The 72,089-nt window shown below is 41.6% G+C and overlaps 5 protein-coding genes across 5 annotated transcripts; 3 read left to right on the forward strand and 2 right to left on the reverse strand.

The window, feature by feature from the left end:
* The first annotated feature begins 285 nt into the window (after positions 1–285).
* LOC134193612 (translation initiation factor eIF-2B subunit gamma-like) lies at positions 286–10,194 on the forward strand. The gene is made up of 8 exons (XM_062662451.1): positions 286–701; positions 1,726–1,831; positions 1,888–1,977; positions 2,040–2,179; positions 2,244–2,431; positions 8,322–8,405; positions 8,458–8,606; positions 8,667–10,194. Exons 1-8 carry the CDS (start codon positions 464–466, stop codon positions 8,782–8,784), a joined length of 1,113 nt encoding a protein of 370 aa, XP_062518435.1. The 5' UTR covers positions 286–463; the 3' UTR covers positions 8,785–10,194.
* Positions 10,195–10,767: 573 nt separating this feature from the next.
* LOC134190343 (jerky protein homolog-like) lies at positions 10,768–12,601 on the forward strand. Its single transcript, XM_062658829.1, has one exon. It carries the CDS (start codon positions 10,919–10,921, stop codon positions 12,599–12,601), a length of 1,683 nt encoding a protein of 560 aa, XP_062514813.1. The 5' UTR covers positions 10,768–10,918.
* Positions 12,602–34,050: 21,449 nt separating this feature from the next.
* LOC134190543 (E3 ubiquitin-protein ligase LRSAM1-like) lies at positions 34,051–54,963 on the reverse strand. The gene is made up of 6 exons (XM_062659030.1): positions 54,831–54,963; positions 54,643–54,773; positions 54,439–54,583; positions 46,422–46,915; positions 45,808–46,168; positions 34,051–34,194 (listed from the first exon to the last, which is right to left on the reverse strand). The coding sequence occupies exons 1-6, from the start codon at positions 54,954–54,956 to the stop codon at positions 34,051–34,053; spliced, it is 1,401 nt and encodes a 466-aa protein (XP_062515014.1). The 5' UTR covers positions 54,957–54,963.
* A 2,031-nt stretch (positions 54,964–56,994) lies between these two features.
* Positions 56,995–59,634, reverse strand: LOC134190643 (uncharacterized; the record flags this gene model as incomplete). Its single annotated transcript, XM_062659141.1, has 3 exons — positions 56,995–57,372; positions 59,039–59,081; positions 59,486–59,634. Coding segments are annotated over 3 exons (528 nt in total), but the record flags the coding sequence as incomplete, so codon positions are not given.
* Positions 59,635–63,306: 3,672 nt separating this feature from the next.
* Positions 63,307–64,341, forward strand: LOC134190815 (zinc finger protein 862-like). The gene has a single exon (XM_062659368.1). The coding sequence runs from the start codon at positions 63,307–63,309 to the stop codon at positions 64,339–64,341; it is 1,035 nt and encodes a 344-aa protein (XP_062515352.1).
* Positions 64,342–72,089: the final 7,748 nt, after the last annotated feature.

Consider the following 72,089-nt stretch of genomic DNA (forward strand, 5'->3'; position numbering starts at 1 on the left):
AGGGAAGGTTGGAAGGCGAGTAACCCTGCCGTGAGCTGGGTGTCGTAGTGAAGTACATTCCTTTAGTATGACTTCCGGTGCCGTGATGATCGACTGTGATATCGACTGTGACTCGTGTCGTGAGTAAAATTTTGTACTTCTCAACGCTTTACGAAAGTTTGCTGCTTATGAAATGACGAATTTGGACACTTATGAAACTTTTATGCTTACAAAATTTTGCTGATTTACAGTATTTGAAACTTTGTGACAACTTGCTAATCTATGATCACTTTCTTTTAGCCATTACACTGCATTTAGCTTACATGCATCAGCGCTGTTAAGAACTTGTAGTTCAGTGTTCGTTTTTTTAGATGTCATAGTGGTTGTCTTGGAGTCTTCTCATTATCAGATTAGACATGTGCTACAAGAAGTGTGTCATCCTCGAATCAGAATTGACTTTGTCACTGTGCCTGATGATCAGGATATGGGAACTGCTGACACTCTACGCCATCTAGTGGCACTGAAGAAGATAGTGTCAGATGTGTTGGTGATCAGCTGTGATTTGGTAACAGATGTTCCTCTTCATCGACTGGCTGACACCCACAGGACACAGAATTCTTCCCTTACAATGATGCTTGTGTCGATGATTAATCACAATGCTGAGAAGGATACACTAATTGGAGGAAAAGGTGGAGCAAAGACAAAGACAGGCACTGAGAAAGGTAAAGATGTGTTTTATTTGTAGATGGAAGATTTATGCGATGCAGCATAGTATCATTGTAGGAGTGGAAGGATCAGGCAGCTTGGCAAGCAGATATTCGTAGACAGGCAGCTTGGCAAGCAGATATTCGTAGACAGGCAGCTGGGCAAGCAGATATTCGTAGACAGGCAGCTCACTGTCACGTTGATGACAGGTCATGCATATGACATTATGTGATTATATGCTATGTGGTCTATAGCAACTGACATAGCACCTTTCAATGTGAGTCAGATTGGGAGTTGAATGTAGAAATGTGTGATATAGACTTGAAACATGAGAGTGTTTACATAGGATGCATGGAGAATTGAGCAATTTGCAGTACCCATCTTTATGTAATTGTGCTAATGCTGATTTCGTCTGTCCATACGATGTCCGTCCGGGCACTGAACGGACGGACGGGTCGGTGTGCCAACCGTGTGAGACGGGTGCGATTTTGACTGGTTACCACTTGCACTCGGACTCAACTTGCTGGGACTCTTCTCGAAGATGATGACTCAGGTGGACTTTCATTCCGTCATGGATTTTGCGTCATTTATAAACATTTGTCGTGCAAGTAGAGTCAGCTGACGTTGTCACGAGAGAAGAACAACCGTGGAATTCCATGCGTCCCAGAAAGTAGCCATAATAGGCAATGGCATATTCAATACAGGTAGCAGTTTGTTATAAAGGGATGTAGGGCAATAAAGTACTTGTGGAAACAGTGTTGGGTGTGGTCTTTAAGGTATATAGTAACTGTTTGTTGATGGTAAATAGATTTCAAGACGAGATATAGTAAAGGATCAAAGACGCTGTTGAGTACAATATTATATACTGTTATATTAGAGTTATTACCAACCGGTTGGTGGATTTTGATGATATTATTGCAGATAAGAAGAAAGTAGGATAATTAATAAACTAGTCTAAATAATGTAGTTGGATGTCATTTGGATGTGTTCTCTGTGTGTTTACATTTAGACAATGTTCAATTAGTTTTTGTCTTCTTGCAGGAGAGAGAGATTTTATAGGGTTGGATCAGGATGGTCGCTTGTTGTTTTTTGCAGCAGAGGCAGATCTTGAAGAAGACATTGTGTTAAGAAAATCTCTTTTAGCCCGGTTTGTCAAAGTTCTTTATTTGCCTTATATGCGTTTAATTAATACTTGTTTTCAAGGTATCCCCACATCACTGTTTGTACGATGCTTGTTGATGCTCATCTTTATTTAATCAACAAATGGGTTTTAGACTACTTGGCAGAGAGCAAGTGTGTTACTTGTTTACAACAATGTGTTATTGATTTGTCAATTTTGTCTTTATGAAAATTAGGACACTAAGCACTGTAAAAGGGGAGTTGGTGCCTTATCTTATTCAGAAACAGTTTCGTCGAGCTAAGACAAACTGTGAGGCAAGCCTATCTATATTTGAATTGCCAGAAGGTCAGAGAAGAAGGAGTGGCTCACAGTTAGGTTTGTTTGTTTTGAATGATCTCTTTGAGTCACGCTAATTGAATTATCAACATATTACATACAGATATTTACTCTTATGCATCATTCAACTCTATTGGACACATGGCGTTGGAAGTGTCAACTAGTGGCAACACTGCCTCAACGCAGAGGACTTTGCAAAGGGATGAGATTCGATGTTATGCCTGTGTGGTGGATGATGGATTTTGTGTAAGAGCTAATACTCTTGCTAGTTATGATGAAGCAAACAGACAAGTACGTCGTGTTTATTGTATTTGTTTGTCTATCTTACTGTTAAGATTATGTGATGTTAGGATGTGTCTCCACTCTGGCCTTACCATGCTTTAAGCCTGTTAAAATGTAAACTTAAACAGCTTTCATTAAGTCTACTTACCCGAGGCCCGGATATCCAGGCTAAGGGTGTAGTAGTGATCTGACCAACAACCGTGCGACCATACGACCGTATTTTTACTCGATTAGTGCAGATGCAAATGAAGTCATTCTGACCAATAGACGAGAAGTGGTGTCATTACTGAACCAATAGACGAACATGATGTCATCGTAAGTCTTCACCTCTGTTTGTTTGGTTAGGGTTAGTGTCACATTGCGCGTAGCTAGCAAAACATGGGAATCGGGATTTAAACTCGCAATTGCCCAACTTGCATGCAGACAATGCAGCTATCTGTTTGCTGGAAGTTGTGGATGTTCACCGAACACGGATATGGCCTAGATTCGTGGTCAGCAGCAAATTCAGTTGTGAGGAAGCGCTAATTAGAATTTAGTCACCAGTGTTTTTGTTCAGGTTGCTTTGCGTTGGACGTCAGGCATTACCTGCACGACTGTGAAGAGGACTCACTTGTAAGCCATGATTACGCGTGTTGTGTTGACTGTTGGTTGGCAGTGAGGACTCTAGGTTAGTTACATCTAGATCTAGAAAACACTTGTCTAAACAAACTCATGTGATCTCACCAACAGATTTTGCACACCGTGGAAATGACGGTGCATTCTGAACTAACTAGAGCCAACTAAACGTCGAAACACATCTTCCAAGTCACAGAATACAACACAGATCGAGCAATCTTCCAGGCCACCTAATGGAGTTACACGGTTCATTACATGTTCAATATATGACACGCAACGTGACACTCGAAAATGAGATGCTAAACGCATTTTTGGTCCCACCGCAACCTTAGATAGTAGTTGTTGATTTAAAGGGGAACTCCAACAGAAATACAACCTGATCTAAAATGTAGGCTTTATCATGAAACTTCATGCGATGCTACTTTCAGGCAAACAGTTGGTTTGGTAGCAGAGAAAATGTGGGATATGTACGGAGAATGCGCCAGGCTGTTACGTCATTGGCGCTAAGCTCTGTCTACACCAAATGAATTGCCTGCATAGCCCAGCTATCTTGCCAGTCAATTACATGAAAACTAATCGAGAATGGTAAGTATAAAGGGATCTTGTGTTCTAAGGCCTTAGAAGAGCTCTTTGTAGTGAAAGTAGAATGCTAGGCGCTGTTTTCTCCCGGCAGACTTGACCCTCTCCTCTCACAGATGATGAGGCTAGCGCAATAAAACTCAAAGGTAATTAGCGTTACCCTTTGTTCTATTAATTACGAGGAGAATCATTCAGAAGGTTCGAATGTGAGGTTCTTTTGGAGAGGTTTGAGTAAGTGGACATGCTCCTCTCAAAAAGCGGCTGGGCGAAGTGTGACAGGTGCAGAATGGCTTTGACTGAGCCTTAGACTTTAACCCGAGCGCAATGATATAGACGGTGTAGCTAGTACTGTAGTACATAAGTTGTTTACACCACACAGTGTGTATACTCATGACCATGGCAATATATCACCCCTTCGTCATTCCCGGATACTTAATCCTCTATTGTGGCTCATGAGGCATCTAGAAGCCATCCTGATCGCTAAAGCTGAGTACACCAGACTGCTACCTAAATTTAACGTGGACGTAGGACTAGAGAACAAGAAGGGGCGTGTGAAGAACGTCTACGCTTCCTTGACATACTTGAACCTTATGCATGTTTCTCCTCGTAGATCAATAGAGCAAAGGCTGACGCTAATTACTGTTGAATTTTATTGTGCTAGCCTCATTTTCTGTGAGAGGAGAGGGTCAAGTCTACTGGGAGAAAACGGCCTCTATCATCATATTTTTGTGGCATAGAGCTCTTCAAAGGCCTTAAAACACAAGATCCCTCTATAGTTACCATTCCTGTTTAGTTTCGTGTAGTTTACTGGCAAGATAACTGAATTACGGAGGCAATTCATTTGGTGTAGGCTGAGCTTAGTGCCAATGACGTAAGAGCCTTGCACATGCTCCGCACATAACCCGTGTTTTCTCTACTACCAAAGTGACGGCAGTCCTGAAAGTAGCGCATCACGAAGTTTCACTATAAAGCCTACATTTTGAGAAAAGTTTGTATTTTTGTTGGAGTTCCCCTTTAAATCTTACGAATGTGCATAAGGCCTATTAAGTTGTGGGCCTAAATGATTACGGTTAGACGGTGATGGCTGTGTAAATACGGTAGATGTAACCACCACGTGAGGGACTTTTTTTTGGATGGTGTCAAATCAGAGATTGCAGTAACAGTATCTATGTAGGGATGTGAAATGTGATGTGAACGAATATGTCGCATTTTTACTTACCGACAGACGGTTTCTGAGGCACTTAGTGTCAGCATTAATAGTCTGACTACCATTCAGAACGTGTAAAGTCGAGCGTTACGTGGCTCTGAGATTTTTGCTGAGTTTTGAGGAAGTCCACTCATTATCAGTGCTAAGCAGTTCTGCGTAGTGCTTCACAACATCATGTTGTTCGGTCACATTAGTAGCCCTAGCCTACAGATGTAGAATTACCTATTATTAGCTAATGCTAAACTACCTTTGGGAATTTAGCTGCCACTTCGAAGTTGCGTGTTGTTGAACATGACTTACTAATTGTTCAACAGCGTGCTGTCTCTGTGCATGTGTGCGTGTATGCTTCCATGCATGCTGATTCATGGGAGTTGTTTATTGTGCAATCAATGTTATTACGTACATAGCAAACAGCTGCTATACGTCTACGTATTGAATTCTGCTTTTATCCACTTCGTCTTCATAACCAACATGAATGAATAAAGTATAAAAACATTTTGAGAAAATGATGGGTATGTAGGGATGGATAGTACTTATTTCATTCATGTTCACCTCCTACATCACAATCTTTTTACCTAGATCACGTTTGCAGCATTTTTTCTCAAGATTGTGAGGAGATGAGCATGAATGAAATGAGTGCTATCCATCCCTACATAGCCATCATTTCTCAAAATGGTTTTATACTTGTTCATGAGCGTTCATGCCTCCTGATTCTCAGCTGTCTTACATACATTGTACACATGTCTTAGCATGTTGTGTGCATGTACACCAGCCGAGGGTTTACAGTGCTTCTATTCATTCCAGGGTAGTTTAGCTGAAGTAGTTTAGATTTTAACGGTTATGTGATAGTAACGCACATTGCACGAGTATGGATCCTAATCTGTTAGTGCCTTCGCATTGCTCTTTATTTTCTCTGGAAAATAAAATTAGGCAGTCTCAAAGATGGCAGAAGATGTTGCAGAGAGCGAGGGGAGAGTGATTTCTTCAATATCTTTGACCATCAATGTCGTCCCATCTCTCACTATTGCTGTGCACTCCAATCCGTAGCTGAGCTTTCACCCATGCATCTTTCTGACATAATGTTAGAACAAATTACCACGGGAAGTCCCGGATAACAATGTTGAGATCTTAGATAAAACTGACAAGTGGAGACACTCCCTAATAACCACTTTAGATTCGAAGCACGTTTTACGTTAGATCAGTTTAAAGTGCAACAAATAAAGACACGGCCTTGGTTAGTGGCTTAGGTGGATCTTTATCCCAATATTGTTAAGTGAGGCTTTTCGGAAATGTGAAGGTCTTTCAAATCTTATAACTGTAGTGATGGGGTTTTCCAATTTGAAAATGCTACATTGCTAAGGCTGGTTCATGGAACACACCACGTAGCTGTGTGGCACAGTGTGATGTGGATATAGCCATTTTGCTGACTGTGTCTTTGCTGCTTGGTGCTCAGGACACTAGAGCTGCGGCTCTTCTGCGTTATCGTATTTGAATTTAAAGTCCAAGGCAACTTATTGATGGTGATAAAAATGGACTGTGTGTGGTGTATCTTGTCTTATTGTACTGTTTAAAAAGTTATCTCGAAGTTTCTTCCACTTGATACGTTCATTTACTGTCAGTGCAGTAGGGTAGATACTTTCTTTCATGTTTTGCTATTGCTCTCAAATCCTTATAAGAAGACTTTGACTTCACTTGTGGTATGAATAAGTAGGCGATTAGTCATATTCACTTGAGTGTGCACACAAATGACTTTGTGAAGCTGCTGCAGCATCATTTGAATAGAACTATGTCAAATGGGCATGGTGGGCTGCAATGCCGCGTCATGCTCAGTGAACTTGAAGTGCCACATCGCTATGTGGTGTGCTTCATGGACTGGCCTTTAATGTTTCAACGTAAGGTTTCTTTTCAAACGGTGTGGTGTAAACAGGAATGGAAGACAGAACAACATACAGTGTAGTACACAGGATCACTCACGGGTATTGCTAAAGGAAGCTTGTACGTCAATTTATGGTGTCATTAATTATTTAATATACTGTAAACGTGGAAATTTTTACCGGTTAAAATTTGTGCATTTTTTTGCATCAGAGACCATTCCACATGCTAAAAATTTTTGGTTCTGACTTTGAACCATGTCACGTGATTTTATCAGTTACGTGGTCTAGTCTACCACATGGCACTGCTGCTACAAAACACAGGGATGTTGAGAAGACCGTTTCTTCTGCAGCTCACTGACGTTTCTGGTCTACCACCTTACACAGCAAAAGCTGCGAATGATTGTGTGCAGCTTTGAGAATTCTTTGTAAGAGGGCTGATGCATGAGAAGTTTGATAAATTATAGAACAATATCATCATACAGGCCTTTGCATGCATTGGCCACGTGATGTACTGGCCACTCAATACACTGGCCACGCCTTTATAATTCATGCTTGGTGTTTTGCAGAAAATATCTCAACCGCAAAAATAGCTCAAATTTTAACCACGCAGAAATTTCCACGTTTACAGTATACTAATAGTGTTATTCAATTAACTTTTAATGACTTTAAAACAGTACAACAATGCAGAGCAAAACATTAACACTTAAATGTCTCACTATTTGATAGGCTATTCAATTAGCCATGAGTTGTGAAAACTTGATCGCCATGCTACGAGGATTCCTCTTGACAAACAAGTCAACCACACCAGCCATGACGTAAAGCTACTGTATCTGCTGTTTTTTAGTATTTCTTGCCGCAGTCCCACTTCTTTATGTACACATAAATGTGACAGATAGATCAGACAGAGACCTAATAATTAGGATGTAACAACTCCTAGATATAAGTTCAAGGAGCGTAGAACTGCATCAGCTGTCAAGTATAAATCAATCTTTTTTTCCAAGTTTACAAGTTTGATGTCCCAAATCAATAATTTCTTGGAGGCATCATGTTCATGTCTCAAGACAAAGGGCCTTAGCCTAGGGGTATTGCTAGCAATAGACAAAAGCTAGGTACGTCACTGATATGCACGAATGTGGCAGATGTGTCTGCATAGAGAGATTTTTGTTGTATAATCGTTGCCGATTGATACTTGTATTTCACAGTGTGGTGATGTTTTGCTTTGTAGGTACATCTGATGTATTACTGAATCTAATTAGTCAGAGCTATTGAAAGTGTGAGAAGGGGACTGGACACATTGATTGGCACGTGGGATTGTCAACATTCGATAGCTAGTTGATACCTCATACAAAGCATCATGACATCGACTAGCACACTAATTAGCAGGATAAAAATGAGTGCATGCGCTGCATTCCAATTTCCCATCTGTTGGTCGCTTGGTCTGGTCATCCAATGGTCTGGCCATCTACAGAGGCATTACTGTAGCTCTAGCACACATGCACCTTGGGTTAATGATGGCTTCTGTTTGTCTGTTTGTCTCTTTTTTATGCAACTTTTCGTGTTTTAGCACACTCCTGCATCTCATTTATTTGTTTTTTGTATGTTTTTGTGCCTGCTTGACTTTCAGATTTGTCGTCATTTGGCATCTGTGTTCCCTGAGGGAAGAGACCCTTCTATTCATCCAACTGCATCTATTCACCAAAGGTCACAGGTTTGTGGTTTTCATAGTGTATTTAGAAACACTTGAATTTTTGACATTTTAGGTAGGTTCTGATTCTATGGTGGGGGAGGGGGTAATGATTGGAGAACGATGTTCAATCAAGTGGTCAAACATTGGGAAACATAGCTGTATTTCTGATCGTGTCAAAATTACCAACTCCGTTATTATGGATTATGTGACTATTAAAGAAGGGTAGTGATGAAAATAGTGTAGAAGACTCACTCTTACCACTGTTTTATATATATTTTATAGGTGTAACGTACAAGCATGCATTGTATGCAATAATGCACACCTTGGAGAAGGCTGTGTGTTGAAGGGATGTCAAGTTGCACAAGGATTTACAGTTAAAGAACGAAGTAAGATGTATTGATTTGTAGAATTTGAATTCCGTTATAGAGATAGGCGCATGTTAGGAGTGTACTTGCGTACACCAATGACACTGACACATGCACGGGCATTCATACCACACACACACACACACACACACACACACACACACACACACACACACACACACACACACACACAACACCATCATTGATCAATGCTATCGCCACCACCATCATAACCTGGACTTGACCAAGAGGAACATCAAGATAACAGAAATGGGATTAAATGAATTGATATTGACTTGAGTTTTCATACATACCGTATTGTCACAAATAAAAGCCGACCTTGAATTCCACCCGATTTCGAATGCAAGTTGAAAATTAAAGACCCCGTGCTGTGTACAAGTCGGTCGTGTTTAGAAGTCGATCTTTTGTTCAAGATGCACAGTACTCGTATGGCACGCGGTCAAGTGCATGTGCGCATGTGTAGACGTGTGCATGCAGCGTCCAATGACACCAACAATGATGACGAAGATTTAGCTGATGCTCTTGAAACTGGCATCTTATGGTAATCATATCACAAATCTTGCTTTTTCAAGTGGTATATGGTTGTCATGTCTATACCTTAGCATGTTCGAATGGCATGTAAGCCTCAATTCCAATTTGGCTTATACACAAATAAGTGCGGTCTTTATTTGCGACAATACGGCAAATGGTATTTCTATGTGACAGTCACACTGTAGTTTTCAATGGCATGTGAATAGTTTGGGATTCTGAGTCTGGTTCACATTAGCGACGCAGTCGCCTTGCGTTTTTTACGTCAAAGACTTGCGTTCTTTCTTACGGTTCACATTAAATTGGCACGGTGCAGAATATGACACAGCATTGATGCAACATTGACACAAAATATAGAACGAGTTCTATTTCTTGTGTCCGATTTTGGCGTCTTGCGTTTGATTTTTGCATCTTGCGTTCATGCACACATTGAAATCAATATGTAACAATGCTGGACGAAGCAATCGAAACTCTCGTGGAACGTGCGAGGAGCTACCACTGTCTGTGGGATGTGCAACATCCTTTTTACAATAACGGAGCAAAGCGCTTCTTCAAACATTGTAGCGGAATATTTTTGCGCTGTAAAGGGGAGGGGCTGGCTACACGAGACTAGCAGTGGAAGCCGTAAGTAAATACATCATCAAAGAAGATGCATGCGCTAACTACACAAACGCAGAAACTAAAGTCGAATGTGAATGCTTTTGGACACAAGGGATGAAGACTCAAGATGCAAGACGCAAGATGCAAAGCGCAAGACACTGCGTATTTTTGATATGAACCTGCCCTTAGTTGTACCGATGTTTTGTATACATGTACTTACATTTGTTACTAAACGAACTTGAGATTTAGCAATGTTTTTGTATAGTTAATTAAAGAGTTAAGTTTTGAAGTCAAACCAGTAATGGTAGTGTGCTCTGATAGTTGTATGATTTTCTAAAGTGTAAGAATGATAGTTTGGTGGTGGCGGTGGTGCTAAACACTTCAAATTTGGAAACGATTAAAATTACATGGTATTGAGACTATGATTTAAGCCTGCTTCACAATATGTGCCATTCAGCTGAGCGGCGACAAGTGGCATGCAACTCATCAGAAACGAACGGAAAAGGAAACATTGTGAAAGTTGAAGCTGACAAAAGCAGCAACCTCCAAATATGAACGGAGTGCCACTGAGGATAGGCTGCTGCCACTGACTTGGCCCAATAATAATCCAGTGGCAAATTCAGAATTTGCTAGTTGGGGTGGGGGAGGACGAAGAAACCAAGTTTGTGGGTGTGTCTTGTACGATGAGCATGCTCACTTGTGGATATTTTAGATGCACAGTAATAGGTCAAAATGTTTTATAGTTGTAGGACCTTGTAGGGAGATGTAGATTTCTGGTTTATTAGCTAAAGTACCATATTTTCGTGCATTTAGCTGCAGGGCTCTTATTAGAACATTTTGGTACTACAGTAGAGCCTCGCTAATCCGAACCTCGTTAATCCGAACCCTCGCTAATCCGAATGTCCCTAACTGCTTGACCTCGAGTTTCCAGAGAGCATTTAGAATTCCGAGGCCTTGTGCAAACGTCCTTTCATATCCGGGAAATAACAAACATCTGATCATATCCGGGTACACGTTCTCATGTCGTCAGACAAAGATATAACAAAGAAGACAAAACGGGCTCACAAGACTCTAACAATAGAGCAGAAGGTAGCAATACTGGATGAACTGGGAAGTGCCTCCTATTCTGTGCTGTGTGAACGATATGGAATCGGTCGAAGCACCATTAGCGATATCAAGAGGAAAGAGTCTGAACTGAGGCAATACGAAAGGAAGCTAACCGAAATGGGAACGAGTCGACTTGCCAAAACAATGAAGCTTTCTACTTACGAGGAGCTGGAGAGGGCTGTTTTCATGTGGTTTCGGCAGACGCGCGAGAAAGGCATTCCTGTATCAGGCCCACTACTACAAGCAAAGGCCTTGCAGCTTCACGAGAAATTAAAGGAGTCTTCTCAAGAAGAGGATTTCGGCAACTTTGTTGCCTCGTCTGGTTGGCTTTGGAGATTTTGTAAGCGTCATTGCATTAGACAGCTGGCCTTACAAGGAGAAAAGCTGTCTGCCGATAAACCAGCTGCTGATCAGTTTGTGTTACGTTTCCAAGCTTTTGTCAAGGATAGTGATTACAGCACTGAACAAATATTCAACTGTGACGAGTCAGGTTTGTACCATAAGCTGCTGCCTCAGAAAACGCTTGCTGGTCACTTTGAGAGGTCTGCTGATGGGCGCAAGACTCAAAAGGACCGTGTTACCATCAGTGCCTGCTCAAACGCGTCTGGTAGCATAAAACTACCCTTGGTCTTGATAGGTAAATCCAAGAATCCTCGTTGTTTCAAAAACGTCAATCGTGATCACTTGCCAGTGAGTTACTACAACCAGTCTAATGCTTGGGTGAACACAGGAATATTTTCTGACTGGTTCCATCATAAGTTTGTTCCTGTAGTGCAGGAAACGTTAAGGGAAAAGGGTTTGGATGATAAAGCTGTCCTTCTGCTTGACAACTGTTCTGCTCATCCGAATGAAGAAGACCTGATATCAGCAGATGGCAAAGTGATCGCAAAGTTCCTTCCACCGAATGTCACTTCGTTAATTCAACCCATGGATCAAGGTGTGCTAGTATCCATTAAACGCCGATACAGGAAAAAGATGCTTCAAGATCTTATTCTTCAAAATGATAGAGGTGTGTCAATCATTGACTTTGTTTGTGGAATCAACATGATGGAAATTTCTGATAAAGTTTCCGCTAGTTGGGATGAAATTACACCTAGAACAATTCGATTGTCTTGGAGAAAGATTCTACCCATTTATCCTGACGAAGGCAGTCAGGAACCTGCTGGCATCACAGAATCAGGAGAGTCATTTGAAGAGCCTTCTTCTAATTTGACCCCTCTCTTCTCTGCTTTGGGTTATGAAATGACTTCAACAGAAATTGAGGAGTGGTTAATGGTAGACAATTTGGATCCTGGTTACACTCATTTGGATGATGATGAAATTGTCACTGAAGTCTTGGCTCACGGTCGTGATGAAGAGACTGCTGCAGATGAAGATGAAATGCAAAGTTCTGATCATGATGCAAGCACAAACCAGTCTGGCATCTCTCATGGCAGTGCATTTCAAATGCTCTCTGATTGTTTGACATGGTTTCGGGAACAGACAGAAGCAACTCAATACAGCTTGAGTGTTCTTGGGAGCCTACGTGACCTTGCAGCTAAAAAGAGACTAAGCACTCTTGAACAGACGCGGGTGACGGACTACTTTGAGAAATGAGTTGCTTTTGCTTGTTGTTGGGTTACCTACTTAGTTAGTTGTGTTGCAAGAATTCTTGTCCCTGCGTAGGCATGTAATTGTTGACATATGTATGCGCAAACGGTCTGGATTGTCAAGGCTATGTCTGGGTCTCCAAGGCTTCGTATTTTGATAATCCGAACAAATTCAGTAATCCGAACAGGTAAGAACGGAGTCTGGTACAGAGCTATTCGGATTAGCGAGGCTCTACTGTACGTGCCTTTGTACAGTGTGGTTAGGGAATAGGGTAGAAGCCTTGGAATTCCCTGGAGGATTGCAGACAAAGGAAGACATCTGATCACTGATGGCCATATTTCTGAATCTGATTTGGTTGCTTCCTCCGCAGATAAATTGTCAGGAGGAACTGACCTGTGCATTAGTCGCACATGCTGCAGACTTTCATCAACTGTATAACAGTGATGTCGTTCTTGTCTGCAATATCCCATTGAATTCCATGGCGTCTACCGTATTTCCTAACCACACACTGTACAAAGGCACATAGATCAAAATGTTCTAATACAAGCCCTACCATTAAATGTGTGGAAATATGGTATATACCAATGACCCTAAAATCAGCGTCTGATAGATCAATTGGCCTAGAAGAAAGTTTCCCCAAATGGGAGGCACGTGTCCCCAGTGCCTCCCATTTATGTAATCTAGCATAAAATCACATGGGTAAGTTTATCCAGGATATACTTTGCTCTTGCACATTCGTACTATTCGAGACTATACTAGATATACTAAACTATACTTCGCCTTCGTACAAAGCCAGATTCAGAAACAAGAGTGCAAATAGACTCATTATACGGGTACTGTAATTACCATGCCTTGGGAGCCTGACAAAGGACACCATCGCCAAAATGTTATTTATGAACAGAGACTGCGGCACAGCAACACATTCCTGTTGCAGACATCAGCAGCCAGCAGTATTTCTGCGCCGCGTCACTGAAGTGAACGGCACATATTGTGAACCAGGCTTTATGCCTATTGGAAGCATGTCAATTGAATATTGATAAAGCTGAGAGTACGATGGTGGATAGTGACAACGGATGCTAACACTTACTAAAGGTGTGTTCGACCACATTTGTATCACTATTTATGTAGGATAGTATAGGCACATTACAGAGTTTCTGAATTTGAACAGAATTATGCATTACTAGATGAGATCCCGTTCTTCACCCAGCTGATTAATATCTCATTGAAGACAAATGAAAATGTAACCGTTTCGAGATATATCCGGGCAGCAAATGCTTGGAAGTCACGTGCAGTTACTTACTCACCTGGATAATTGCTTCCCTCTATGTACTACATCTCGCAGCCATTTCAACAGCCCCGTTGATCATTGCAGACTTGTCAACCTCTGTTAACCAAAATGAGAGATTTCATCCGCAGACATGTGGGAAACCATTTAAGACAATGCCTATTTCAGTAGTATCAGCTAAATTAAAGATCTTCGGGGAGCCTGCTACGTGCAAGCTGAATGGGAACATGAGTACGGCACACATGATTTAGCTTTGCACCTCATCACCCTCACGCTCATTAAAGTTGTCGCAAGAGAAGTCCAGAAGATGAGGACGGTCTCACTGTCAACCTCCAAGGATTCGGCGTGCGCGGGCCAAATTTGGTGGAGTTCAGACTCTCCCATTTTGGAGAAACCCTCTTATAGACAGATATAGAGACAGACAGACAGACAGACAGCCAGTCATTTGCTTCATCTTCATTTGCTTTCCTCAGTCTTTAACCTTTTCTTTTTGATGGCTTCAGTCTCCATTGGATTATCGCAGCCTTACCTTGTCCACGTTGTGGTCTAGTGCGTCTTCTGTGGAGATTGTAATCATCTTGTTTTTACTTGTTTCTCACTGTTGGACTCTTGAACTCTGCTTCTGTTAACTAGTATTCTTTCTTGTGCATGCAGCTGTAGTTTGAAGACTTTAGGAGCTTGTAATTGTTGGTAATTGGACTTTACTTTAGTGATTTGCAGTTGATGTATTAGGGTTCTCCCAGAATTTTAAAAAGGAAGAGCTGAAATTGATATTAATTAGGTGACATCACACATCTTAGTAGTAGAAACCCTTTAGGTTTTTACTAATGTCAATCACATATAATTGAACTGTCTTACTGACACACATTACTAAAATATAAGCTACAGTAACACTACTAGTCTAGCAACCGTAAACAGTAAATTTTGTTGCAACACTGTAGTAATAGTAGGCTAGCAATGACAATTTAATTCATATTGCTGATTGTAGCAGCCTTTACTGAAACATGCCCTTATGCTTTGTCTGCACCATCTTCACACGCGCTGGTAGTAATTGTAGCGTATGCAAGACACGTTTGTTGCATTGTCATGCCCATCCAGAAAGGTGGAGCAACGTGATGCTTGTCTGTGCCAACTTTCTTCACACACGCAGGTACTATTTCTAAACCTAGCGTATGCAAGACACGTTTGCGCTGTTCCTGAATCTAGCGAACACAAGTCACACAAGTTGCACGTGCAAAGAAATATTGACACGCTCAAAGGCAGAGCGGCCTGCTCTGCTGAGAGATCCTGGGGAGAACCTGTGTGTAATAGTTCAATGTTTGAAAATATATGTATTGACAGACTGACAGACAGACAGACAGACAGACAGACAGACACCTTTTCGTATAGATACACTAACTAACCTGACAACTACATCACTTTAGAGTTACATGACCTTACAAAAAAATGTTGCATTAAAGCAATTAAAGGTACTGCTTCATATAACTATATACTAGCAGAATAGACATTCTGTACGCTGGCAGGGTAGATTATTAGTTGTTAGTTGTTAGTTAATTAGTTTAATTAACGTTGTCTGCAAATTTATGTTGCATGAGTATCCCGTTTTGAGAATTTATTATGAAGTATGTCATTTGCAGAATTAGCACCTGCAGACAGAATTACTCATGAATTATTGCGTTCAGAGTATATCCTGTTCAATTAGATCCCGTTCTGAAAATTAGCAGCGATGGAGTATTTCAAAGTGTAAGAATACAAAAAATATATATGTAATAAATAAAAAACAAAGTAGGGATGGCTGTGTGCTTTAAGCCAGTGCTTGAAGAAATAGGGGTCGAAACTTTCGCAGATAAGAACTCATACTTTACATCTGAAACTAATCTCTCACAATTAAATCTCTACTTCACTCCTATCCAAGCAGCCACCTTGAAAGCAAACAGAATGAAGTAGGGATTAATTGTGGGAGATTGGTTTCAGATGTAAAGTATGAGTACTTGTTTGCGAAAGTTTGACCCCTATTTCTTCAAGCAGTAGGTTACAGTACACAGCCATTCCTACTTTGTTTTTTATTTATTATATAAATATATTTGTATTTGTGTGTGTGTGTGTGCGTGCGCGCGTGTGCGTGGGTCGTGCTCAGATTGTAGCCATGCTGAGATTGTTCACACATGTGCAAATTAGAAATTGCATTGTCAGTATACCGTGCTAGTGTGCTGAAATTGCATACGTGCTGAAATTGCTTTGTGCGATAGTCTCGCTTTTCTATAGCTGCAATTCTAGAGCTGTGCATGGACTTCATGCATCGAATTCATAAGCTAAGAAATTTGAGTGCACACACCTGTGACATTTCCAAGAAACTAATAAATACAGTCAAATTAAAGATACCTGAAACTACAAACGGTCTCAGCATGTTGGATGTTGACTTCCGCGCGTGAAGAGTCACTGAGCATGTGCAGACTGTAACATACAATCTTAGCACACTACACTGGGCAACAAAACTTGGAAGTCACGTGCAGTTACTTACCCGAATAATTAGTTTCTCGTATATGTGCAAAGTCACGTCTAATCTTGCAGCCATTTGACAGTCCTGTTGGGCATCGTAACTTTGACGTTGTTACTGCTGTTGCTGTTGCGAAGAACAGGCCGTACCGAACATGGCAGCTATTCGACACACATACACAGGCAAACAAAGATAGGTGTACTGTTAACAATTCAGATATACTAAAAATATCTTGCCTTTTTTGACAACGCTGGCAATAAATGACAAGTTCCATACATATTGTCAGAGGTCAGGAATGGGCAGTTTAAATTGATGGAGATCCGATACACTGTTGTAGAGAAATTTGCACCGAGGGGAGGCTAGTTCAATCAGTAGGAATCCGCATTGTCCTGAGAGAACTTCGGAAGACGACGACAGTCTCACAGTCAGCCTGGCCTGTACCGGTTCGGCAGGCATGTGGCAAATTTAGCGGAGATCAGACTCGGGGTGGCGGAGATACAAGTGGCCAAGCACACACACACACAGCTCTCCTTAATATATTTTTTCTTTTGTTGAATTGATTCTACTTTCTATTTTTGTTCTTTGGCTTCTTGTCGCTTCTACGTTGTTGTTTTTTCTGCTGAGGGCTTTTTCAAGGGCGATTCGTACGTTGGCTTTTGTCACCGGTGGATTAGTTGACAAGTGTGGTTTTTGCTGATTGGAGTTAGTGCTCTTGAGTATTTTGGCTGATGAATTTTACTGCAACATCTGAAAATTTGCTGCCTCATAATTACAACGTACTTAGACCGGTTCTAGTTCTTGTTCTTGTTTCTTTCCGCTCTGTTTGCTAGTTATGAGGAACAAACTAGCACTGTTTCAGCATATCAATGCCAGTCATATTAGTCGAAATAAATTCCCGGATGTTGGTTCTTAGATCAGATCTCCATTAACGCCAAGTGTGTTTGACATGTGGTTTTGTATATATGAGAAGCAGTTCGTGTTTTGCCGAAGATTTCTAGGGCTAGGTCAACTAAGATGTCAAGGTACCATGGTAAATCCTTGTATCTCCATGGTTATTACATAATTCTAGCCCCCATGTGTCATCCTCAAGCTAATGTGCTGAACTAAGTGTTTCCTCTGGTGATCATACTTCCAGAGAGTCTGTTGGTGGAAATGCCAATGTTCTCTCTTTGGGAAACAACGATACCTCTTTTCCATCTCTTAGTTCTAAAGCTTGTGCTGGTCTGGTACTAGTAGGAATTAAATCTGCGTCTTTTCTGACACCACCCACCACCAATGAATTGGAAATATTTTCAGCTGTGGTGGACACTTCCGGTTGATACTATTTCTCACATTCCAAGATCAGTTCATCCCTTAGTATCTAAAGTTCTTGCCACTGAATTGTGCCATGCTCACTGTGATGGTTTGTGGGGGTTTGTTTGCCTATTCATGTTTTCCAAACCTGTATTACGTTTACCACATCGTGGTGAAAGTTGTTTTTCATTCTCTGATTTCTATTTGCGTTTGTCAGTGACAAGATGGTGACTTAGTTCATTTATGGGAATTAGCCAGACTCGATGTAAGACCTCCATGCAATTGCTAATTGATGAACAGAGGTCTTGCTAATTCCCTCGATGCAACCTCTGTTCACCAGATGCTGAGTCTATCAAACGCAACAATGTTGGAAGGGCTATGAATTTATCCAAACACAGTCGGTATGGTCAATCCATGCAATGCTTGAGTTCTCTTGGTTGTGCTTAGAAGATGATGTTGAAGCATTTCATGAACTTCTGGAGAAACATCCTAGTCTTTCATTACCCAACCTTTCTAGCAGTTCTCCACCTTTGTGGATAGACTCTGTTGCAATACTGTCTGCTCTAAAAGCATTTCCTAGAGACACAAATCCAAGTGATTCCAAACTTTGAGCACAACATCTGATTGAGGCAACAGAGGGCAATGTTTCTCCTGATGCACAAAATGGTCTTCACCAACTGACTGTTTGGTAAACTAGCTTTTAACGGGAAAGCTTGATGAGGCCATTGCTCCTTGGTTGGTCAGTGCACCGCTCATAGCTCTTCAGAAGAAATGTGGCGGTGTGCGCTCTACTGCTGTTGGAGAGGACTAAGGAGGTTAGCTAGTTGTGTTTGTTGCGCTGCTGTCCGACCTTGTCTTCCAGATATACTATTATCGTACGGACAAGTGGGAGTGGGAGTGGAAGGTGGTCTAGAAATCGCTATACATTCTGTTTGGACATTTATTGAAAGGAATAGCTTGAACGAAGGTATGTGTTGTTTAAAAATTGATATGAAAATGCCTTCAACAAATGTTTTACAACATCTTTCTTCCAGCGGTTGCAAGTAGAATTTCCAGATATATTTGCATGAGCTAGATGGTCTTATCAATCTGCAGGAGAGCTACTGTTTGACCAAAACCACATTTCTTCTATATGTGACATCGGAAACATCAGTGGCATTCAATTGTCTATCTGGTATCTTGATGTCGGCACATTCATTGGTAAGAGAGACTCCGTTTCTAATTTTCTGAATCGTATGATCTTCAAGGGTTCAGCCATTGGCCTGCAACTGAACTTGAGAAATGTGAAATCTTTTGGCCCGCCGGAGACCAGTTGTTTCATTACTTTCCCGCTGAGGTAATTAGAAGTGGGTCTGATTGTAATAGAGCTCTTAGGCACACCATTACTTGGCTCTGACCAATACTTTGCCGAATATTTTAGCAAGAAAGTGGACAAAGTTCTGGAGGCGCATGAATTGCTGGCCAAGTGGAAATTCAGTTATTGAGAAGTTGCCAGATTATTTGCAAACTCAGCCATCTTATTTGCACAGTTTCCAGTCACATGGTCAGTGGCCAACTTTCTTGTTTTGACGTAGGGATGCAAAGATCCATTCCCTCTCTAACACCTCTAGATGTTTATGCAACCATCCTATAGATGCCTTCGGGGACCATCTCCTTGGATGTGGCCATAGTGGTTTGAGAACAAAACGTCACGATGCGATACGAAATGTAATATTCCATGCCATACTTGTGGATAACAAAGCCATGATTAGAAAACAGACGGGGTGATGTAGTTTATCCTAATTGTCTTACTGGACGTGTGGCACACTTTGATATATCCATCAGGAACTCTTTTCAACAGCTATATGTGTCAAAGTCTGCTATTGTGGCCAGAACAGCAGCTATGGCTGGAGCAGCAGAAAAAGATGATCATCACGAAGAAAGTCATCTCCAGTGGTGAAATATTCTACCTTCTCGTCATTGAATATTTTGGCTTTGGACTCTTGTGACATTGAAATTCATTGCTTTCAAAGTAACTACAGCAAACAACATCTCTTTCCATGACTGTCAAGAATCTAATGAAACAATTCTCTGTTACTCTTTGGAAGTACGATGCTAGCGTGGCATGGGCTAGACCGGACTATAGCCCCATCATTTGTAGACGTGGTCATAAGAATTGTGGACCGTAAATACGTGTGAGGACCAAGGCTGTATATATAGTATATACACTACTCTTTTTCCAGTCTGGATCTGCCACTGATTCTACCTTATCAGTCAATTAGAAGTCAATAAAAGTGGGCGTGTTTAAAAAGTGGGTGTGTTCCATAGCATTGTGAAGTTTGGCCCCCATTTCTAGAGGTCGCGCTACACCGCTGATGCTAGAGTGTGACAAAGTAGTCTTCTAGATGTAGAGAATGACTTGTTGGATGTTTTTTGCTATGTAAATTATAAAAAAATTATAATAAGGAATATATGTACATATGTTTTGGTTTTCTGAGCATGATGGCCTGGGTTCAATCCTCGGTGGCGACAGCAATATAATGAAACGAGTCTGTTGGTTCTTTCTCACTGTCTATTTGGCTATGTCTGTGGCAGTAGACTTGTTTCCATCAATGGGGAGTTTCTGTGACCTGGGTGGGGACTGTGGCAATGAGGATCAGTTCATTTCTGGTAGTCATTGATATCTACTGGGATGCTGTTCAAAGCTGGCAAAATCCCCGTAGCCCAATCGATCAATATCGATATGCCAGTTACCAGCGCCATATATAAAGGAGAGGTTTTTGTGTGTGTATTCGTATGTAAAATTGTTTCTCCAAGAAGGCGAGTCTGATCTCCGTGGAATTTGGCTTGTGTACGCTGAAGCTGTACGGGCCGACAGTGAAGTGGCCGGTGTAGCAGCGGATTAGGTCCATCCGTCAAATAGGTTCGCTTGCTAACGCACTTGTACCGGAAAACATTCTGCACAAGCGCACCGCTTCTACCTCGGATCTCTGCAATCATTTCTCTTCGCGGATTTGGTTCTAGCGTAGTAGCAGATTAGGTCATCGGGATTTGGTCCGCGCATTAGCACGCACTCGTATTGCTCAACAGACTAAAATGTAAGCGTAGCTATAGTTTGCTTGTCTGTTTGTTAAACAGGCAAGTGTGGAGTACCTCTATACAAAATCATCATCATTTATTTTTATTTCACACACTGCATGGTAACGTAATATAACAGCAAATCAATGGAACCAATTGAGTTCGAAGATAACCTAGCTATACTGGAAGGTCAGGCATATCTACGCAAAATGTACGCAGTACCAAAAATAGCAGTCTGCGTAATTGTCTTTCAAATCTAGGCACTCCTACTACATACACAATAACATAGAAAGTCTTTTGTCACCTAGTGATAGCGCCTGTTGTTCTGACAATTTGTACAATCTGGATCTCAGTAGGTACATCTTCGCGTCTTCTGTACACTTCTTCAATTGTATTGGTTAATTTCTTCTCCTTTGTTTACCAATCACATACTATGTGGTCGCTTAAATTCTACTTTCATTCTGTTTGTATTGGAAAATCTTGCAATATCTTCACTTTGTCGTTCTCTTGGAGTTCTCTGAGCAAAATCATACCCATGAAATGATCAAACTGTAGACCAAACTGACAAACAACATGGAGGTTTTTACTTTCACAACACCATGTCGATTCTTGTACAGTGTAGTCAGTCCCAACCAGAAATGAGATGTGCTATGGTCTCATTCTTGCTTACACACACACACACACACACACACACACACACACACACACACACACACACACACACACACACACACACACACACACACACCACAGCCAATCAACAGACACATCGACCCCTATCATAGTCCGCGTGATCCAAGTTATCGTCATCGTCGTTGTCATCATCTGTGAATGATTACAGCCTGCAAGGGAATCCGACAAAGACGCTGTGCGTTAGCAGTAAATGTGCTACAGTTCTGCCAAATCCGCGAAGAGAAAATGATTAGAGATCCAAGGTAGACACGGTGCGCTAGCGCAGAATGTAGCAAGCGGACCTATTTGACAGGCCAGACCTAATCCGCTCCTACACCGGATTTCTTTGGAGTGCACGGGTCCCCTCTCGAGGAGTCGAGCCCCGCGTACAATTTCTCAACAACGCAAACACCACACCTTTTGGTTTATTTGAACGCATGCCCACACTGATCTCGTGTGGTCTGTACGTTTTGCCTTCCTTCAAAATGCTTCCAGCGATCGACGATTTCTCGCTGACTGAAGCTGCTTCCTTAGAGCTTGTGTTTCTTTCCAAATTCTTATTGCATTTGCACCGAATCCAACCTAACCGTTTCCAGGACCGAGTGCTACATGGGGAGAGTGTTGATTCTACCGAAAAATGTGAGAAGAGCAAGATTTCGAATTTATCTACATGAATGTCAAGCCATATACAGGTGAGCTAGTAACTGCAAACGACTTCCATTATTTGCTGCCCGGATATATGATTCTGAGCAGGAAAGTTGCTGCTAAGACACTCAGTTACCTGAATGAGATCTGTATGTAATGGCATCTAGACTTTGGAATACTCAATCCTCAATAATTTCTCTGAACGGGATATAGTTGAATGGGCTATAACTCTGAATGAAATTCTTTATGAGAATGCTGTGCAGCTGCTAATTTTTCAGAACAGAGTAATAATGCATGTGAACAAGATTTAATGATTTGTTTGCGGCTGCTAATTCTGTGAATGAGATATACTTCATTAATGCATACAACGATAAATTACTTTAACAACTAACAACTAATAAGCTAATCTGCCTGTGCAGAGAATGGGATGGTGAGCTAGTCTGTTTAATAATAGAGAGGTGTCTGTTTGTTTCTTTGTGTATTGTAATGGCCAATCGGATCTCCACCAAATATGAACTGCTTGTTCCTGACGTAGGATGGTTCGCAGAGCATGTCATTTATAGCGAGTGACGTCGAAAAGGCAAAGATATTTTTGTGTCAGTGTCTTGAAAAATGCCTACATGTGTTTGCCGGTCTACACCCGACAAAGAGCTGCCATTTTCGATACATCTGTTCCCCGGCAGCGCAGCAACGTCTTCGTAGTGACAACAGGAAGGGACTGTTGAGATAGGCCTTTGTTCAAGTAGGTTTTGCGAACATTACGTTTTGATCTTTGTCATCATACGTCACATTCTGTCGGTGTCGCAGCATGTGCTGCGAGCAAGAAGATACTCGTTAGAAATCTCAGGAACAGGGTAACATTTTCTCAATGTCATAGAAACTGTACAATGCATAGAACCAAGCACGGGTGAGTCTCTTTAGGCGTTTAGAGCTAAAGTGCATCACTGGGAACGTGCATAAATTTAATTTGTCTTCAACGGGATATTAAATAATGCAATCAGCCCAGGAAAGAATGGGATCTGTAACGGTATATATTCTACTTTGAGATAATCACTCTCGGAATGGGGTATTAATGAACAGGATATAACTCTGAACGAAATTCTTCATGAGAATTCTGTCCGGCTGCTAATTAATTCTTCAGATTGGAGTAAAAATGCATGTGAACGAGATATACTTATGCAACAACATAAATTTGCATACAATGTTAAATTAATTAGTTAACTTTATGAGAATTCTGTCTGTGGCTGCTAATTATGTGAATGAGATATACTTCATGAATGCATACAAGGATAAATTAATTTACTAACAAAATTCTAATCTGCCCATGAGGAAAAATGGGATGGTGAGCAAGTTTTATATAAAGCTGCTCTAACAAGTTCATGAAAGTCTTCCAGAAAGGAACAGCTAGCACAGCACATACTTTTGAAGTTATTGATTTCAACGTATCAAGGCTATTTGTGGACCAAAGTCTAAGTGTTTCCACTACCAAGGGGTAAGAACCGCCGGCAGAAGTCACTCTTGCGTTGTGACGATCTTTCTTGTCCATCTTAGCCCCTTTTACCACGATTCCTGATGTTTCAACAACTTGAGGGAAGTATGATGGTTGCAATGTGTTTCTTACTGTGATGTCAAAGTATCCAGGTCGTCCATTCAAGAAATTGGATGGAAAACATCCCCTGGCTGATATTTGGTTTCACCCGAGCATCAGATTAATAGTATGTCATCTTGTCATTGGTAATTTCTACACAGGTTCAGAAAGGACCAATTTGTTAACTTGGCCTTTAGCTTCTGAATCCATGCAATTTATTACTGTTGTTGAATGCTCTTTGTGTTTATTCTACCCACTTTAACATGGGTGTAGGAAGTGGGGGACTGAAGTCCCCTCACTCAGTGTAAAAATTGAAATTTTCTGTACCAGTGACTTTTGCAAATCTGTTTGCGATCTGGCAGTTTTTGCTTACTCATGATGACATTCACGGTACAGCCCCTCCCCCGCTTGTGAAAGGCATTAGCCAGAAATGTGTAACTGTCTCACTGCTAGGTGTCTGTTTGTCCCACTTGTGTGACATGTACAGTTGTCGTGTGATACAACTTTTACAGCTTGTACACCATGTTGCTACTTTCAAAGTCCAATTGTTGGTATAGTTGAACAAAGAAAATGAGTACAGCTGTGGCCAAAAGTTGTCGGACACCTTAAAAAATATAGTTAAAGTGAAAAATATGGTTCTCACCAGGACTTGCACTGAACATTATGACCTGTTTACTCAAAGAGAGTATAATACACCAATATTTAAGCAGATTTAGGGATAACAAAATTACTTTAACCGGGTATAGCAATTATTTGACCAATAGCTACGTATTCCATTACAGATGTGTTTGTTGCCATTTAGAGAATAGCCTATAAAGCTATATTTAAAATACAATAATTTTATTGCACAAGTGTAGCTATAAGTCTAGCAGAAGTTTCTGAGCAATTTGACTCATACCAAGCTCACGATGGCCAAGACATGGAACTACACCGAGGCGGAGAGGATCAGGATCCAGGTGCTGCATGAGGAGGGTCTCGGCTGCCGCCAGATTGCTGGCAGGGTTCGTAAATCCCCTGCTGGTGTTGCAGCCTTGCTCCAGAAACTTCATCAAACCGGTAGTGTGAGGGACAGACGCCGCACTGGACAGCCACGGGTCACCACCGCTCGAGACGACAGGAACCTGTGCAGGATGAGCTTGCGAAACAGGAAGAAAACAGCAGTAAAATTGCACCAAGAATGGACTAATGGTAGTGCTGTGACTGCTTCCGTCAGGACAACTCGCAGAAGGTTGCTAGACCACGGTCTGAGGTCATGCAAAACCTGAAAGAAGCCACTCATCAAACCTGACCGGAAGAGAAAGAGGCTGGCTTGGGCTCGTAGGCACAAAAATGGACTCAAGACAGTGGAACCGTGTGTTATGGTCTGACGAATCCAGTTTCCAGTTGTTTGCAACTCCAGGGAATGTGAGGGTACGAAAAAGGCCCGGAGAAGTGTGGAACAAAGACTGCATCATTCCCACAGTGAAGCATGGCTCGGGTCTGTTATGGTCTGGGGGTGCATGTCAAGTTCTGAAGTTGGAAGGCTGACTGTCTGTGACGGAACAATCAACTCTGAGAAGTATCAGGCTATTCTCTGTGATACAATGTTACCTGCAGCTCATGAGATGTTCCTGAATGGCCAGAACAACACATTCCAGCAGCATAATGCTCCATGCCACACCTCAGTCTCAACAAGACGATGGTTCCAGACCAACAACGTTTGGGTGATGGACTGGCCGCCGCAATCACCAGACATGAACCCAATTGAGAACCTGTGGGGCGACCTGAAAATAGCTGTCCGACGTCACCAGGCGACCAGCAAGGCCTAGCTGAAGGCTGTACTCCAGGACAAGTGGCAGAGGATAGCTCCTTGAGAGGTGCCAGAACCTGGTGAACAGCATCCCGACAAGGATATCAGCTCTGTTCTGTGCCAAGGGACTGTGTACAAAATACTAGCAATTATTACTGTGATATTGCTAATTTGTTGCTGTTATTCTTATCTCAAATGATGTCTTTTCCTATGTTACATGTTACTCCATATATTTAATGATCCTGTTTTGTTAGTTTTTGGCATAATTGATATTTATAATAAAAATATTGTTTTCTCAAATTATAATTGTTATATTGGATTTATTGCTGAACTATAACTGCATGTCTAACCAAATATGACCAATTTACATAAAACATGACATGTGTCCGACAAGTTTTGGCCACAGCTGTAGTAACAATTATGACGTTACATCCAATGTTACTGTACTGTGTACAGCTCATCTGCATTCTGCATACATAGCAAGGGCCTGTCTGTCAGGACCTGGTTTTATTGTGTTATTTATGCACATGATCTAGCCTTTTCTAAAAGAAGAGGAGTTGAAGAGTAGTAATTAACTCAAGGCGGAGTCTCTGGTTACAGTAGGTCTTCTCGACGACTCGACCATTAGACAGATGTGGGCAGGTCGATACTTAGCTTATAAGCCTAGGTCCACTGTTATCCTATGGTTGTATGTGCTAAATTGTCAAGAAAGCGAATGCCGCCTAGTAATTAAGTTGTTTCCAAACAAACACAGGTGCTTTATTGTTTTGTGCACTCAACCCAAAGTTACAAGACAAAGTAGTTGCATATAGTGAATTGTGTTTTGCGTGTTATAGTCCATTTCTTCTTTGATAGAGTGCAGATTTGCAAATGTGTGACCGGATCTCGTAGGCAGTGTTTCCCCTACAGGAAACAAAGTGATTGGTGATGAGTACAGCCAAAACGTGTTTGAATGGCATCAGACCAGCTCGAAACTTAGCAAAGAATAGTTCAGGAACATTCAGACATGTTTGAAGTTTCAAGTAGTTTGTAATCATTGTTTAGTATGCGTTTCTGCCACACATTCTTTCATTGTCAAATCTGGCATAGATGGTTGTCGATTGTTTAGGAAACGTGTCTACTGCTGCTGAATGTAAATCTTTTTCACTACGCTTTACAATCTCTTGCTTTGCAAAATTTAGGCTACACACGCAAACTTCTGTGGAAACGCAAGTGTGCCACGCCCAAACAATTATTAGTTAAGTGCCAGTAGGTGTGCAGCAGCTGCATGTTCTGCAACCTAAATGCAAGCAGCCGAGGGGTTAGCACTGTAGCACTGCTTCATTTCTATTTGATTTCTCTGTAAACCAAGTTGATTCTTTATAAAGATACGACTACTAGTGGCAGACACTGTTGCAGTGTATTTTGTTTCGCTTACTTAGTCTTACTCACATTACATTTACAAAGTCTGGTGTGTGTGTGTGTGTGTGTGTGTGTGTGTGTGTGTGTGTGTGTGTGTGTGTGTGTGTGTTGTTGTTGCAAACTTACTGTAGCTTACAAACCATTTGTAATACTTAAAGACACAAGCAGAAGTATCTAAAACTGTTGTTTGTTCTTTCAGCTGAGGCCAAAGGTGAGACTTTACTTCCTGATGAAGAACTTCAGTTGTGATATGTAGTTTATCAACAATATGTAATACATGGTGATATAAAGCAATGTGAAGAATGATCCAGTATTTTGTTCCAAATGTACTTGCACATAAACAGAACATGTTTGTTTCCTTTGGTGTTTCTCACAATGGAAATAGATGTAGTAGGTAATACAAGCTTTTGCTTTCAAAAGCCAAGTGGCAGGCAGCTACGTCATTGATTAATTTAACAACCATTTCACAACTATACACATGAATGTACTTATGACTACATGTATATATCTACGAACTATACGTATCTATTTCTTAGTTGTGTCCTGTTTTTCGTCGTGGGTACAGAAGTGTGTCGAAACTGTCACCGGTGAATGCAGTGAAGCGGTACTCTCGGGTAGTTTCATAAAGTTGACGTAGTTGAGTGTTGGCCTAGAAGATTCAATTAAGTTTAACGAAAAATATGATACTGTAGCAAGAGAGGCAGGCAGCTCGATATTCAAATATTGAGCTTCCTGGTTGTTACAACAGTGACTTACAGTGTCAAGGTTGTGCTTAGCCATTTCTATTGCCTGGTCTGGTGGCATTTCCAATGCAGCTGAACGTTGTTGCTGGATCTTTGCTGTGTGATTGTGAATGCGTTGCTGTAACTCTCGCTGTCGGGCATCAATTGTTTGTGCTCGTTTTTCAGCACTCATGTCGTTGGCGTAAACAGTTAACTCTGTTTCTGTCTCTGCAGTTGTCTGGGCGTCAGTAGCAAAAGGTGCAGTCTTTGATGGAGAAGTAAAATCTGGAATAAAGAGAAGTGTAGTCTTTTTGGTGTGAAATTCATTAGATGGTACATCATTCATTAATTTGCATTAACCGCTAGAGATAAATTGAAATATAATATAAACAAATTCGGATGTTTCTACCTAAAAACTATCTCAGTGACAGATATGTATTCGGCAAACTCTTCATTACATAGTATGTACAAAAGTTAAAACCTCAATACCTTCCTTTCCAAGTACTTGCTGCCTCTGCAATGACCATGCGTGATCACGCCATTCGTTCAGGCTCTCCCTATTTCTGTACAAACACAACACGACAATTAGGAACTGCAAGTAAAGGATTTGTTCAAACTGTAGCATTGTCACTTTCAAAATGGTTGGCCAAAGTATATAGAGGTACATAATAACAAGGCTAACCAGAAACACATAAACATAACTAAGGTCATCATTATAGTACACTCTCCATAACAACTGAAAGAAAGGAACAACTTTGATGCAATAAGGAGCACAGAAATTGCACAAGTTATAGCACAACCACATTCACACTGAACCACTAGATTTCACAGTGGCCCTTGGGGGTAATGTTGGAAGATTTATAACAGTAGGAATTGCATTACTTTTGAAAAAAATGTCACAAAGCCACCTTTGATGACAACCTTCTATTTTTCCATATAACGATTGATTCATTCGTATGGGCAAGGGCATAGACAATGGGAGGGCTGTTCGAGATCAAACCCCCAGAATTTGAGACCCATATTATAAATATTGTCAAATCTTCGATACATTACAAGGTAGCGGGTACATACAGCACAATGCTATACTATATATTAGTTCAATGAAACTGTCCGAATAATCACCTGCTTTTATTACGTACTGTAATAAACTTATTCGCAACATTTATCATTGGCACAGCATCAGTCTTGTCATTATGGGTGTGAAGTATCATATGCACACACCAGTTTACACAAGATTCACTTATTGTAGAATGTAGCCTTGTTTTCAGCCTGCGGAGAGCACTGAAACTTCTTTCACTTACGGCGTTAGTTGTAGTTGCCGCATTACCGGAATGAGCTTGACTGCTTTGATTACTTCAGAGAAAAACACTTTTTCTGCACTGCTTAAGGACTTGAGATATGTGACCAGAGACTAGACTGTAAATCCATCAGTGGCTGTTCAGTACTGGCGTGAAGAAGAGAGAGTTCTGTTTGAAGGCGGTCTGTATGGCTGAAATCAGTACCTTAGAAATCAACAATCTCTTCCACTGCTTCAGATTGCTAGGGTTCTTGAAGAGAAGTTACAACAGTCTCTAATTTCTGTAACATGTTGAATCCTTTCTGATGAAATCTATTGTTGACTGCTGCTGAAACCAAGTCAAATCTCTCAAAGTAGACCCTTCAATAGATTTCTGCACTTCTACCGTTGCACCTTCTCTCTACTTCAAATCGTCTTGGAACCTTCCTATGCCGTGGAAGGGTAAGTGATGGCACATTAAGTGAGGATCTTCCGCGTTCAACGTACTTCCATAATAGATCAAATCACTCATCAGACCTCATAGACTGATTGTTGCTATTGTCTTAATGACAAGCTTTTGGCCTTCACACGCTGAAATAGTCGCTCTCTGCAGAGATTGTGACAGGTTGTCCACTATGTTCAGCAGCTTTCGTCCAAGTTCAACACCATAAACAAAGTCAAATGTGTCCATCTGGAAAATTATTCCTTCAATTCGCGCTCTCATTTCAGCGTCCCTTATGACTTCCCTCGCCGCATCCTAAGTCGACTGAAGTGCAGTGTACTTCTCAGATATTGATATTAATTGCTCAGCCCTCACAGTCCATCGTGTAGGACACAGAATCCATAGTCCTGGAGAACCAGTAATGACAACATTCTTAAACTTCTTGAATATGCTTTCATGTTTGGGCAATTTCTTTAAGAGGTTGGTAATTTCATGTGCAGTTTCCAGAGCATTTTGCATACCCTTCAACACATCCTGAGTTGCTAGGTTCAATGCATGACCATGTGCATGCATAACGCAAGGTCTCCAGATAATTCACTCTTTTTCCAACATCTGACTTCGCTCCTGCCATGTTGCTAGCGCCATCGTAGCACTGACCACGGCACTGGTCAATCCTTAGATTCATCCGTAGCAGGATATCTTGAACTGTTGCCAGTATAGTGTCGGTAGAAGTTGGCTCTAATGTATATAGCCCTATTACCTCTTCATGGACTTCCAGATCATCAGATATCTACGCACCATATAAGACCATTTGTTCAATATTGGATAAATCTGTAGTTCATCTACCATGATGGTGTACCACTTCCTGATATTTTCCTAACGATCTCTCTCAGAATCATTAACTTAATGCCATGATGCTGAGAATCTCATTCTGTATACACGGGTTTGTGAACTTGGCTTGACATTTGTCCAACCACTTCCAGAGACTTGGATTGTCTTCAACATGTGTCTTGAGATGTTGTACAAAGTTGGAATCAGTTTCGGTTATACAACCGTCAGTTTTAGACCACCCGTGCAGTGCAAGACCTTGTTGACCAAGGTATTGAATGCTACTGATAATTGTTTGTAACATCCTTCTATTCTCAGCCATTTCTTCTGCATACCCTTTCCCTAGCATTCGTCCAACATTCTGTTCTTATCAACTACCATATCCATAGCTTCATGATGACAGACTGATTTCTGATGTTTGTCAAATTTAGTAAGTGCTTTCTTCCAGTCTGTGAAGCCAGTTCTTGTGAACTTGTCGTGAAGTTGTCATCCAAGTTCATAGCGTGCAGCGCAACTGAACCGAAGCTTGCTTCTCTGCCACTTGGCAGTAAAAGCAAAAGACAGTGTCATCTGCTTTTTGGTGGTGTAACCATGGGTACTTTTTATACCAAGACAAACGGAATTCTTTCTATTGCTTCCCAAACATACGATAGGGGAATGACAGCACTGGTTGGTGGGAACTGCCAGGAATCAAACTGTTTCATGGATCAGGCTGGACTGTGGCGTTTGTCTCAGCAGCTTTCTTTTCAGCATCAGTCAACTGATGGGCACTTTCAGAACTCATTCAGGCTGGTCCAGACTGGCTGATTGCCTGGGCAGCTTGTTGGGCTTCTTCACCATTTGACACATTGCTCTCGAGATCAAGTGAAGAATTAGATCGACTTCCGTCAATTTCAACAGATTGGTTTGCTGTTCTAAGCTCAATCAGAGACACACGACTACCCGGATCAAGTTAGGTAGTTCTTGACGCACACTAGGCGCATGGCAAAGTGCATTTTGCATTTGCTTGTCAAGCCCCCTAGTATTAGAATTGTGTCTACACCCCTGTATGGGTATCACAGCTAGTCAAAGATGTCTTCAATCAATGGTCATGGTCAAATGAGTATTTCTTTTAAGAGTATGGGGATATGTCAATATTCTCTCTACAATAAACAACATGAACAGCAATAGTTGCAAGCAAATAAATCTGCCAGCAACATCAGAGATAATGCTGCAAATACAGAACTTGATTTTAGGGCCAAAAGCTTTAGTCAAGAGTACTGGCACATATGCATGCATGTATGTATGTATGTATGTATGTATGTATGTATGTATGTTTCAGGGCAAAGCTGCATGCCGCTGAGCACGTCCACGGGTGGTGGATAGTGGAACGACCCTCAGATATGAGGGCCAGCTGCGATATAAGCAGAAAACCATTCTAATAAATGATTTTTTCCTTACAAATAAGCAGTGACGGACGTGCAGCAGCAGTACCATCAGGGTGTGGCAAGACAGTAGGTGGCACTACCGTTCCCAAAGAAATCCCACAAAGCTGGTTGACAGTACTGTGACATGGCAAGTACAGGCCACCATCAAATAAGCCTGCGCGAACTTGAGGGTATACGCATCGGCGCTGATCCATGTATCACGGTCTATGGTCTTGGATTATGCTCTGTTGTGGCACGATGACAAAGACAACAGGCTTTTTGTCGTGTTTTTTGGTCGTGGTATTACAGCAGTATAGTACTGTGGTATACTTTATGGCAGGAATGAAGGCCCATCAGTCATTCTCTGGCAAACCACTGCATCCTAGTTGCTTGCATGCTTGTTGCAGCTCTTGCCCCAGTATGTACTTGGTAATCTAGGATGAGAGAGTGGGTCTGATATTGTGCAAGTCTAGTCTTAATCACTATAAATCATTCTATGCGCAGGTTTTGCTTTGTCCATCTCAGAGTTTGTCGTTCGGGTGCAGGCCTAACATCACACAGGAGAGCAAGCGGACATTGACCGGTGTCATCACTGAAATCAGTGGACATGTATGAATTGCGAGGCTCCGAGTTGGCTGCTTGTTTGGTGCTCTCTTGGGTTTTGCCTATACCATGTCTCTACGGCAACCACTCACTTTGCGATTAAACGCTATTGGACATAAGAATGTTCTCTCTACGAAGGATGTCATTGAAGGTCTGAAGATGTTGTTTCAGTAGACAATGTAAAATGCGTGACCCAAACGGGCAAGAACCTTTGGCAGCTTACATTTAGTGATGAAACTGCACGTGACAATGTGTTAGCGTGTGGCATTGACATTCACAACAATCACTACACTTGTCATACAATCACTGGGGAAAGACAGGCTCCTGCCTATGTGGATGCAAAAATGCCTTACGAGATGCCTGATGGAGTTGTGAAGTCACTACTGAGTAGTTACGGCATGGTGGTTAGTGTTCGAAGACGAACCTACTCCTTTGCTCCAACCATCGAGACAGGAATGAGAATCTTTACAGTTATGGAACCTAACCTTACATTTGTGACATCAGTCAAGATAGGTCAGTATGTGCTTCCCTTGTACGTCAGATATGCAGGACAGACATCAAGATGCCATCATTGTGGTTCAGATCAACACTGCATTGTGCAATGTCCTAAACCACTGTCATACAGACGATGCTATACCTGTGGATCTGAAGATCATCTACACAAGCACTGCACTGGCAACATCAACAGATCTAGTATGGTTACCGCTACCGAGCATATAGAAGATGTGGATCATCCCAGAACCAACAGGAAATAATACTGCAACACAAGTAAGCTCAATGACATGACAGAGAACGTGGAAACAATAGCAGGTGACATGAATGTCACCAATCAATCAATCAGTAGTCACACCTCTGCTTCTGGCATGGCAAGTGACCAGTCAGTGTTAATCAGCAGATCAGGAAGAAAGAAGAGATTTCAACAGCTGTCTCCACCTGATGAAACGTCCCAAAGCAAAAGCAGCATTTCAAGAGCTACAAAACCACAAGAAAGAGACAAACTTCAGAAGGCAAGAAAACAGGAACAGGAACACAGATCCTCCCAATTAGGATCTGAAATACAAAGTTGAGTTCATTTTCTTTCCTCATTTTTCTAATCTTGTTGTGTTCAAATAAGGATTCTGTTCCACAGTGTCAGACCGCTGGTTGGTTGCCATACCTGTGCACGTACACTGTAGTATAGTAACGCACGATACTATTACAACCTCAAAATATCAACCAACTTTGGGCCGCGTGAGGTTGAATAGCGCACCACAATCTTGATTCTCATTAGCGGCCCATGGGCTGTGTGCTGTTTCGAAAATTACTGGTAGTTCTCTAGTTTGCCCAACATGTCAGCTTCAATATCGATCCAAGTCTGGAATTGTATCCCACATGAAGCACAAGGGACATTAATTGACAGGCAGTTTTCACCGTAGCAGTGGACTTGCCATCATGTCTGTATATGTATGTATGTACAAGTGAAGATCAACGTAGCCAAGGTAATTGTTGCCGATGTACAGTCGTCATCGTCCACTTATTTACAACCCAAAGCTGCTTGTTGATGACCAAGCTGTCCCATTTCTTGACGGCTCTGTCTTTAAGTTACTTGGCTTACCGTTTGACATCAGCCTGTCAACATCAACCCTGAAAGATAATCTACTGAAGCATTTTACCTTCCTATGTCGTATTGTAGATTCTCCTAAAGTTGTCATCAACAAATTGAAAATCTAATGTCTGTACATACCGTATTACCTCGCATAGAACAGCATGCTGTTATGGAACGAATTTTACCAGGGTGCCGTTATACCTCGAGGTACAACGGCATGCCGTTGTAAATGAGGGAATTTTTATCAGCGCCTCAAGTTGCACATCCAACAAAATCTAATACCTTTCTTAAGCGGTACTACTAACTACTACTAAGTCTTCAAGAACATGTCATGCATAGAGATTACCGGTAAGCACTAATCAGTTTCTACTTCTTCGTTTCCTCATCATCATTACTGTCTTGATCTGTCAAACCTGATGGTTCGTCATCTACTAATGGTTCTTCGCAAGTAGCTGTTTCATCTGTCATCAATGCATTAGTTTGACACATGTCTCCTCCAATACTGCAATACTAATATCAAAAGATAGACCTCGTATTACTGTGACTATCGTACCTCGCTCTATAACGGCACCTCACCCTATAACAGCATGCCATTATAGGTACCAACTGGAATTGTAGCGGATTCTGGTAAAATTCTCTTATAACGGCATGCCGTTCTATGCGAGGTAATGCGGTATGTTCTAGTATGGGCTAGCTATTGGGCCTACTGGATCATACCTTGTCTTGGGTTCAATGTGAAATTGACGGTATCATGAATAGACACTTATAAAAATGGAGTGGCCTGGCCAAGAAAAGCAATCCTAGAGTATTATACATGTCCAAAAACAATTTGGCCTGGAATTGTCTCACTTGTTTGCTAAATTTCAATCTTGACCAGTTTTAAGCTACGTCAGCTGCTGACATCAATTGACATCATAGTCCAACAGTTAGCAGAAGCACAAGTTCAATTAGATCAAAGAAACATTGTGTCAGCCACTTTTGCTTCAAAAGGATATCAACATAACTGTTCAGAAACACACCGAGTCTCAACACTGCAAAACTTTGAAATCCAGAAGTCTACATGATTCACTAACTAGATTAATCAGCTCTGTTAACTTAATATGGGCATCCACACTTGATGGAATTTCAGAAAATATATTCAAATGGTATCTAAATGCAACTGTCAACATGGATCAAATCTGCATCACCGGAAAAATCTACAATTAATCTCTGTCCTCTATGCAAAGAAAAACAAACAGTCTATCATGTCTCGAACAATTGGGATATACTTGGAGACATAATCAAGTGTTGTTTATTATCAAGAACCACATCCAAGATCTCAGACAAATATTAGATGAATACATCATTAGATGAACAGAACCAAGACAAATACGTAACTAAATGTGATTGCCCCAATAACTTATATAGTTTATCCGAGATGACTTCTCATTTAAGACCGGATATATGCATGTTCAGTTGTTCTGCAAAACACTGTTCATCTATAAATTAAACATAGCTTTCAAAGAAGGAATAGAGAATGCACACAAAACAGGAAAACAAGAAAATGTGAAAACCTTGTTCAAGAAATTTGCAGGCAGGAATGTGAAGTGTGTTTTAAGGCTCTAGAAGTTGGTTCCCAAGGCATAATGTCTCTGTTGTATTTCTCTTTCATTGTCAGTGTGTGTTCCAACGACAAGAATCAGTTGAGAGAGGGAGGGAGATACGTGGAGTGAGGGAGTGAGTCTGGGTGTATGCACGCTCCTTAGCTGCTATAAGCTACTCTGAGTGCAGGTTTTCTGTTGTGTGGTTTCATGTTTCGTGTCTCTCCCTGAACCTGTCCTATCTTCTTTTAAGAGTCTTATGGTGATGGAGGAGTGGTGGTGGCAGTAGGTACAAGATGGTATAGGGAGTAGCCTCGTACCAGACCCTGTTGCGCCGTCGTGCCTGTTTCCTCAATAACACAACAATGCCAGAGAGGGTCTGGGATCATCCCGCCTACCGTTTACGCTATTAGATGATCAAATTAGCTCGTATGTCACCAACCCTCAGGATAGACTAATACGGTTAGTCTAATAGTTATTCTCATGTGTCACATGGAATGTCTTGCAACTGACTTGACCTTCCATTCGTACTCTACTTGTTTCCTTTCAATGCTGGTATCCTGTCCCAACGCAAGCTGTGCGTATTTGCCAACCTCTCTAGGAGAGAGGACTTCCTCAAGCTCTCCAAGAGATTCTATGAGAGTGAAGTTATATAGTCAACACCGTGTATGAGCTGCCAGGCTCCAAATGTTTCCAAATCGTACACGAGCTTCCCGATCATATAGTTCTCGTAGCCTAGCACAGTAATAGAGCGGCACCTAGTGTATCCCTACTCCAAGCTACCTAGACTGCTGATTGAATCACATTGGACCTCACAGCTTCAGATAACATGAATCGAACTCAGGATTGAGCTCGCTGTGAATGAATCTTCTTCCATGCAGTAAAATGAATCTCTTCCCATGCAGCTACAGGAACGAAATATAAACAGTGAATGTATGCAATCGGATATCACAAGTAGCATAACTTTGATGAAAGGATGGATTGATAATTAACTAAGAGCATGAAAGTGTTGACGTTGGTGACGTGGGGTGACACTAGGCGAAGAAAGCAGACAGGATGATCCCAGACCCTCTCCGCCGTTGTCGTGTTATACGGGAACGGGCACGACGGTGCGAGAGGGTCTGGTACAAGGCTAACAGGGAACTGCTAGCCACAAATCTGCAAGCGTGCACAGTACTAGTAAGATAGTCGTTTATTGGCTAAAGAAAGAGAATGAAATTCACACTCAGTCCTGCTAGTATGACTGGCAGCACTATTAGTGACACCACCTCACTTGATGAGGGATCTAGAAAAGATGGCCTAAACAAAGGTGATGCCTTCTTTTCCCTGTCAGTTTGCTCCAGCTGGCTGAAGCATAAACTGTATGTTGTTTGTTGGAATGTTCGAACATTCCTTGACACACAACATCACATCGAATGCAAAATGACTGTTCTACAGCTCATGGACAGATATGAGTTATCTATTGATATTAAGTTAGACACGATGCTAATATTCATTCTGTGGAAACCCGTGTGAAAGCAATGGTATATAACTTAATATTAATAGATAACTTAATATTAATAAAATATAAATTATTACTCAAGTGCAAACAGTCAGTCTGCATGCCAGTGGACTAATTCGTTTCACAGGCTATCTGGGAGTGCATTAACACTCTCTAAGTAGGAATGGCACCAGTAGTTAATATTAATCCCAATTTTCACTTTGGGATAGCATAGCTCTGAAATGCTTCCATAAAATACCACAATTTTTATATCATCTTGCATGGCTACGCAGGGGCCATGGCCTTTGACTATCCCTTTGGCGCTAGCACATTCGAACGACGATTTTACTGTGAAATCTGACACACCATTTGCCATGCATGCCTTTCTCTGCGTGTGACATACTACATGTAGTAGAGTCAAATGAATGTGTCAACTTGCCAGTTTCGTGGGGCCTACATCATTCTCAAAGCTGCTCACAGGATCTGCGCTTCTCCATTCATTCCGTACAACTTGAAACACTTGACAATTTAGCCTATTCGCAAAACTTGAGTGCCGATGGACTTGCCAGTCTGGATCTTCGTTTCGCTCACGGGACTTTTGTGTTGCTCAAAGGATCTTCACTTTCCCATTGTTTGCCTGTTACTTGAAACACCAGTTGATTTAATCACAAGATCTGAGTGCTGATTGACTTGTCGACAGGTTAGTCGGATTTTCCCTGTTCTCTGCATGGGCCAGCAAACAGGAACTCCACGTCCCACACAAGATCTTTGCAGAAAATGTGCACGTGCGTGTGATAGAGACCGTTCTTTCTAACTGGTAGAAGAGAAAGTATGAGTCTTGCTTACGTGGGACTGGAACACACACTCCGATTACCATATTATAATCAAATTAGCTTGTGATATGAAGTCAAAAGGGGAGGGGCTGGTGCACAAGACTATTACATTGCCTGGTACTAATGAAACTTTACTTATGTATGGATCTAAAGTAGAAGCATTAACGTAGTAGTCTAAGCAATTCTCAAATATACTATGAGTTGTACAATGTTTCTTTGTAATAAATTAGCTTGTGTACTATTGCCTGGTACTAATGAAACCTTACTTCTGTATAGAGTATTAGAGTAGCAGCATTAACGTAGCAGTCTAAGGAATTAATTCTCAAATATCGTATAACATGAAATATTGGAGGGGAATTTATTTTTGCGGATTGGCAGATTTTGCAGCAACTGCTAATATAAAATTGGTGGACATCATGTCAATTTGGTGGTACAGTACGTCACACAGATGAGGCCACAAGATGTTACGTAATCCCTGCTTGCCGTCTGTTGTGCCTATGAATGAGGCCGTGAGGCTATGGATGAAGCTGGACTGTCACGTTCACGCGGGTCCCGTTCTTTACACTGACACAGCAGGTCTTCATCACTGGGCAGTAGTTAGAGACCAGTAAGTTAAAGGGGCAGCTCCACGGTAAACAACCTAGGCTTTAAATGAAATGTCAGCCACAAACACAGCTGTCAATCACAAACTTCTCCATGACTTATGGTAAGACATACATCAGTTATCAAACAATGATATCCAACTGCCAAAAACATCCGCCAATATGATTTGTTCATCAATTTCTTAGCAAACCGCCAATATAAATTCCTGCCATTGTTTCATCTCATATGGTATACTATGAGTTGTAACAATGCATGTGTTTCTATAAAAAGGGACATGAACATGAATACAAAAATATTTATGCAATAAATAAAAAACAAAGGGATGGCTGCATACTACGGGTCAAAACTTTCGCAGACAAGTACTCATACTTTACATCTGAAACCAATCTCCCACAATTAAATCCATACTTCACTCTGTTTGCTTTCAAGGTGGCTGCTTGGATAGGAGTAAAGTAGAGATTGAATTGTGGGAAATTGGTTTCAGATGTAAAGTATGAGTCTTGTCTGCGAAAGTTTCGACCCCTATTTATTCAAGCACTAGCTTAAAGTATGCAACCATCCCTTCTTTGTTATGTCATGCTCAACCAGATCAGTCTGGTTTGTAAAGTCTACTACAAGTACCGGAAGCAAACCCTGCGTCAGAAGTACTTAGACCATCACGGCTGTCTAGAAAGAAGACATGACTTTACAAAGGATCCGAGTAGATCCCAGAAGCACTGTTTTCTGTAAGTGCTGCAGGTTGTGATGACCTGGAATAATGTCCAGCCACCATACAATACCTGCGTGCACTGTGCCCAAAGCTCCCAAGACCACCGGAACCACCAGTGTTCGACAATGCCACATGCGGCTTATCTCCACTCTCAAGTCGCTGTATTTTGCCAACTTCTCAGCATGTTTCCTGCCAATGTTGCCATCAGCAGGACAGCTGATATCAATAAGAAGACAAGTGTTTGTCTTCTTATTTCTGAGACAGATGTCTGGACGATTGGCTTTGATCTTCTTGGCAGTGGGGATGGTGGTATCCCACATCATAGTAATGTCATTCGTCTCCACAAGCCTATCACTCCACTGGAACCCCAAAATGATGACAAACATGCCAGTAAATGATGGAGGCCACTTGATTGTGTCGATCAGTGTAGTCCATTGGTGCCAAAGCACTACAGCCTGCCACAATGTGGTCGACTGTTTCCAGGGCTACACTGCACATGTGGCAAGTAGGACTGACATCACGATTTAGAATCTTGTGCTCATAGTACCGAGTCCGAAGAGCTTGGTCTTGAGCAGCAACAACCAGTCCCTCAGTTGCAGCAGAAAGATTCGTTGCCTTTAGTCATCCGTAGGTCTCTTTCATGTCCACAGGCGGTTGCTCAGTGAGACGGCAATACTGCCCATGCATAGGCTTCCCGCTCCAGGACTGCACACAAAGAAAACTGCAACACGTACGGTAATGTCTTGCATCTGTTTCAGGCGATTGCTCAAAGCCACCTTCAACTGAGATGGATGCATTCCTGTGTAAGCTCTGCGACTTGTCGTCCGAAGCAAGACTCCTCTGCAGCTATGCAGTAAAGCGATAAGCCATGCGCTTGATCCAGTGTGGAGATTTTCTGGAGTCACACTCCCGTATCATCTGTATGAAAGGATCAGAACTGTCAGCAAGGTAACAGTTCAGCCTCACAATACAAGATTGTTATGTCGAATCAATCTGTTGTAACCCCCTACCCCCTCACTGCAAGGAGCGTCCAGTCGGTCAACGTCTGCAGAAGGATGGTGGACACCGTGTATAGAGAGGAGCTTTCTGGTCCGTTGATCAAGCTGCTGCAGGTCTGTGCACCCCCAATGAATGACGCCAAAACCATAAGTGAGAACCAGTAGTGCAAACCCATTGATGGCTAGAATCTTGTTCCGACCATACAACTCAGTCCGGAGAACCACCTTCACTCTGCGCAAGTACTCACGACGGAGTCTCTCCCTTATCATGCTGTGCTGAATACCGTTACTCTCATCTACACCCAAGTACTTGCAGACTTGACCCGGTTCCAGACAGTTGATGGTGTCCGATTTTCCTATACTGTCACTCCAGAGTTGTGTCCAGATAGTCTGTCGTTGACGAAGCGTGCAACAGCACACTTGTCCAGACCAAACTTCATCTGGACGTCATCAGAGAAGGTACGAACCGTGTGCAACAACCCATCCAACTGATCAGAGTTTCTGCCATACAGCTTCAGATCATCCATGTAAAGTAGATGACTGATGAGCTGACGTTTGGCAGTCTCACCATGCCCAGTGGTCATCCGGTAGCCGTAACTGGTTCTGTTCAACTCCTTACTCAGAGGATTGAGAGCCATACAGAAGAGAAGTAGAGAAAGTGAGTCACCTTGGAAAATACCCCTCCTGATCTGCATAAGCCTTGTCTTGATCGTACTGTTCCCGCAAGAAAGCACCATCAGTGTCCTCCAACTCTTCATCACACATGACAGGAACCTGCACAAAACTGGACTGATCTTATGCAGCTGAACACATTGAAGCAACCAACTGTGTGGCACGCTGTCATAGGCTTTCTGGTAGTCCACCCAAGCCATGCTCAAGCTCTTGTGCCTGGTCCTACAGTCTTCGATAAGCAGCTTGTTGATCAACAGCTGATCCTTTGCACCAAAAGATCCCTGTCGACAACCCTTCTGCTCCGGAGCCATGAGGTTTCTCTGAACCAGATGCCCTGCAATCCTCTGCCTGATGACTGAGGTGAGGGTCTTATAGAAGACAGACAGACACGTGATAGGCCAGTAATTTTTGGCCTGGTCAGTCTTGTCATTCTTAGGAATCAGAGTGGTTGTTCCTTGAGACAACCAGTCGGGTACAGAGCTGGATTCTGAACCAGCAGGTTGTAGTTATGAGTCAGATCAGTGTGAAGGCACGTGATACGCTTGACCCATAAACCATAAACCTTGCCTGGACCAGGAGACTTCCAGTTCCCCATCCTTTTGAGACACGATGTGACCTCATTGTCTGAGATAGGACGCCACTGCTGCTCATCTTTCCTGTGTCTCGCTATCAGTTTGACGTCTCAGCCAGAAGGCAGACTCATTGTGATGTACCTCAGTTTCTAGGATACCACCCCAATACTGCTCGATCTCAGACTCGGATGGCGGGGAAGTGACCTGGATAGTCTGCTTACCCAACTCTCTGTAAAACCGTCCAGCATCTCGTTGAAACAAACCATTCTGGCAAAGTCTCTTACGATTCTTCTCCAGCCTCCTGATCCGCTCGACCTTGGACTTAAGTTCCATTTTCAATCGATTAATGGAGACCTCACAACTCTCCAAACAGGAAATGCCCAACCAATGCTGAAGAAGTTGGAGTTCATGTAACATACGAATGCCCGATGAACCCTTTCTAACCTCCAGCAACAGTGAGATTGCACGTTGAAGTGTGAGAATCTCCATATCCAGCCTTCGTCTCCATGTCGGTGTTTGAGAATTGGTTGACTTCGTCGTCTTTAAGCCCTGCCTTTTGGACACTAGTGAAGCAGCAGAGTATACCAGGTAACTGATTTCACTCATATCTAGTTCATCCTTCAATGAACTGATGATCGTGTTAAGATCACCAATAAGTTTCAGGGTTCCACTGTTCACAAAGATCCTTGGAAGGCATTGTCTCTCACAGATAGGAATTTGCCTGACTTTCTGCAACTCCTCAAGAAACTCTCGACGAAGTACAGGGGCCACAGCAGCATCACTATCAAGCGAAAGACCATCCTCCATTTGGCAGCAGTCTGGACTGAGTTATTACATAAATATTTTTGTATTCTTTCATCTATTAATTAACTAGATAGAGTTGCTAAAGTAAGTCCTGTTCAATTAATTAATAGGTCTACATTTTAATTCCATTTGAGATGTCTGGTCATACAGATCTTATGTCTCTTTTATAGATACCATATCACGGTACTGCCCTTATACAGAAAGTGTGGCGGCCCGCCACAGTACAAATGACCTGGTAAAATCCATGCCCTCAGAGAAGTCCGTCTATCAGATGAAGGTACACTAGAAAATGCAAGATCGGGTTACACTTTTTTCTAGGGGTAACCTGACAATGGGTAACCGGAAAGTGAACTAAGACAATCTGGAGTTGGTTTGCTATCAAATCATCTATAGTAGCAAATTGTTTGAAAGTCTTACCACTGAGGATCAGCAACTACCTAATGACACTTCATCGGCCTCTCCTACACTTTACATGATGAAGTTCTGACTCCAGGTAGTTCTTATGCTCCAGCTATGGCTGATTCAGATGAACCATAATGTTGTGCCTAGGAGGACAAGCTTCTTCTACTTTGATTTTAATGCTCAACATTTAGAGACATGTACTTGGAAAGATGTGTACGGTGTTGAAAATAAAAACAGTAACGGTTCATTACTGTTATCGATTTGTTTGTTGCACCAACTGACAAACACAAATACACTATTTCAACAACAAATAAGTTTAAGACAACTTGCAGGCACCCAAGATCGAAACAATGTCATCTAATCTACTTCGCAAGCTACTGTAGCTGGTGCAAGCTCCCACTTCCATCAACAAGGTCATTTCCCACAAGTGCTGTCAGAGTATTTTGTAAACAAAATTTGTTGAAAATTGAGAAATTAGCTTTTTAGGAATCAGTTCAGTTTCGAAACATGCTAGAAGGCCATGCTGAAGACAGCCCAGTTAACTATACTCACAGTAAGAATGATGGAATTGCAAAAGCACAGCTCCTATGCATGTGCCACTGGTATGTATCGTAAACGTAAGCTTCTTTCTTACAAACCATGTAGCTGATAGCGTGGCTGAAGAGCAGTCCTGAACGACGAGACCAATCATGAGTTTGCTGTAATATGTTAGAGGGCCAACAAAGAGATTGAGGCTCAACAGTGGAACTAGTGGGAAAAGGTGTACAAAATATTGTCATTACAACAACAAACAGTGAGTTGGTTTCTAGGAAAATTAGTTATCAAATTTATAAAATTAAAGTGACTTTGAAATATACTTGCTTTAGAGTATCCTATTGCTTCTGCTCATTTAAATTGATCAGAAAGCACCATGACCGGTTTGAAATGACACAGACATTTATAGATTGCTTGATGGGATGGGTACATTGCATATGGGTGTCAGATAAAACAACAATAATAATGTAGACTTCTATCTCGTTGCAGGAAAGACTGCAATAGCTAGACTGTCGAAGATGAGAAACACTGGCAGTCACTGGGAGAACAACATCAACTAAAAGTGTTTGGGTCTAACTTTTAAGCAATTGTTCTTTTGCAATCAGACGATAACAGCAGACTCCTACATATCTATGGTTGCAAACAAATCTTGGATTGCTGGGCCTATAGCAATTCTTCAATGTTTTGAATCAAGCTGCGCATTCCAAGATGCAAAAAATCGATACTATTGAACAATCAAATTTTCTAATAGAATGTGATTTTCCTTCTAATCTTCAAATCAGTAATGCCATCAAGAAAATGTCCAGTAACAAATCTGCTGGTGCAGATGGACTGCTCATACAGATATTTCAATGTTGTGCGCAATATTGCTGTCAAACTTATTCGCATCTGCTGAGAATATGAAACGTGATGAGAAATTTCCAAGAGAACAATTTAATCAATCTTTACAAGAAGAAAGCGTGTCAATCTAATTACAACAATTACAGGGGCATGTCTTTGCTCTGTCGCAAGGTAAGATCATGGCCAGAGTTATTCTGGATTGTATCATTGCAAATCAATGTGGCTTTCATTCAGGCTGAAGTACAACAGGTGATCTGTTCATCAAGGTAAATCCAAGAAGACTGTTGTACTCTGTGAATAGAAATGGACTGTGGAAGACTGCGCCCAAACTTTTGTCCACTTAAGATAATCAATTTCGATCAACGCCTTTCATGATTGTATGATGCCTCTGGTCATTGGAGATGGTTTAGAGTGAGAAAGCTTCTTACAGTAGAGCCTCGCTATAGCGAACCTCCATATAACAAATCCTTGATATAACAAAACTAGTCTTGGAGCCCCGAACTCGTTTGTGTGCGTTTCTCCATCTTGGAACCCTAGATGTAAGAAACTCGCTTATAACGAAAACCTCGCTATAGTGTGGCTTCTTTTACACCTAAACGTAGATAATTACATTATAACCTCAATATAACGTAATAGGCGGTGTGACTGTGCTCATTCCTGCAATGCTGTGCCTACAAAGTGCCGCCGAGGGTGTAGATCATTAAACGTGCTTACATCATTAGGCACAATGAATTCAATTAATTTCTCGCAGTCTGACGTCGATTAGGCATTTGGCCAGAGCATGTCAAGCGCGTCCTCTTGTATTTTACTGCCCGAATGGACAGCTGCTCCAGGCAACAAGTAAACAGTGGTAGCAAAAATGACACCTTTGCTACTAGAATGATCCAACAACAAGATCGTAATACCACAGCTGCACTGTTATCTATTGACAATCCTGCCATACTATCCTAACACAGCATACTACAAACCACTTATTACATGGGAGGGCGGGATTATGATGTAATTGGCTAGCATGGCCTCGGGCTTTCGCTGACCTTGTGCAATGGATAACCCGGATGATTTCGCTTTTAATGAACCCTAGCTACAATGAAAGCAATCTTAGTGTCCCCTGCGATTCGTTATATCAAGGTTCCACTGTAGTCAAAAATTGAGTCAGACACATGCGGTTATGTTGTAATGATAAATAACTCTGTTTAGGGGTCATCCATAATTGTCGACATTTACTCAAGTATACAAAGCGTACTCTTTTCTGCATACCCACCCCCTCCCCTAAGCATACCTAAGAATGTAGGTCATGTGAAGCTATTACAATAATTAAATAATAAATCATCGTTCTGGCCAATAGTCTTTCGTTGTCGTTGTACTTTGTGTACAGCTTCCTCGGACAAAAATGGGCTGTAAAGACACATTCACAAACTGCGCCACTTGTTTGCCCGCATTTATGAATAGTGCAAGGTCTCTTAGGTCTGGTCTGTTAGTACCTACTGCAGAGTACATGTACCTACCGTCCCATGCTAAGCCTGTACTGTACACTTTAAACAAGTGCGACGAACGCTTAGCATGAACTATATGCATCATACACTTGCGACAGCTAGTACTTACAAATGTAGATGCAACACGCGTGCGTAAATACAGTATCCTGACTTCAGTATCATTTCCCATCTACTTCTGGACCAAACGAAATCATCGACATTTTGTACTCTGCCTCAAAGCGTACAACTACTCTTACTAGTTTGAGTAAATGTTGACAATTATGGATAACCTTTAGTATCTGTACCTTAGTTGCTGTCATCGGGATCGACATGTTTAAAAACATTCATGAGAGAGTGGGACATGGATGGTAGAATTTTGAAATTCATCACTTATAACACACACACACACACACACACACACACACACACACACACACACACACACACACACACACACACATGCACGCACACACATACCATCCATCTGTCCGTCCATCCATCCATCCATCCATCCATTCCATTTGCTGCTTGTGCTCCATGAGGATACAGGAGATGCAATCCAAAATCATCAAGTCTACACTGCTTGAGGTCTGTTTTGACAAAAATGCTGGAGATTATGAAGACCTTTTTTTTTGTCATTTCTGAGGCTCTTCTCTTTGTTTTCTGCTTCCTAGTTGAAATGCTCTGCGTTACGTTTGATGATGGAGCGCTAAGAGTTACACTCTTCAGCTTTCTCCCTCCAGGGCTCCAACAAGTTACACTGCTTGAGGTCACCAGACACAACATCATTCCAACAACGCTTCTGTCCACCAACATTGCATTTGCGAACAACAACAGCAAACACAAGAAGCTACTTGGGTAAGCGATCATTGAACATCCTTGAGAGGTGCTCAAGAAAAACAAAGGCAATGTTGTAGTAGAATCAATGAAATCCTTTGCTGTTAGTTTGGCCATCTTGGGTATCGTAGTGTGACACTTTTGTTCCCTAACCAAGATCCCCAATATACTTTGAAAGAACGAATCACAAGCATTCAAGATGACAAACACAAGGCGGCAGTACACTCGAGACCATACAGCAAGGTTGGACTTCAGTGCACTGTCCTCTCTCTCTCTCCCTCCCCCTCTCCCTCCCTCCCCCTCTCCCTCTCTCTCTCTCTCTCTCTCTCTCTCTCACACACACACACACACACACACACACACTCACACACACACATGCACACACACAAGACTTTTCTTACTTCATTTTCTGCTCTTTCTCTGCAATCTTCCTTTTCTGTTTGGCCACTTTTTGTATCCTCACTTTTTCCTGACTTCGAGCTTCCTGTTTTGACCCAACCAAATTACCAACAAAACGCATTTCAGCTTGTTTATGGCCTTGATTGGAACCATCAGTAATTCTAGTTCTCCTTACAAACGGTTCTTCCTTTTGCTTCTGTTGAGATAAGTGGAACTTTTTCTGAGAGATGGAGAGTACTTGTTGTGGCTTTGTTAGAGACTTTATTGGTGTGAGCTGTATTCGATGTGTAGTTGGTAAAACAAGCATCTCCTGGTCTTGGTCCCAAAAGAGTGATATGGGTTGGTTACCACACTGATGAATGAGGTGTGACAAAGACTGTTTAAATCTGTTTGGATCTGTTCTGTGACTTGTTGCTTTAGGCGAATATGATTGGATATGTGGCACAGGTTCAGAAGACTGTACGCTGAGAAGATTTTGCAAATACTGAAGTATAGCCTATGAAAAGATTACAATTATGTCACATCAAAAATTATAAAATTGAGGTAACCCATTTGCCTTGTTTGAATATATACGTTTTTCTTGACCATGCACATGCATCCATTTGAGTCAACATGCATTTCTCTGTTGCTTTCTGCATGTGCATAAAGCCTTTTGCAAGTTGTGCACATAGTAATGTTTGAAGTATTGCATAAGGCAGCCTCGTATCCGGGTCCTCACGCATGGCTAGAGAAGAAGGCCTGGTAAACCGTTTTGCATGTGTGCATATATTACCCCAAATCAGGGTAATAGAGGTGTGTATGCACACATGCAAACTGACATCTGGAACTTCGAGCCAATTGAAGCCGCTGTATTAAATGGTATGGCTGGTGAAGGAAATCATGTAGTGGCATTCCAGTATCCTTTCAGTAATGTAGACCTCAAGGAGCAGTGGCGTGTAGTTCTACATCATGTGTAGAGCAAGAAAGACATTTTCGTCCGGATACCAATCGTGGCAGGATACGGAAAATTTACCGCGAAGGACTAGGCTTATTGTAAACTCCTGCCACAAAACCACAATGTGAATGCTCTAGCTAAAACATCTTTCAAAATTGGATTACTGTACATTGAATCTCTGTGTGTAATGGCTTCATCAGTATTGAGCACGTCAATTGTCCTGTCATCCACACACCTTTGCAGACAGTACTGAATGGGGTGCTGCTTTAATTAATCAAGTTTCAGACAACCTCAGTTTCGCACACATTATCCCGATTTCAGGGTAATTTATGTGTGCATGCGATAACGTGTACCAAGCACTCTTCTCTGGCCACACAAGAAGGCCTGTTCCTCTTTTGACTCAAATTCTTTCGATCCCAATGAAAATTTGAAGTTTTTGTCTTCAGCTGAGACATTGAAGTTTCTGGAATAAGTTTTGCTCATTTTTACACAGTCTGTAAAGTCTAGTCATTTTCATAAATGTTTTCAATCGCAAAAAACACAAGATAAATTCGTCTTGGCAAGATTTCGACGTTAGGCGTCGTCTACTAAGCCTAAATATTGTCTGCACTGCTATGGAAACAACCTAAGAGCTTTGGATGTCAGATCAAAATTCGTCAGCGCTGTCAACCAAACCGTACTCCACACATCTCAACGGTTAGATTCGATGCTCTCATGTTCATGTCTTACATTTGTCCGATGCTGAAAATGCAGTGGCACTAGTTTTTCCATTGAAGGAAGACATTGCATACTTTCAAACAGCTCTGCATTGGTTGTAAATGTCAAAATCCCATTGAGACGAATTCGTTCAAATGGGATTTTGGCACCTAGCATGTTCTTCTGCAGGCAAGACACGACGAAACTACTGACATTAAACGTATCAAATGACAACATTGCTTTCATGGTGGCCATTGAAGCTTGCGGAAGTTAAAAGAAACACAAAGCCATATTCTGTTATCCTTGTCGACCAGACCGTAGTCGCGCCTCTTGATAACTGCATTCGATTTAATTCATGTGCATAGCTTACATAAGTCTAACAATGCTTAAAAAATTGCTCTAGTTTTCACAATTGTAAAAAATCATTTGGTACTTTGAAACAGCTCTGGATTTAGTCGTAAATGTCAAAATCCCATTCAGACATTCGCATGTAAGATACGACAAAACAGTAAGACGCTAAACATATCGAATCACAACATTGCGGTCACGATAGCCAATGAAGATTGTGGATGTCAGAAAAAACCAAAGCAAGTTCTTGTCCTTGTCGACCAGATCATACTCGGGCCTCTTGACGACTGCATTCGACGTTTCATGTGTCTAAAGTTACGTCTACTCATGCTGAAAATGCAATGGCAATAGTTTTCACAATAATTATTGTAACAAGTCATTCTGTATTTTGAAAATTTCCAGATCAGTCATAAATGTCGAAATCCCATTGAAACAAATTCTTTCAGATGGGATTTTTATACATAGCGTACGTAATCTTTTGCACATAAGATACAAAAAATTTTCACAAAAAGTCTGATGCTAAACATATCAAATTATGGCATTGATTTTGTAATGGTCTTTGTAGCTTGTGGAAGCTAATCAACCAAAAGAGTTTTGCTATGTTTAGCTTTGACTCGCTGTAAGTATTACTTTTAAAGGAATATCCAGTGCATTGATGGAGAAATATAAATTAATACAATATATTTGTTATTTCTCTCATATTTATATATTTGAAACTAATTTTAGAAATTTAAAACAGCATATTTTACTTATCTGAAATCATGATTCTAAGCCTACATTGCTTATTTTCTATGTAATTCTATTTCTTACCAAATTCGTTTGTAACCCATGTACAGTAACACAATGATGAAAGTCAATATATGGTAAACAGCATGCATGAATTTGTATTTCTCAGTCTCCTGTTTCTCCCATTCACTGCATAAACGCATCAAAGTGGTAGTTCTTGCCAAACTGCACTTGGTTTGGAAATACCAAGTACTAGTAAATTGGCTTTTGGAAACTTGACTCCCATTATTATTGTTTTGCTTGTTGAATTTGTTTCTCTGTGTCTTGAAAATTAAGTGATTTAACTTAATTATGCTAGCAACTTAGTGTGCAGGCAAACACTAATTAACTCTATTTAGAAGTCTGTTGGGAGTATTGATAAAATGCTGTTTTTCATTCTGATGTCATTTTAGGTTGATCCTAAATTATAGTAACTTAATCAATGAGGAGTCATGATCACTTGAAAAATTGTATGTGATTTTAATTAAATTGAAATTTTTGGCATCATTACAGTAGACCTACGACACGCACATGAAAGCATCAAATTCCGACAAAATGAATGAGTGTATGGTTTGTACAGTCAATACGGTATGTACCAAAGTCTCATTCGAACAAATTTTGCAAAGTATCAAATAACTTGTTCCTATTGTGAAAACTAGTGCCTTGCATTTTCAGCATTGGGAGTTATGCACATGAAACACTGAAGAGGCGTGAGTATGGTCTGGTTGACAAGGACAAAACGCTTTGATTTTTTCTGACGTCCACAAGCTTCAATGGCTTTCATGACAGCAATGTCATAATTTCGATATGTTTGGCATCGAACGTTTTGTCGTATCTTACATGCAGAGGAATACACTATGTACCAAAATCCCATTTGAACAAATTTGTGTGAATGAGATTTTGACATTTACGACTGATCCAGAGCTGTTTCAAAGTACCGAATGACTTGTTACAATTGTGAAAACTAGTGCCATTGCATTTTCAGCATTGGTATACGTAAGCTATGCACATGAAATGTCAAATACAGTCGTCAAGAAGCGAGAGTACAGTCTGGTCGACAGGGTAACTGAATCTCGCTTTGCATTGTTTGACTTCTACAAGCATCAATGGCCACCGTGAAAGCAATATCATAATTTGATACGTTCAGCATCTGATGTTTGTCATGTCTTGCGTGCAGAAGATCACACCAGGTCTTAAATTTGAATGAATTCATCTGAATGGAATGTCAACATTTCTGACCGATCCAGAGCTGTTTCAAAGTACTCAGTGACTTCCTTCAATTGTAAAAACTAGTGCCACTGCATTTTCAGCATTGCCAGATGCTAAGACACAAACATGAAAGTGTCTATTAAAATCGTCGAGATGCATGGAGTACAGTCTGGTTGACAGGGCTGACAAACTTTAACTTTGCTTTTCTGACACCCAAAAGCTCTTAGGTTGTTTCCATAATAGCACAGACAATATTTAGGCTTATTAGACAATGTTTAATGTCAATATCTTGCCAAAACAAATTTGTCTAGAGTTTTTCTGCGATAAGACGTTTATGAAAATGACTAGACTTTGCAGAATGGGTAAAAGTGAACAAAATCTGTATCTATTCCATTCAGAAAGTTTAACGTCTCAGTCAAAGACGAAAAAACATCAAAATCCCATTAGGACGAAAGATTCTTCCCAGTCCCATTTAAACGAAAGAATCCCAGTCAAAGATGAACAGGGGCAAAGTGGTCCAGTTGAAAATTTGCAAGCTCACACACATAAATGCACATGCACAAAAGCTAAGTCTCTTAATTCTCATGTTTGCTTTCTTTAAAATGTCAGTACTTACGTATGTATAAACTCGGACATGCTAATAGCCTATCTCATGAAAGATGAAACTTAATGTTGTGAGTGTGGTCCTTCTCGATTAATTTTTGGATGATTTTAGACTTCAAATCTATCAAGTTACTAAAGTCCATTCCCGAATAGAAGAATACGTGGGAAAAACCCGTATCTCCTGAAGCAGACGTCCTAGTGAGTTGATTCCAACATCATTGGAAAGCTCACAAGAAGGAGGTTCCAGTTCAGTTAATGAATACGGTGATTGGTGCTTATTACAACACAATTACTAACTTGCTGTATGACACGCGCTTGGCCCTGCCCTACTCTTCCATTTACACCAGGTATCAGATAACTTCAAAGTCACCGCTACGATACCCACTACTTGAAAGCTGACGCGGACGTACCTTGAAATATTGATTGGTAAGTAAAACAGCTGTAGCTAGCAAGCTTATGTAGTTGAGGCATTGGTTGACTCTTTGAAAGTAAGTTTATAGCAAAACATTTCTATACTGGAACCTTTTATTCCACTAGCTACACCCATCTCTGCTCTTCAATTCCTTATCTATTAACCACAGTTCCCACGTATTCTCCTATTCGGGAATGGACTTTAGTCATATCTTGGTGGTAGTGTAATCATGAGATGACTCCGGTTTGCCTGACTATTGTGCTCCTCAAACCCAACTTTGGTAGACTTGTTAGGTTACTACATTATAGAATTAGCAAAAGAAAAGATAACCCATTTTTGCGAAAAAACGCTATAGCCAGAAACCAGAATGAACAGGTATGTGAGCTGTATGCATTCCGATCGGCTAGGCTGCAGGCACTTGATATGAAACTGTCTACAGTAATTAAATAAAAACTTATTTAATCAGCTATACCCTATTTCAGAAGCAATCAGGAATGGTCCATTGGTGAAACCACATATATTGAAAAGTGGTCCAGTTTCAACTGGACCAACCAGACCAATGACTACATCCTTGATACACAAGACTGGATACCGCTATTGAGTATAAATAATTATGTCATTACCACAGAAACTGTCACCGCTAGCCGCCACTAATAATAAGATGTTGAGTTGAACATGAAGTGCATCTTTTTCATGCTAAGCCTGGATGTCAGTAAGAGTACTTCTGCCTATGATGTTCGTCAAAACTCGATCAGGTTACCTTCAGCTCTGTAGCCAGCAGTGAGCAAACTGGATTTGATGTGCTCATTTAATCTAGTTCAGAGGTGTTGTCTACAGCTCCACATGATGCTGTTCACTGTTAGAAAGCAAATGCAGTGAATGAACTTGGCTTGAAGCAAAAGTGTTGTTCACTAACATTGGATAGAAAAACAAATTTACCAGTGCACCTGTCCTTTTCCTAAAAAATGTTACCAAGTCCAACAATACTTTGGAATGGCCTTATCTTATACAGGGTGTCCCAAAAGTCTCATCCCATAGGAAAAGTATAAATGAAAACCACAAGGAGATTATTATTATGCCTTGGTGTGCATACACAATGGTAGCCTCGAACTTCCAGACCAGAGAGCACGCAAAATGCGAGAACTCTAGTCTGGACCAAGTCAGTACTAAAATGATTTCGGAAATAGCCTTCTAAGCGAATCAGCTCCTCATAATTGTAAATTGTAAATTGTAAATTCTGATTGGTTTAGCAGTAATTGGTTATGCTAAGTGCACTTGCGCTGATTGCGTGCGTGTGAAATCCGTGTGGGCGGCTAAGTGCACACCAGAGCCGTGATGAAGACTCTGGTACACGCTCACATCTTAGTTTTAGTTTCAGCTTCAGTTCTTTGATATTTTCAAGCTTGCGGTGACAGGACATGCACAGCAGCGTTGCTAGACCATCACCTTTGACAACTGGTCGAGTGGTAGTCTCGCCAGTCGAGCGGCTTGACTAGCTAGCGGTCTGCCAAATAATCAGAGAGTCATCGTTTCATGCCGTCCACCAAGATATCGCGGCAAACACTGCAGACATCTCTTCTTTATTCGTGAGGTCTCATGGCATTTACAAATGATATGTTGATCTAGGTAAAACGATCCTACGCTGCTAGACTACCATTTAGCATAGCTATTGATAAATACTTCCGAAATCATTTTAGTACTGACTTGGTCCAGACTAGAGTTCGCGCGCTCCCTGGTCTGGAAATTCAAGGCTAACACAGTTGAGGCATACGGTAGTCTGCTGCTGCTGCTGCTGCTGGTGTGTGTGTGTGTGTGTGTGTGTGTGTGTGTGTGTGTGTGTGTGTGTGTGTGTGTGTGTGTGTGTGTGTGTGTGTGTGTGTGTAAACAAACAAACGTCATCTCACATGACTGCAAAGTACGTGAATAGTCTGTAGTCAAAGTACAGTAATAAGAGTTATACGGGACATGATATCTTTCATAAGTACTGTACTCATGCGGGTATAATACCATTGCACATGTGTTGAGATGTGGTACAGCACAAGCACAACCTAGACTAACATTTCCAACCTAATAAATGACAGCCAAAATCACCAATAGCAGCTAGTACTATCTCCATAGATCAAAACACATGCATACAACCATTGGAGGGAAGTCATATGAGATGACAGCATTGTTGGTGGTAAATATAGGGTGTATTTAATTTGCTTCTTCTGCTCTAGTGGAAAAGGCTAGAAAGTCACATGACTGATTCTGTTCTTTGCTTTCCCACCTTCTTCTGAAAGTGTTAGTAAAACTGCAAGATCTAGCTCTTCTCGCCTTAGGATGGAATAACTAGATAAAAGATATATCGAGCTCAAGTACATGCATTTGACAACAATGAAATTCATTGTAATGACACGACAAATTAATTTTTTTCCTTCAGCTTCATTAATTGTTATTCTCCAAGTCAATCAGCAACAGCAACACTGCTTTAGCAACCATTTTCATGTCTACTGCACCCCGATGCTAATACTGCACATTGCCATGCAAACCCTTTTAGAAACTCTTCTGCGTATCTTTCATAGGTAGGAACTGTGGGCCAAAGGAGTCATGCCCTCAATAATTTTCCTTCCTCACTCCATTACTCCAAAAATTTAATGCAACAAAGCATGCATAATTATGCTGAAGAGAGATTGTATTGCTTGGTCACAAACTTCGTAAACTCCTACACGTACGTCTTTGATGCAACTCTTCTGCAATCTTCTGATATAACTGATGCAATAGCGAATGCATGATCAAGCTTTTCTATCCACTCCTATAATTCCAGAAGAGCAGAAGTACCAAAAGAAATGTATACGCACTGTACTCATTATTCTAGCTTACACTCAGATTAGAAATTGCACCCATTATGGCATACTTCATCCACTCATAGGCTAGAAATTGTTAAAAACGTTTTACTTTAGTAATTAAATGATTGATGCAATTCAAACCATATAATCCGTTTTTGGTTTTCTGATAAGTAACAATGATGTCTGTTTACAACAACCATGCAATGTGTACACATGTCACGTACCTTAGTTCCCTGTTCAACAACATGCTTTGGTGGATCTGTCAGAGGATTTCCTGCAAGATTCAATCCCGACAAGCTTGTTAACCAACCAAGTTCTGCTGGTAAAGTAGTGAGGCAGTTCCCTTCCAGTAAAAGTGCCTTTACATGCCTAGAAAATAGTAAGGATAAAATGAGAACAGATATCTAATGAACGACAACCCAAGCAACCTAAGAGATCCAATTGAAGATGGAAGCTCCACCAGTCGGTTGTTTCTCAGATCAAGCCACCGTAGATTGGTAAAATAATCGAACACATCAACAGGTAAATTAGTCAGCTTGTTGCCCTCCAAATACAGACACTAGCAAGACAACTAGGGCTTAGCATCACGTCTCTTTACAAAGATTTAGTTCTGTACCTCCACGTGCTTAGCGCTGTATAGTTCTTGTGGCAAGCTAGATAAGTCTGTACGACTTAAATCGAGAGTAGGAGACGACAGAGTTACAGAAGTGCAGATCAAATTTTCAACGTCCACTGCGGCCATGGTAACACGATACAATTCGGGAACTTGTCAAAAGTAGGCTGATAGGTCCCGTACAACACTATATCGAGTTGTGCCTTGAAATCCAGACACTTCCCCAGTAAGATTTTAGCATGCTCATACTGACTACAAATGAAACTACAAGCAGAATACGTTATCATGTTACTTTCTTCACCATTTACACTGATGTCCAACTGGTAATGACTAAAAGTAGCTAGAACTGATAGACAGCATTGTAAGCTGGTAAAAAACATCGTAACTCTGATAAACAAAGGTCACAGCAGTTGCACTAGAGCTTGAATAGCGTTATGGTTTGGTAGCTACAGAGTAGCGTAGACACGTCGTTCATTTGATCCAACCTTCCAAATCTGTTAGATAGTCTGTAGAACCTTCTTCACATCTAACTAACTACACATAGTCCAAAATACTAGGCTCGTAGCTGCCAACTGTCCCGGTATTCGAAGTCATACACACGCTCCGTCTTGATTCTAGTGATCTGTCGAGATATTTTCTGAACCGTGGCCTAGCTAGTGGCTTCGGTTATCTAGGGCACATGTGTTGTATTAAATTCAGTCGGTGCTAGTAAATAAAGTATCCGTGTTAAATTCAGTCGAACGTTATCTACAAAGTCTCTGCTAAATTCTGTCTGGCTTTGAAAAATGTCCTCAATCAGTTAGGTCTAGACTTTTTAACACGCGTACCATTTGCTCCGACTGTTTTTAACAATGCACACTGTTAATTAAATTTAGTCAGATAGCGCGCGTTAGACGTTAAGCAAAATGGCCGCTTCTTTGTTGAACTGTCCAACAAACATCCGCTCTCATTGCTTTGTAGGGTAAGATGCAAGACCTGTTTTAGTTTTACGAGTTCAATTCGTGAACCAGCTATATAGCTAGCTGTTCTAGTCAATTATGTATACACAATCTACATAGCTATCTAACTAACTAGGCTTCACTAGCTAGACAGTCGCACATCAGCGTAGTACGCTCCTGGTTTGTGTTGGTTACTGCGACAAGATCAGGGAAGTTCCAGACGATATTTCGGATTGCTTGTGTAGACGTGCGCGTGTCAACCGGACTTTCACTAGATATCTAGAGACAAATTCTAGCTAGTCTAATACTAGTAGAGACGAATTCGAACTCTGCAATGAAACCGCTAGAAAGATCTAAAGTATAGCGTTTCAAACGCATTCTCTAGCACGGACTAAATTATTCTAGAACTAGTTGCACGGTATCCATGGGCGCCTCGCGTTCGCGAGTAAACACGTCCGTGTTGTAAAGGATTGATTGTAGTATGGGACGTGTGAATAGTTGACTGTGGGTGGCATTCAGCTAGCCGCGTCCCCAGACTCTCTCGCTAGTCTTGTCCGGTGCCCGTATGGAGTTGTTATACGGGCACCGGACAAGACTAGTCTAGCGCGAGAGAGTCTGGTAACGAGGCTACATTTGCTCTATAGAGCAAGGTCCCAGTGTAACGGAACCTTCTGACATTGTCTTGAGGCTTGAGAAGTGGTAGTGGCTTTACTCTTAGCCGGTTGTCATGGTACTGTGTCTTTTTGGCTTTTTCTGACTGAAAATATCCATTTAATTGGTTTCAGTCGTGAGGTCTGTGGGCGAGCAGCTAGCAGATGGCAGTGTGTTCCTTCAGTATTTGAAGGTAAAAGGTTGATACCTTAGAGTGGAGTTGTCCTGTAATCGAGGAGCGTCTTTTGTTTGGCTTTGGCTTTCATCCAAAGTATTCTCACTGTCTGGATAGCTCTGTCTGCTTCCCCATTGCTGTGCAGATAATGGGAGCTGCTGGTGATGTGATTAATCCCATTACCCCAGAATTCCTTGAAATTGTATCAGTCATCACAGCAGAGAAGCGTTGGACAGGTGTAGTTTGGCAAGTATGTGAAGTCGATCACTGTCAAGTAAAGATACACCTCTGAATAAGCGCCTGGGATGCTTAATCAGGCACAAATGTCAATCAGCTTATAAATATAAATATCAATCTGTTTCATTAAGGACAAAACTAGAAAAGAAGTACAAGAAAAGGCACTACAGCTAAATTTGTCTCTAACTTAAAAATAATTTTCAACCTATCATAATCCACCACTAATTGTCATAGTCTCTCCCCTCATAAACAGACAACTGTCTGAAGATAACCAGTAAACGGCGACGTTTGCAACCTCCTCAGCACTGCAAATTCTACCCACAGGATACCATGCATTCGTTAGTGCTTGCCACTCTGGCCATTCTTGGGTAAATCTCTGCACCATTGGAGTTGTTGTTGCAGGACAAACTACGTTCACTCGTATGCTTTGTTTGGCATACTCCTTTGCTGCTGTCTTAGTAAGACCAATCACATCCCATTTCGATGCGCAATAAGCTCCAAATTCAGCCATCTCCGAGCAATCAGCTGTGCTAGAGCGACGCCCCTGTTATCAGACACCATCAATCATCGGACAGCCATGCAAGAAGTAAACGAAGTAAGACTGAGCTTTGCTAGAGGCCACAGTAAGAAGGATTAGTAAAGACTGTGATTCCAGACGTGGGACTTCCAAAGGCTTGAAACGGTTATGCTAGGACAGTAAACGTGATCCTTCTCTGCGACCCCGGTCATCGGACACCACCATCATTCACCGGACACGACCTCCCCCATGAAAACGCAAAGGCCATTCTGCAACTTCGCACCTGAGATAGGTTTATAGGTGACTAGCTAACACAACAACACTATCACAGTCTCCGTTTGCTACTCTCCAGGAGAGATAGCGCACGCTCATTGAATCGAGGTGACGCCCCGTTCGTCGGACAGTCTTTTTTTCTTTGCAGCACCAGTCTGCAGGTAATAATGTCATGAGAGAGAGTTGGAAGGAAATATCGTACGGCCCCCAATTCGTTTGACCTTTATTTGACTCAGCAACGGTTATTCGCGGAAACTGCTGAATTTTCTCTGCTGACAAGCTCACTCTGTTGGCATCTACTAGCCCTCAGGTACTGTCTAGTCTTCCCAGCGTAAGAATTTGAACTCCTGAGTGTCTTGCAGCGCAACTGCACAGGCTTGATGCACCGGATGTAGCAGACGATTCACGTCATCCACGTTCGAGCTTTGCGGTGGGCACATTCTCCCAACTCGCACAGGAACAGCCCGTGCTTTCCTTTCAAGGCCCCTAAATTGTTACTTGGCTCTGACTAAGAACTGTGCAGGTGTTTCTATCTCAGTTTGATGTCTACCTTTGCCTGACCTTGCACCGTCACGAAGTGCAGTACGTCATCGTTGGTACAACCAGCTGTACCGAATGCAGGAACTTTGTTTACTATCAGAGCAGCTAGAATCTTCACCCCTGCTTCTCCTAGGTAAAGTTGAATTAGATTACGTCAAGTCGTTGTCAACGCGCGCTACGCAGCGATCGACTTTCTTTGCAAAGGGTGAAAGAGCGTTTTAGCACTTCAATCCTGCCCTCTCATCGGTTTCGGTTGTCGTCTTCTTTGTTGAATGGCTGGTTCGTTCAAGCGACATCTTTTACACGTCCTAGTGGGGGCGTGGTTGTAGGAGAAATGGCTCAGAATTGCCATCAAGCACTCTAGGCAAGTGCTCTGCGTTCTGCGGTGTTCAAATAGCTGAATTTAATCAGCTGCAGTTATTTGAAACCTCGAGCTGTTGCTGAGAAGGTAGGAAGGCAAGAAAATGGGTGTCCGACGATTGGGGCCGTTACCACGGGCGTTTGACCGACTGCAACTCATACAGATCTTGGCTGACATGCAGGCTAACAACACAATTTGTAGGTAAAGAGTTGTTGATTAGCGATATATAAGTAACTAGGCTGAAGGATGCGTGTGTGCAATTAAACGCTACTGTCCGGTGAACGATGCGTTTGTCCGATGAACGGGGTATGCAAGGCTCCGCACAGTTTTCAATCTCACTCTAGGCAGAAAAGAGGTACAATGCTCTCTTTTGGTGTGCTCAATTACAACTCGGATACCTACATTTATGATGTGTTAGGGACTGCGTTCAAAAACGGATAACTGAGAACTCGCGTCCGGAATATGATGGTGTCCGGGCCGCGCTCTACTGCCAGTGACAATACTTCCACGAACACTTACAACTTCTTGAACAGCGCTGCACGTTACAGAGCGTGGTACCTGCCTAGAGAACTGTTCAATTTCGTATTTCATGCAAATCCACACTCCTTTGGCATTGGTTTTCATTACGTCATCAAATGTCTGTTCGTTTACTTCGTGGACTCGAGCTTTCTCGCATTCAATTCCCGCACAGTTGCAGCAGCAGTCTAAGCGGCCGTATATTTCTACAGCATTTTGCACTGCTCTGCAAACTTCATCTGCTACTAGCCTCGCAAGCCAGGCTCTTCCGCGCAGTCGCTAAACGCACGTGAATCACGCGAGGAGGAGCTTTTGCGCTGGAGCAAATCCGGCAAAAGCTCCTCCTCCTCGCGTGATTCACGTGCGCTAGCTCAGCGACTGCGCGGAAGAGCCTGGCTTGCGAGGCAAATCTGCTACTGTGACATCACACTGTAGGCCTACAGTTGTTACATCAGAAAAAAGTAGAGCAGCAGTGGCTTCGATAGACTGTTAAAGTGTTTATCCGTATCAAGACATACGCAGGTATATCCCTCAGAGCTGAATTTCATGGCAACACTACGTCCAATGCCATTTCCTGCTCCAGTCAAATCATGAAAGCGACTAGTGTTATCCGACTTCCCGGATTAGGCATAGCAGCACCCGTATATAGTTACAGATGGCATTCTTACGCCGAATTTTGTTGGATGTCTCGAAAGTGCGTTCTCAAGTAGCTTTCACACATGTTACGGCAATTTTCGTGGTTGTTTAGGGACTTTTCGCTAGACACTTCTGTTTCCATCGAGTGCTGCTTCTCAGTCAGTCATCACTGTCTAGTGTGAGTTGTAGTTGAGGTGTGGTTGTTGGCTTTGATAGGTTTCAGTGGCAACACTTTTTTAGACAACAGCAATGCCGCGTGAAGGTCGGCAGATCGTGACACTGATACCGGGAGATGGCATCGGACCTGAAATGGCGGCTTCTGTGAAGGAAGTCTTCAGGCAAGAGCTCTATAAAAAAAGCCAGCACTTTATTTGTAAATATACAGATATAGATAAATAGATAGATTATTAAGAAGGCCCTTCCATCGAATTTCGTGTGATTGATCCAAAACAAGTATGATTTCACCTTTTTTGATAGTCAGGTCACCATCACTAAAGAGAAACATCAAACAAGACACCAAAAGAGCACACACCACCTTACCGTTTTCCATCATAATCATAGAGTGCTCGATAAGCTGGCATGCTAGGACCAAGATCATCAGTATAGGTATCTTCCTGGAATTCTAGTAAATATTAAAAAACAAGTAATAAAAACTAGACTTACAACAAACAAATTAACACTGTTACGGCAGTGTTACCAGCCTTCAACTTTGCACTTGCAAAAAAACTTATCAATCTCTTCTAGCTTCCTAAAACCTGCTTTCTTTAGCAATTGTTCAGTGACAGCCGCAGCTGAAGGAAGATCTGTTACGCCAAGTTTACCAAGAGTACTATAAAAGTCATAAAAGCCAATATGCTTGAGCCAACCAAACAAATCTTTACTTTCCCAGTGACAAACAGCACTGTCTATTGAACCTGAAGACACAACGTTTTCAGCTTCCCCAGTTGTAGTTTCAATGAAAGATAAAAGCTGTGGATTATTAGCAGGTGGTTCGTGTTGATCACAACTTGCTTCCAAAGATGATGGGGCTACTGTTACAGACGGCTGGAGTTTGTGCTTAGAGATTGTCAAGTCAGAAGTAGCTGCCTCATCATCTGCACTAGCAGCGACTGCCAATTGTTGAGAATCACACACTGAAGGTTCTGTTTGCCATCAAACACCCAAAATGGAAACCAACCTTCCTTCTGATTTACCGTACATTTCTGTCTATCCTCGTTTGACATGTCAGTCACTAAGACTTTGTCACCTCTCTCAATTGTCAGTTCGGAATCACTAGACAATAGATAATATTGACAGTCAGAACAAAAACGAAGAAAAATGAGTATGAAAATGTTTAAGACTATAGCAAACATTTACCAAGGGCTGGACTCTCCACTATTTACAGGTCAAACTTGTAAGGTACAGTAGGACACCACATAATTATCTGACGGGCATGGGACCAAAGGGACATGGGATAACTGAAAACATGGGATAACTGACATTTTGAAAAATGACTACAGAATACTTAAAGAAGCTCAACATCTAATTGCACATGTAATAACTAATACAGTACAGTGTTTGTCAAATTGGTAGCCCCGGCGCTCCGGACAACCACATATATTGGATGGGCAACTAAAAATGCATCTGCAGGTAGCCCGAGACAACTACGCGATGTTTGGGCAACATAGCTGTTCTTCGCGAAGATCCAATAGTTTCTGTTGTCGATAAAGCGTCATACTGTTTTTTTCCTAAAGGTCTAGTTAGTAGTCGTGTTGTTCTATCTTCGTTTCTTTGTAATCAGCAAGGGTGAAGGGTGTGAATACTAATAGCATCTATTGTTCTCAGTATCAATTGCGACACTGGTCTAAGTAGGTCATGGGGCAACAAGTAACAACAACTTACGGGCAAATAGCCTTAGCAGGTGGCATTCATTTATGAAAACGCCTACCCAGTGGCTTAATTACTGCTGTCAACAGTTGCTGTCAGCAAGCATATTTCTCCTACTTTTCTAGATATTGATAAGTCATTGTAGAGGGCATGTAGATAAATCCTGTAGATAACATAAAACGTTTGATTTGTTCGCAGTCACAAACTGGTTCTAACTGTAAATACACTGTACAGCTACCAAGACAGCAAGGTCAGATTCCTAGAAGCTGACGTGACTTCAAATTAATGGTTTCCTCTTGTGAGCTTAATGGTTGTGGTTAGTAAGTAGAGCAATTAAGTATTGTAAGTTCCACAGCTAAAGCATAGTCCTTTGTTTTATGAGTATTTGCCATTCTCTGCTCTTGGTTGGTTTTGTTCTTCTTCTTACTTGAGACTGTGTAACTAACATTACGTTACAAGAAAAGCTCCTAGTAATTATCACCCACCAGATTACAATTATATAATGGGCAACCTGATATCACATGTAGACCCATGATGCTCCCTCATGTGGATGACTCAACCGGATGATGACTGTGACTCAACCGGATGACTAGAGTCTAGGGTATGCACTGAGTATGGGGCATGGAGAGATAATGATCCAGATGGTCTATGCCAAGTACACAATCTATATAAGAACACAGTTTCTAGCACTAGGATTGGAAGTAGTAGTTGTTAATGTTCAGCAAGCTCAACACGAATGTTAGTAGTGCGGTATGGCTGATTTTTTGTTTTCAACGCCCACCATTGGTAGCTTTGAAATTGATCATGTTGCTACTCAGTTACTGCCAAAGGATGCTCCTGACAATTCAGTACCAGTGAAAGTGCTAGGAGATGGTAACTGTCTCTTTCGGGCTGCAAGCTTTCTAGCTTATGGCAAAGAGGACCGCCATGACCAACTTCGTGCTGCTGTGATGACAGAGGTAGATGACAACGTCGAGCACTATGCTGATCAGTTTCTTGGCCATGCGCGTCAAGCCAGTGGTGACGGTCAATGTGTAGATCTACTTTCCCAAACTCTTGGCGATGGACCAAGCCACACGTTTTCCTCATTGCTGATGCAAAAGTCTTCTCTTCGTGATTCATACGTTGCTGGCGTAGAAGCAGAAGTGAGATTATGTTCAAAGTTGGGTACTTGGTGTGGCATGCTTGAATTAGCTGGCTTGGCTACTGTCTTTGGACGCCCAGTACGCTCTGTCTACCCAACAAAGTTTTGCTTCGCCTGCCATGCTTACATGAATGCTACATTTTATCCTCGTCAGCTAATGCAACAAGAACTGCAGCAGGAACAAATCCCCGTAATAATCGTGTGGTCTTGCATGACAATGTCGGCGGGCAACTCACCCAGTCCAAACCATTTTGTGCCTTTGGTCATCCCAATGACGGTCTCAACTGGAACCAAAGGAAAGTCAACGACCGAGTCCTTTGCTAAACCAAGGAAACGCCTCTCAGCAAGAAATAAATCTTCTCATCCAGTTTCAAAAAAGACAAAGCAACAAACTTTGTTTGGCTTTGCAGGACTAGAAACAGAACAATCTCATGTGAAGATTGCATCACCTGAACATTCCATCTCATCACTTGATGAAAGTAGCCATGCTCTACATGACCAGAAATTACTAGCAACCTCGCCTACGGCAATAACACAGGCAACAACAACAACAACAATAACAACAACAACAGCAACTACAACAGCATTGTGATTATTAACATCAGGGTGTTCTCTTTTGCCAACTATGGAAGGCAAATATGATGTTAAATATGATGCTGTAAAGCGACAGAAAAAGTTTGTTTCGACATGGAGAAATCATTACCCTTGCTTACAAATATGCGTGGAAGAAAAGTACAATGACGGCAGCGTTCGTCCTGATTTTATGCAATGTAGAGTCTGTGTAAACAATCCACTCATTGCCGACAAACGTAGTGCATTTTTTATTGGCTCAACGAACTCTAGAATAGATCCCATCAAGAAACACAACTTGTCAAGACAGCATATTGCATGTGTACGTGCTGAAGAAATGCGAGCAGGACCAGTGAACGTCGAGATTACAAAGATCGAAGCTGGCCTTCTTTCTCTTCATAGCAAAGAACGGCAACATTATCAGTATTTGTTTCGCACAGCATACGCTGTTGCAAAGAAATGCAAGCCTTTTCTTGACTATGAGTACATTTGTGAGGTACAGCAGGCCAATGATGTTGATCTAGGTAAGAACTATCTGCGCGATAAGTCTGCAGCCTTGTTCACGAAGTATATTGCTGATGATCTAAGGTGCAAGACTGCTGATGATTTAAAGCAGTGTCGCTATCTCTCGGTGATTTGTGATGGATCAACAGATTTGACTGTAGTGGAACAGGAGGTTGTCATGGTTCGCTACATTGATCTTACGACTGGTCGACCAGTGACTAGGTTGTCTGCATTGATAGAGTTGGAACACGCTCACGCAGATGGAGTATATACAGCGCTAAAGGATGGTTTGCGAAGAGTTATTAGTGAACAACCCGAGGATACCCTCAGGCTCTGTACGCATGGGGCCAACATTGTTTGCGGGAATTTCGATGGTGCTGCTGTCATGATGGGTGATCGCAACGGTGTCAAAGCAAAGCTGGTCAGAGACTATCCTTGCGCCGTTGTAATTCACTGTGTTGCTCACAAACTAGAGCTTGGCATTCTTGATGCAGTTAAAGCGGTTCCATATCTTGCAGAGTTTGAAGCAAGTATGAAGGAAATTTTCAAATATATCGGTATTCACCTAAACGGCAACGAGAGCTGAAACAAGCTGCATCTACTCTTGACGAAGAGCTCAAGTCCTTTTCTGATATCAAGCAAGTTAGGTGGGTTGCTAGTATAGAGCGGGCTCTCAAAGCAATCCTGCAGAACTTGTCATCTTTAGCTGCCCACCTGGAGCATATGGCTGCTGACGCCGGAAACAGTAGCGAAGAGAAGTCTAGAGGTCGAAGTATATTAGATATCATCTTGAGCCTCCGTTTTATCTTTTGGATTCACATGATGCTAGATTTTCTTGCGATTGTGACTAAAGTCTCAAGAAAATTCCAACAGAACGACATTGTTTTAATTGAAGTGCCAATCATTATTGATGATTGCATTGATGCTTTATCAGACCTTCTACAGCAATGTGGAGATTATCGTAAGAAGTTCAATGCTATGTTCAATGCACATGAGAACACATATGGTACTTTGCAACTTAGTTCTCAGCGATCAACCAGAGGTGGCATCCATGCTAACACTGTTACCACTGTCGACTTAGATGACGACGGAGAGAAGTTTGTGAAGGGTGCTTTGTCATATCTGAAAATGCACTTTGGTTGCTTCAAAAATCCAACCTTGTCACATTTCGCAGCATTAAACTTTAAGAAATGGCCATACGATGAAACCGAGAGAAAGAGCTTTGGTCATGACGACATCAGCGGTTTAGTTAAAGCTTTTGAGTTAGCAATGAAAAATGCCAGCTGCAATGTGGAAAGTGTTCGCAGTGAGTGGGGGATTCCACCGGAAACTGAAACGCCGTGTAGTCTCACTTCGAACCTCTCCTATACTTTCGGTCTACACTGATCTATTGAAAGGTGAATTCAGCAACCCTGACGGTGACCTCTCGAATATTCTGCACCTTGTGCACATCATGCTCACTATGAGTCCCAGCACTGCTGAATGTGAACGCAGAATTTCGGAAGTTTGACCCTGATCCCGCCATAAATGCTTGGATTCTTGGGTCAACTGGTTGGCGACACGTTCATGGCCATCGTCTTCCCACAAAGAAAACAAATGTGAAAAGTAGTGGCGGCTCTGATGGATCAGACAGTAGTTAGGTCTACCTTTATCTTGCATATTGCAAACTAGCTGCCAAGGCTTAGAGCATAACACCTCTTGCAGTCACTGAGCAGTAACAGCTATTTCAGATCGTCTCAATTCTTAGTCTAAATTTCAAAATTGGTAGTCTATGTGCTTTTCTTATTATTAAAATTAAAGGCAGCAACATATGTAGATGTCATTATGGATACAATTAGACATAAATTCTTAATACCCAAAATATTTTGGCTATTATAATTGGCTAGTAAATTAAGCAGCTTCTGCACTTTTAGGACGAGCAACCTAACATTTTCCCGGGCTACCAACACATGGGTACATGGTAGCCCAGGGACAACTAACAGGTGTAGCGATTTGACGAACACTGCAGTACCACTTCTTTGACTAGGGAGAACACTAATGGGAACTGTCAAGACTTAAAGTAACCACTAATGTTAGTCTGGATCAATGCTTTTGTTTTTCTTGCTGTAGTTTTCATCAGCAGTCCATTCAATAGGACCATTGTGCTTACTGAAACTTCAGGTTGTTCTTCCAGGAACTGAAGAACAGTTTCTAGAGCTTCACATTTAGTTTGATGAGACGTGGATCACTGTATGCACAGGAATCGTATATCCTAGCGTGCGCACAGCCTCGCAGTTCAGACAAGCCACGCACCGTCGGATAATCCGTGCTTTCGGATAACTGAGTGTTGGATAAGTGGTGTCCTACTGTATCACATATATCAGAATTCCTCTTTTATCAAATCAAAGTATTTTGTAGTCAGATCAAATTCACAAGAAGTCAAATCAAATTGTACTATGATACTATGTCAGATCAAGTGTGTAATATGTGACATCAAATTGAGGATGTTTCAAATCAAACTGGTCATATGTCAAATCAAATTTGTAACTTGTCAAACCAACTCTGCGAGTCTGAGATAACGCAAGTTATGTCGATTTCAAAGTATAGAACACAAGCTAACAACACCCCCATCAAAAGCATTGAGTTGCATACTAGGCTGGCACTACGGCTCGGCTTGGCTATGTGTGTTTGTGTAAACACCTGTATGAGCTTTGCAAGAGAAGTCTGTGGCTATAACATTGTGGTTCACTGTCTTCTTGTGCCATTAAACATTTGCATGGCATTGGAAATGTCTGTCTTCTTTTGCTGTCAATGTCTTTTGTATGTGGATTTGGTAGGTTAGCCGTACTAAAGGAAGGCAACTGATGGTTGCCAATTGGGTTTGTCATGGAAGGATTATAGCAGACTTTAACTTTTACAAAATTATGGACAATTAATTGCACTTTCTTGCAAAACTAGAAAAACGTGCATACGTATCGTCAATTTCATGACCTATAGTTGCATAGTTTTCTGTAAATGTTTGTATAGCGTGTAGTTCAGCTTCTTAAACGTCCATACTTTGAGAGATTTATGACTGAAACCTTAAAGTAGTAACGTAGGGTCCGGTTACTAGCCTACATTAAACGGATTCCTCTGACATCCAGGACAGGCTAAGATCTTAGTTTGGTTCATTTAGAGTTAACAGTAAACTGTAAAACATTTACTGCTTCAAAAAGGTAGAACCTCTCGCAACATACCAATCTATTAAATTCGTACACTAGAGGAACTTTTTCAGACAACTACAGCACGCTTTGTAGGCAGAGCTTGCAGACGGTAGCACATAACTGTTTCAAATGACTAGAGAGCATAGCACAGATGTGTCAGACATGATCAAGCAAGCAGTGCAGTATGTCGAGCTGTAGGGATTGTCTTACTGAGAATCATCTGCGAGAACTTGTGCCACCACCACCATCTTCAACTACGAACACGGCACAATCAAGTACAACAGCGTTGGACATCATACTATTCTCGGTCATTTAGAGGAGAAGGTGATCAATCGATGTGTTATGACTCTTGCAAGTTTGGGCCATCCACCAACTCATGACATGTTTGACAGTGTCATTAGAAAATAATGCAATGCCTCTGGCATGCAGAATTCGTTTCCAAGTGGCTTTCTGGGAAGAATTGGTGGAGACGTTTTTCCAATGATGGCCAAGTCTGATTGAACGCAAGCCAGAATACCTAGCCATCCAGCGTGCAAAACCAGGGTCTCCCCAAAAGGTGGATACATTCTTCACCAATTTGGAGAAGATTTTGATGAATCAGTGGTTTCTAGCTTTAGAATGCAGTGACGTATGCAGATGTTTGTGGAACTGCGATGAGACTGGACTGTGCATTTCAGTTAGGTCATGCAAACTGTTATTTGTGTTCTCGTCTTGGTGAAATGAGAAAATGTATGCTGTCACAGAAGAAAATATCTCTCCCCCAAAAAACCACGTAGTTGCACATAGAAAAGTAAATGCACGTGCTCATGAAGTCGCTCACAGAAGGCCAAAACTACATGAATTGTTTATACTATGTATAAATTCTAATGAACTATATTAACTAGAACTCAAGTGTCATAGACACCAGCTCAAGATGCTCCGACGTGATGGACTCCAGAATGTCGACAAAGGTGGTCTGCGGCTCCACGTTGTGAATTCTCCATGGCAGAAGACAGTTGTACGACCAGTTCACAATCTGGAACGAAAACAGATGTCCTTCTTGCCTATCCTCTGTCATCTGGAAACACGTGGACAAACTGTCCTTGTACTTGCACGAGGGTCACCTGTAAGGTCTGTTAATTAAAAAGGCGGAACGGAATGCGGAAATAATACAGAATGAGGGCCCGTATATCCCAGACATTGGAACTACAGTCCGTGTCAAAACTGTTGACACATTTACGCTTGGAGGCATGGCCATAGGTAGCATGAGCAGAAACGCATCCGTTTTCAAGTCATGCAGGTTTTTTTAGATAGAAGGGAACTATTGTGTATGCTTGTAGGTTTGCTAGACTTTGGAAACTCACAAATGCGCATCAGTTGTGTCCTCCTTTAATTTTTATAGCATTTCCTTTGCTAGTGTAGCTGTAGACAAAGGCGCATTCGGCTAGACATGCGTTCAATGTACGGCAACAGATCACAAGGCATGAACAAGTGCCACTCCGCCCGGATTGCGTCTTCCAGTTTATGAACGATTTGAGGCCTATGAATCCCTGTCGAAAGTGAAGCTGTTGTCTTCTGGACTTCTCCTGCGACGACGTGATTTCCAGCTGATGGAAGCCGCCTCCTCCCGCGTTTGAATATCTCGGTAACGGCGTATCGGATCTGCACCAAATTTAAACTGCATGTTCCTGACGTCGGACGGTACGCGCGGAGCGTGTCATTTATTGTGGGCAACGTCAGGAGAGGGAAGGTATTTTTGCAAATATCCAGGTCTTCAAAAAATGCCAACAGTTGTTTGCCTGTCTACGCTCGTCGAAGAGCTGCCACGTTTGATGCACATGTTCCCTGCAATGCCAGCAACGTCTTCAAAGTGACGACGTTCAGCGGGTCTGTCAAAATGACGAGAATCTGCATTTATATACGGGGAACGGATTATCCGGTGAGTACTGCACGTGACTTGCATGATAGGGATCACGGGATTCGCGTCGAAATTATAGATGCCAGGTTCGATACACCTGTTCCCCACAACGGGACTGTCGAAATGGCTTCAACAGATCAATAATCCAATCAACTGGATTTTTTGAAACTGGACACGTGTGGAATAGATACCAAGTTCGATCACCTGTTCCTTGCTATGGCACCAACATCTTTGCAGTAACGCGGCGTTCAAGTCAAAATGGGCTTAACCAATCGCTAATCCAATCAACGGGATTTTTGGAAACGGTAATTGAACGGGAACTATGAATGAGAATTCTGTCTGGCTGCTAATTTTTCAAAACGGAGAAAAATACATGTGAACTCATTCAACAACATAAAGTTGCATACGATGTTAAAGTAATTAACTTTATGAGAATTCTGTCAGGGACTGCTAATTCTGTGAATTGACGCCACAATGGATTGCTTAATTGATTAATGGTTTCTTTTAGAGTTCAAGAGATGACTTACGTTTAGTACGTGTAAGTGTGTTTTGAGGAGCGCTTCATTTCTTTCTTGCAAGATTTCTAGATTAGAACTAAATTGACGTCAACTTGAGTCAGCTGTCACTAGCCAAACCGAACGAGCGGCATACGGAATTGAATTGTAAATGGAATACTCGCTACTAATTACTTAGAACAGCTAACTAAAATTGTGGACACAATTGAATGCACCCGAGTGAAGCCGGGCAATTTAGCTAGTAGTACAAGTAAACCGGACATGTGTCAATAGTTTTGACACAGACTGTACCCGTATAATTTGTGCGTAATACGTACGTTCGTATAAGTAGAAGATACAGCCAGCGGCTACACTGTGCAGTGACTGGAATGTCTTCTATCAGAAAACGTTATGTACATGTTTTATACCTGTATGGCACTGCGATCTACGTATCCATTAATATACTAGTAAATAAATGAACGGAAAGGTTTGCTTTCATTGTATGACACAAAACATTTTTAACGGGAAGATGCCAAATCAATGTGTGCGGAGGACGAGAAAGAGATAAAAGTTTGTATGGCCTTACATGAAAAAAGTAATTGCGAGAAAAAGACAAGAAAGATGTAAAAGATAGGTACAGTGCAACAACATCACAGTTCTTGCTTGTACGTCCGACATTGACTCTAGCGTCACGACGTTGACGTCGACGCTGAAATTGAACCAAGTTGTATTCCAGTGTCAGCAACCGGAAGTACTGAGTCAGCCACAAGCACGTGATCATTTTCAACCAATTAAAACCATATCCAGGACCAGCAGTGGATGAAGCGCTGGTGGAATCCGTGAGGAACTACCCATGTTATTGGCAAATCTGGTCGAATGATTAAAAAGACTTAGGACAGAAAGAGATGTCCTTGAAATTGTCTTTGCTGCCGGCGTTGCTAATTATTTTGTACTCAACTTTTGTTTCCATCAAGCAGTTTGAACTCTCTTGTGTCTATGACACAGTAGAAATAGCAACAGAAGTGTCATGCATAATAATGGTATTTGTTTTTATATGTTGAGCGTGCTGGACTCGAGGTTCAGACCATCTGATCTGTGGGTCACATTGCGCAAATATTGTAAACAAGTCAAAGTCAACGTCAATGTCAGACGCCTATGCCGACATACGTCAGCGTCAATATTGTGAACCAGGCATAAGCAGAGATTTTAAAAAGCAACACTGCAGCCAGCATAGTTATGAAGAGGTACAGCACTGGAGACTAAGAGTCAAGGTTTTTAGATAAACTGGGTTAATTCATCCAAAAGAACTTCTTTTAAACCAGGGACAAAATTGTGAAGTTCAGTTGCTGACGTTCTGCAACTAGATTCACATATCTTGTTGTTTTTCTAGCTGCTGTGTTACTCATGCAGTCTACGAAAGGCATTGAGAGTTTCTTCTTGTCGTCCCAAATCACCGTGTCGAGTTGGTTCATGGCATAGGCAATATGTGTTGGAAACAACAATGGGCTCTCTGGTAAATCAACTAGCACGGTTTCACTTTTCTTCAGATGATAACCTTGAATGAAGCTTGAAATTTTACTGAGTATGCGATTATGTCATGATGTGTATCTGCTTTTTTGATGCAATGTTGCAGTTATTCAAATGTGAAGTAGAGGTTGTTTCTTTCGACAGACACAGCACAGATCCGATTATTGTTCCTTCCACTGTAATAAGTGGAATTATGTGTGGGGCTGTTTCCCTGAATGACATTTTTCATCTATTTGAAGAGATGATCAGGAAAAAAGATAAAATCGATTAGACCAATAGCAGTCATTCAATTGCGTTGATTATCTAATGTTCTCCTTTGAATTGGCAATGATAACGCTTGTGTGAAGCAATGCTACGATTCAAAAATAGCAATAGCTGCCTTGATGGTTTTAGTTGTGAGACTGGAAATGTTGACATCATTGAGCACTTGATGGGCTGTGTGCCCAATGAACACTTTTGCAAGATCACGCACCCTTAGTTCTGTATGAGACGTTCCAAGTTTTATGAACTTGAAGGTTTGAAGTGTCTTGAAAGATGTGTCTACAGTAGACTTTCACTTATTCAACCCTTGATTATCTGACAGTGTTCGCAAAGCGGAAATGACGTCACAAGCTCATTTTGTGCGACGAAAGATACGGAGGCTTCTAGCATTAGTTTCAACTGTCTGGTGATTGTAGTTGCATATATAGTACACATATTACATCTCCGTGCAGTCATTTTATCACTAGCGTATTGCACATGTTCTAGAGTTCATACCATGTACATACTGGGACTCAAAAAGCGGACTGGAACTCCGAGGTACAGTTGAAACTCCGCTGCTTCGACTATCCATTCCTTTTACTTATGCGACCTCTACTCCTCCTTCTTGGCTTGGCCCAAGGTGGTCGGATATTCGAGGGTCTACCGTTTTATCTATGGAAAATTTTTTGTTGTCATATATCAAGCAAGATACAATAAGAAGAAAGCGTCCATACGGCTGGTGTTGTCATAAATACGGCATTTAGTATCTTTGGGTACACTATAAGTCCAAGTGAAAGACCAATAGACACAAATGCAAACATATCAATTTCTGTAGACATGAACACGTACACATAAATCTAAGCAAAGATGGTAGCTGAGACCATGAGAAGGTTTCTAACTGTCTAGCACTGGTAAGATGAGTTGACAACGACTTTGTGCACTCTTTCATCGGTTTTGACATATCAATCATCTTAGGCTTGCAATTGCAGGCTAC

This window comes from Corticium candelabrum, chromosome 1 (genome assembly GCF_963422355.1).
Source record: "Corticium candelabrum chromosome 1, ooCorCand1.1, whole genome shotgun sequence".
Lineage (NCBI taxonomy): Eukaryota > Metazoa > Porifera > Homoscleromorpha > Homosclerophorida > Plakinidae > Corticium > Corticium candelabrum.

Coding starts and splice junctions, on each gene's coding strand:
- LOC134193612 (XM_062662451.1), top strand. CDS start 464: ATGGGAACTGCTGACACTCTACGCCATCTAGTGGCACTGAAGAAGATA. Junction 1,978..2,039: donor GACTACTTGGCAGAGAGCAA/GTGTGTTACTTG, acceptor TATGAAAATTAG/GACACTAAGCACTGTAAAAG. Junction 2,432..8,321: donor ATGATGAAGCAAACAGACAA/GTACGTCGTGTT, acceptor CTTGACTTTCAG/ATTTGTCGTCATTTGGCATC.
- LOC134190343 (XM_062658829.1), top strand. CDS start 10,919: ATGTCGTCAGACAAAGATATAACAAAGAAGACAAAACGGGCTCACAAG.
- LOC134190543 (XM_062659030.1), bottom strand. CDS start 54,956: ATGGCCGCAGTGGACGTTGAAAATTTGATCTGCACTTCTGTAACTCTG. Junction 46,916..54,438: donor TTGTTGAACAGGGAACTAAG/GTACGTGACATG, acceptor ATCTTTTCATAG/GCTATACTTCAGTATTTGCA. Junction 34,195..45,807: donor CAGAAATGACAAAAAAAAAG/GTCTTCATAATC, acceptor TTTTGATATTAG/TATTGCAGTATTGGAGGAGA.
- LOC134190815 (XM_062659368.1), top strand. CDS start 63,307: ATGGAAGGCAAATATGATGTTAAATATGATGCTGTAAAGCGACAGAAA.